Source organism: Xyrauchen texanus, chromosome 29 (assembly GCF_025860055.1).
Source record: "Xyrauchen texanus isolate HMW12.3.18 chromosome 29, RBS_HiC_50CHRs, whole genome shotgun sequence".
Classification (NCBI taxonomy): Eukaryota; Metazoa; Chordata; class Actinopteri; order Cypriniformes; family Catostomidae; genus Xyrauchen; species Xyrauchen texanus.
Window position 1 is genome coordinate 7,913,764 of NC_068304.1, and position 60,948 is coordinate 7,974,711.

At 37.9% G+C, this 60,948-nt stretch overlaps 2 protein-coding genes across 2 annotated transcripts; one reads left to right on the forward strand and one right to left on the reverse strand.

Annotated features, from left to right (window-relative positions):
- Positions 1-4,910: 4,910 nt before the first annotated feature.
- Positions 4,911-25,970, forward strand: LOC127622846 (sodium- and chloride-dependent GABA transporter 2-like). Its single transcript, XM_052096956.1, has 14 exons — positions 4,911-5,105; positions 5,235-5,369; positions 6,113-6,253; positions 6,382-6,469; positions 6,689-6,821; positions 11,003-11,137; positions 11,388-11,491; positions 18,113-18,237; positions 18,357-18,469; positions 18,682-18,819; positions 20,164-20,266; positions 22,814-22,914; positions 23,319-23,489; positions 23,700-25,970. Exons 1-14 carry the CDS (start codon positions 4,967-4,969, stop codon positions 23,868-23,870), a joined length of 1,797 nt encoding a protein of 598 aa, XP_051952916.1. The 5' UTR covers positions 4,911-4,966; the 3' UTR covers positions 23,871-25,970.
- Positions 25,971-29,519: 3,549 nt separating this feature from the next.
- Positions 29,520-60,159, reverse strand: LOC127622851 (RAC-beta serine/threonine-protein kinase). The gene is made up of 14 exons (XM_052096960.1): positions 59,610-60,159; positions 40,355-40,498; positions 40,026-40,154; positions 39,713-39,824; positions 39,172-39,313; positions 37,287-37,418; positions 37,136-37,201; positions 36,974-37,042; positions 34,726-34,848; positions 34,426-34,554; positions 33,921-34,135; positions 33,755-33,842; positions 33,285-33,387; positions 29,520-32,414 (listed from the first exon to the last, which is right to left on the reverse strand). The coding sequence occupies exons 2-14, from the start codon at positions 40,398-40,400 to the stop codon at positions 32,335-32,337; spliced, it is 1,434 nt and encodes a 477-aa protein (XP_051952920.1). The 5' UTR covers positions 40,401-40,498; positions 59,610-60,159; the 3' UTR covers positions 29,520-32,334.
- Between the last annotated feature and the right edge of the window lie 789 nt (positions 60,160-60,948).

Genomic DNA, 60,948 nt, shown 5'->3' on the forward strand with positions numbered 1-60,948 from the left:
TGAAATTTCCAGGAATTCAGACTGCTTTGCCCAGATGCCTCCACTGCAGGCCTACCCTGCTCTTCATTCAACTAAATATGTCTTCCGCAGCTCACTATATGAGATTAGGCCTGGCTAAATCTACATTATAAACCTATGATTAAGCTTGGTCATATTTCTCCTCCTTCTGTGTTGCTCACTCAGTTTCTACCATACCAGTCAACAGTTCTATAGTGTGTCTTCATCATCCACTGTTTCGAGTCTAAGAAATTACAGCCATCATACATCAAAGCAATTGTATCAGGGATCCAATTCCACCAAAGATGCCTGATACACAGTCTTCTAGAAAATCCCTCCATCAGCCTCCTCCTGAATGGCCTAAAAAAGGAAAGTCCTTCCATTAATAATAAATGTTTAGCTTTCACTCTTCCAGTAATTCACAATATGGTGTCTTGGCTCCGGACAATTTCATAAATATGGTGTCTTGGCTCCGGACAAGTTCATACACCTGGAAGCAGTTTTTCTCACAACATTCTATGGGTTCTTAAGGTGTAGGGAATTTACTGCATGCATCAATGCTTTTAAACCCTCACTAGACCTTACAGTAGCCGATATTTCATTGAAACCCAAATATTTTGACATTTATCTCAAGCATTCAAAGTCAGACAAGGATAGGTGGTTTTGAACCATGCCTCTAACTAATATGGATTTCTGTCCTCTATTTTCCATGGTCCGGTACCTGAATCGACGCACACGCACAAATCCCAATGAACTGCTGTTCGCTACTGAGGAGGGGAACTTCATGACAAGATGCTGGTTTACTTACCATCTCTACCTCATCTTCCAGCATTGTGGACTGGCCCCAAACCTCTACTCAGAAGAAATTTCTTTCATCATTTACTCACCCTCATGACATCCCAGGTGTGTATAACTTTCTTTCTCCAACAGAACACATCTGCTAGAAGATTATCTCAGCTCAGTAGGTCCTTAAAATGCAAGTGGATAGTACTCAGACCTTTGAAGCTCCAAAAAAACACAGAAAGTCAGCACTATTTGGTGAGTAACCAAATAGATACAAATACAGATCTAAACCAAAACCAACGAAGCTTCTGTACAGCGTTCCTCCTTCTCAGTTGTAAACAGCACTGCTCTTCTGGGTGTGTCACACGTGCATCAGTTTGTACGTGAACATGCCAACACGATTACATCACATGTGCTTACAGCTGCTGACCGGAAGGGATGCTTAATAGTTAAAAAGAACTTAAACATTGATCTTTTTCGTATCACTATATAGGCCTTCTAGGATAATTAGAAGAAATGTATTGAAATATTTGCTGAAATACAACTGAACTGGTGATTGTAATAATGCTTACTCTCTAGAATTAAAAAGATGGACAAACCATTCATGTTGTGTAATTTTATTTATACTTTTGGGAAATATGTTCCAAAATGCAGGGCTGCACTTTTCCTAACCAAATGAAAAAATATCTATTTCTCTTTATATGAATAAATTCTTTACAGAATAAAATGCTTTAGAAAAACATGCATAAATCCAAACGCAACAGCAAGCGCTATATGAATATGTGAAACATGTCTTTTAATTTTCTGGTGTCTTGTAATTGATCCACTTCAGACACATCTTCAGAAACCAAACATGTATATTGAAAGTGCTCCCAGACAGTAAAGATTCTCTGGCTGTGAACATGTAAAATCAGGGTCCAAAGTTTTGCCACACTTGCTGGGTAAGCTGAGAAATTTTACAGAAATATTTCAGTAAAGCCATTAAAATGTATTTTGCATTATTTAATTGAACTATTTTTGTCCCATTGAAAAAAAATATTATTGTGATCTTTTTCATTTGCATAATATATTTGTTGGTAGTCATTGTGTCATTCAAAATGTGTCTGTGTTGTGTGTTAAATGGGATTAATTAAACTCTAGACATCCGTAGGTGGGTCTTCTCGTGGTTTATTCTGATCAAATAAAAATGTAACCAGTCTTTAACACTGCGTGAGTATTCGCCCTTTGTAACATTTAACTTCCATCCAAACACAATGCTGACAGGGCAGAGAAATAAGACATTTTAATAATGAATAGTTTAACAATGAAAATAGAAAACAAAGCAACAGTTAACAAACCTGATGGAGTACAAATTAACCAAGCTTTAACATGATCTGTAATAAATTGAGCATGTGTTTTATGTTCAAAGAAAAAATTCTAAATGAAATACAGCTACAGTATAAACAAGTCAAAATAAGAAAGTGATAAAATATATAAGAAAAATATGACATAAGAATTAAAGGAAAAATTAATTTTACATTTGTTTTTAAAGCAAATATAAAATGTGATTAACTGCAGCTTTGCATAAACCTACCTCTCCAATCCAGACACAATTGCGAAAGTGAGGAGTTAAACAGGAAATGATTGTGATGTTCAGAATCAAAGCACATCACAGGCATATCAGGTGGTTTTGGGTAATTCTACTGATGAGAAATGCATTTGCATGTCAAATATAAATACACTTGTACAGTAAGTAAAATATATTTTCTTAGCGGGCACAGCGGTGTTAGGCAAAGCAGCACAGACTATACACTCAAGCGCTCAATAAGGTGCCAGTATGGTGTCTGGGAAGCTCGAGGTGCTGTCGGACTCAAAACAGTGAGACAAAGCATCGGGCTTGATGTTATTGAATATGAAAGCAACCAAAGAAAAGTAACCAGTGAGCCTGTCTAGAATTTATTTGTTTGACATTCCTAATATATTCAAGGTTGTTGTGTTTGGTCCAAACCATGAACGGCATCCCCGATCCCTCCAATTAGTGATTCCACTCACCCAAGGCCAGCATGACCGCCAGGAACAATCTGTTACCAATGTCGTAATTTTGTTCGGTGGGTGCGGTATTGAGGGAAAAGAATGCTCAGGTGTGTATCCTCTGGTCCGAGGAGGAATGCTGGGAGAGAACCAACCTGAAGTCAACCTCTGATGCAACGACTTCCCCCACACCAGACGTGTCCGGTGTTATTAGAATCAGAGCCAAGGTACATCGCTCCTTAAGTCTTTGGAAAGCAGACTGAGCCTGCGCAGACCAACAAAACTCAGTCTTGGTAGAGGTGAGTCTGTCAGAGGGATTACGATTTGACAAAAATTTCATGCAAATTGGCGGTAGAAATTTGTGAACCCTAGAAACCTCTGCAAAGACTTGCGGGAATCTGGGGTTGGCTAATCTGAGACAGCTCTGTTCTTAGCAGGATCCATATGGATGAGACGATGAACCCCAGAAACGGAACCGACCATGTATGAAATTCACAATTCTCCTCCTTGATGAGGAGATGATTCTCCAACAGCTGCTGAAGCACTCTCCTGACATGCTGGACATGGTCTTTGATATTCCTCCCCAAGGCGGAAAAGCTCCAGGAAGACATTCAAGAGCCCGTTTATTCCAGTCACAGGAGGCGGCAAGGGTGCGAAACTCTATGGAGTAATCTGAGATGATTGCTCACCCTGGCACAGCTCTGACAATATCTTGCTGCCTTCCTACCTTGGGCAGTGTGGTTCAACACTTTGCATAACTAGTTGGAGAAGGACTGGAAAGATGAGCAGCAGGGGAGTTTGTTGTTACTTGATGGTGGTTTCCCACTTCCGAGCCCTCACGATCAGGAAGGTGATTAAATATGCCACCTAGAAGTCCTCAGACAGGAAGGAAGAAAAAATGTAAGAACACTGGGACAAAAATGAGCGACATGTGGCAGACTCATCCAAGTATGGAGAGGGGTGATTTAGCCAAGGCTCATGATGTCACAAGGAGGTGGGGATCACCGGAGGGGGGCCAGTTTCGGGAGACAGACGAAGCTGTTGTACTAAACTGGTCAAATCAGTCAGCTGATCAAGATGATAAAGTGATGATTTCCCATGGAAACGCTTATCGCGCCAGCACCACGGCACCTGCACACACACACTGGAGAGAAGGAACACAAACACACAGGACGAACCAGATGTACTCAACGGTACCGTAACAAATATAATAATAACCTTGGATTTCAAGAGAAAGCTCTGATGGTAATCTTTTAACTGAGGTAAACGTTTTCGAAGACACAGCAGCCACTGATCTTTTTATAGTAAACCATATGAAACTTTGTTATTTGATTATACACATCCCTTACTGTACATCTAAATGTGTCAGACTCTTGGCCTAATATTTTATTTGAAATGAACTCTGTATTATGCAACTCCTAAAATACTACTGCCTAACTGGCAAGTAACTCTCAATATATTTACTTGCTAATGGCAGTTTTTTTGCATTTGGCACTGTTTTGTTTAGAACATGATATGTCTTCCATCAGCTTTGGTACAAGGTAAGCAGTTGTATAATTTCTGCACACTGGAAGAAAAGTAACAGAACCTTATCAGATCAGATCTGTAGCCTCTTTATAATGTTTATAAAATGGATCAACAACCACACCAAATTTATAGTAGAGAACAGAAGGGCTGCATAATAATTTATTCACAAAAACTTACAATATTTAACTTTTCAATTTGCAAATTGAAAATCAAAGTTGCATTGTTTTGTTACTACCTGACATAAATAAATCTTACAGCTTCCAAGATTAATAACAGGAGGCTAGATTTTATCATTTGAATGTTCATTGATGAACATTTTTAATGAGTGTAAATGTTAAAACTCTAAATGGTAGAAGCAGTTGGCTGCGGGGTTTCATTTGTTTAGTCAAACCATGTACTGTATGTTTAGTTATTGCTATTTGAAATACAGATTTTCCCTGAGGCCCAACTTCTCATTATAAAACATGATGTATTTCATAAGCTTGTGTGTGTCCCAGTGACTTATTTGTTTCTCAAATGATGGCTTCTTGGAGGATCAGTCAATGAGTAGCTTTACGTGATCAGAATTCAGTACATTCTCTATCACTGTGGAATTACAGCAGTCTGGACAGCAGAGTCAAGAGATAACTGGTGAAAACCGTTAGAAGGTATGAACAGAAAAGATGGACAAATAGAAGAGAGAGGGAACTGGGGGAGTAAAGCAGAGTTTCTTCTGGCTGTGGCTGGCATTGTGGTTGGATTAGGGAATGTTTGGAGGTTTCCCTATCTCTGCTACAAGAATGGAGGAGGTATGAGCACCTCCTCAGATTGTATTGCTAAATATAACACTAATAAAAATTTTGCTGACAGTTGAACATTATGCATTGTCTAAGTATTTTGTATCTTAGTGAGGTATTTTTGCATTGGTGTGATATCAGGAGCATTCTTGATACCCTACCTGGTGTTTGTGGTTACCTGTGGAGTGCCTTTGTTTGTGCTGGAGACGGCGATGGGACAGTACACACAGCAAGGTGGCATCACATGTTGGCAACGCCTCTGTCCACTGGCTAGGGGTGAGTAATAATAATAAAAAAAAACTTTTATAAAAGATTTAAAATATTTTTTTCAATTATTATTTTTTTTTTCTGCATGCAAACTTTCACAGTTTAATGGCATTCACATTTTACTGCCCCCAAGCAGTTTGTTCTGTGAAAATTAATTATGTAACAAATAATGTGGCTTACTGAGGAGAGTTGTGCCATTACATGTCTCAGCATTCAGACTGATCATGAAAACAGCTGGGTGACTAAGTGTCAGTGAATAAAATGAGCTGGGAAGAATATGTCTACTGATAGATCTTTTTCATTTTGATTTGAAATATGCAGTAACCAACAACAAATGTTGTATGTAAGACCAGCCTCATATTTCTATCATGCCAGTCTTCGAAACAGTCATACATGCAATCATTCTTCTTAACATTATAATCAATGTGAATTTAAGCACATATATCCTACACACAAAAGCAATGAAATTGTTTTATATATAATGTAGATAAAAAAAATATTCCAGAATAAACAAATGCTTCCATTATGTATACATCTCAACTGTGCTCTGTTCACATGCATATATCTTAAATACTTAATGTACAAGCAAGCAAATTCACTTTGATTAATCTGTAAAGAACAAAGACAAAAAGAAGTATTGCATTTAAATGGTAAAACAAATGCAAATTCATCAATGACTGAGGATCAATCACTCTTTTTATTTTGATCATTTTCTTTATAGTAAGTGTCACATGTCTGTTTCCGTTTGTCAGGTATTGGATATGCAGGACAGCTGATAGTTCTGTACAGCTGCATGTATTACATCATCATTCTGGCCTGGGCACTTTTCTATCTCGTATTCTCTTTCAGCACCCAACTTCCATGGGACAGCTGTGACAACATCTGGAACACAGGTGATAATTTCACCCCATATATATCAACAAAACTCACAAAATGTTACACTACAAAAAATAAATAAAAATCTGCTAAATTATTTCTAAATGTCCTTTAACAAAAGGTAAACCTTCTTATTGTCTTATAGATGACTGTGTAAATCTTGCTACAAAGAATTTGACCCTCAACTGGACAACACATATTAATTCAACCTCTTCAGTTACAGAGTTCTGGGAGTAAATAAACAAACACACATTATAAACTAATGATAATGAGTCTTGCAAGAATATTTAGCATGTTATAATCTTTATGAAACTCTACAAACAAATTTCTCAGATCCAATGTTCATGTTTTCAAAACAGTTAGCACAGACCTCCAAATTACTGTAAATTCAATTTACAATATTATTTATAGAAACATAACATGAAAGTTTACTGTTTTCCGACATTTTACAGACGCAGAGTGTTGTCAATCTCTGGAGGTATTGAGGAGATGGGTAAGATCAACTGGGAGATTCTTCTGTGTCTCATTGCAATGTGGATCATATGCTACTTTTGTGTCTGGAAAGGAGTCAAATCTACAGGCAAGGTGTGCAAAAATGTCACTTGATACAATATGGACTATAGCAGTGTTTCTCCTTTTTGAATCCAAGACCACCACTTTCCAAGACAATATCCAAACTGTCAGTTCATAAGTTGTAGGCCTACTTGTTCATTTACAGTGGTTTTAGCATTTTAATTAAGTTGGATTATTTTAATCCAAATTATTTTAAATAATTTTGAGTCATCTTGCTGACCCCTAGAAGTAGTGGTTCCCGGCCCCCAGGTTGAGAACCACTGATCTATAGTACCCTGTTTAAACATTTTAATTTCCCTTTCAAGTCCACCTCTCCAATGCTGCATCAGTAGCTGATGCTATGGGAGCTCTTTGCAGAAATAATGAATACTGAACCCTTATAGAATAACAGCTATTTCATTGATAGAAAGGCCTTGGCACTTCGGTACCTGTGAACACTAAGGCTGAAACAATTAGTTAATGTTATTGACAACGTCTACGATGAAATATTGTCAACAAAAATTCTCGTTGTCGAAGTCATTTGATCTCATTTAACGCAACATGAGATCATATGAAACTCTGATGATGGCGTGCGAGAGCAGCACTGCAGCTCGCGCCTGACTAAGGAGAGGAAGAAAAGACAGCTCACAGTCCAGATGCACTCTAAACTTTCCAAAAAGCTTCAGGTGACTGTTGCAGGTATGCTCGTCCCTCGACCGTGCGTGCTTGCTGCAGCTAAATTATAACGTGATGGCTCGTGACTTATTGAATCATAATATTTGTTTTACTGTGTGTTTCTTATCGTGAAGAAATTTGGCAACCAGCAGCTTTATTAATAAGAGAGAGTTGGTTTTTGTGAGTTAAAGATGGATTGAAGTGAACAGAAAGGTGACAGAGGGTAGTCTTCACTCCATTATACACTGCAACAAATACATTTTTGATTTGTCTTTTTTTGTACGTTTTCCAATATAAATATATAAAACTCATTTAAAACAACATACATTTACTTTAGGAGCTATACTGCAGAAGAAAAAATTGTTATCTGAAAATATTGAATATAATAAAATTAAAAAAAATTTTTAAAAAAGATGCAATCATCTGACAAGCAGCATATAAGATATTTAGACTTGAGTAAATCTTGAATATAAGTATATTTAGTCTTTACTGCACTCACAGAAGTTTAACCACATGACAAAATACACTTATATACAAAATACACTTATATTTAAGATGCAATCTTATAAAGCAAGTCTAAATATCTTATATGTTGCTTCTAAATTAAAACTATCTTGTTTTAAGGATTTGTAGACAATTGTAAATGGAAATCAAGACAAAAACACTTGATAACAATAGGATTTGTGCTTTTAACTTATTAAAAATAATGTTTTTCCTTTAATTCAGTGAATGTCCTTTAGAGGAATTTTTAAAAGATGATTTGTCCTATTTATTGTTAGCAAGCATGTTTAATACAACCTTTAAAGTTGGGGCACATGCTGAATTGTTGCTTAATAGCTAATGATTAATCATTGCAATATTCGCCCAAATGGTTGAATAATCGTTCTGATAATCGTTAGATTTGTCAGTTATCAAAATAATCATTAGTTGCAGCCCTAGTGTGCACGGATAAAAAAAAGCACACCTCTGTGTCCCCAATGCAGCCCTCTCGGTTTCCCTGCCATTTCTCCTCTGTGATTCTATGTGTATCCATCTCACGAATGAGCCGGGAAGGAGTTGTGGCATTTATCAGGTAATTTCAAAGCCTGTTTTTACTATTGCTGATTACGTGCCAGAAAGGTGCCATATCAAAACATCAACAAATGACCTAGTTGTGTATTCACTAGGTATACATGCTGGTTAAACCCGGGAATAAGTAAAACAAGAAAACAATCCCAGTCTTGCGACTGCTGTGCCGTTGATGGCGTACTAGAAGACTGCCACACCCAAGGGCAAATGACAAGCCTCGCTGCGGCTACACAAGGCCCACCAGCTCTAATCATCGAACAAATACAGGACAACCTCTCCAGGGGTGGGCAACGTGCTAGTGTTTACAGTCACAGATGAGCCCCTATGCCTAATGGTATGGGTCTGCAGCTGGGTACTGAGCACAATTGAGTGGCTCTGAGGTTCAGTTTGCCTTGTCATATGTGGAAATGCAGTCACTTACATCTCCTTCTGATGCACCGCTGTGTAGCCATGCTTGCAATTTGGAGAATGCCTTGTGTTCTTACAATGAGTGTTGTACTGGGCCAAGTGTCCAGAAGCATAGATGTCGCCTTGGACCCCTGAACAGAGCTTATCTCCTAGAACACACTAGGGTTGTTGCAGCCAGTACTCGAAACCATACTACAGGCCAGGGCACCCTCAATGACTTTTCACTGACTGATATTTCTCCCGTGGTGAGGATCCAGATTTGCAAGAGCATTTGGATGCAGGACTTTCTCTATCCAGGTTTAAAGTGTACATCGTTGCTCTAGCAACCAGCCATGACCCCTTGGATAGTATGTCTGTGGGTAAACATCCTCTGGTCAGTAAGGTTCGGCATGGTGCTAGACTCTCCTCTACCATCTTGGTCTGGGACATAGCGCTGGTACTAAATGTACTTACGGGTACCCCATTTGAGCCACTTGAGGCGGTAAGCATATGCATGCTCTCTGTGAATACTGTGCTATTAAGTAATCTGGCTTCATTCAAATGTGTCGGGAACCGTCAAGCCTTGTCGGAAAACAATTCTTGCTTAGAGTTTCTACTGGGCTTATCAAAAGCAATTCTCAAGCCCAGAAAGAAAGAGTTATGTGAATTGGGTCATCTCCAAGCAAAGGCTTTCTCATTGGGTAGTGGATGCCATTGCGCTCTCTTACGATACCCAGGGCATGATGTGTCCCATGGGTGTTAATGCTCACTCCACCAGGAACATGGCCTCCTCCTGGGCCTGGGTGAAGGCCGTGTCCTTAGAGAACTTCTGTCTGGCTGCAGGCTGGGCTTCCCCTTACACATTTTCCAGGTTTTATAATGTGGATGTTCTTCCCCTCTCTTCACAGGTTTTGGCTGCAAAGGAGTGTTGAAGAAGTAAATGTCAATGTTTCACTACCCTGTTGGATAGTCGTTGTATTAAGTTCATGGTCTGTGACTTTTTTGTCTCTTCCCTTTCCACGGTGTGCGAAATAGAATCAGAATGAGCTTTGTTTCCAAGTGTTCTCAAGTACACAAGGAATCTTTTCTTTAGGATTTCTCCTGAAGTCCAATATCATCTCCACTATTTTGAGCGTTCATAACAAGGTTGTTGAGTAAAGCAATTAAGAGTAAAGAAGCTTCTATGCAATGTTTTCACTACCCAGAATGACTTTTGCCATGAATGTACTTATTTTTTCCTCTTTTTTACTATTATTCAATTCAAAAGGGAGGTCATTCCAAAGCTTCTTACCACAGTGTTGGCTAGTGGGCATTGCTTCATGCTTGTAAATCAGTAGAACTGTGTTATGGAATTGGATTCTGATGCAGCGTTGAAGTGACCAACTTGACAGGAAACATCTCAGTTGAAAGAAGGAGAAAAGATGCTGCATATACATGCTGCACCACTGATTGTTTGCTGATAAGTGATTAAGAGATGCACTCTTCTCCCTTTAGTTGAAATTCCTAATGAAATGGTGCTGTGCTCCGGTTAATTTGCCCGCGATGATGTGTATAAAGGGGGTGGAGCACCAACCACCATCGGTCAATGAGACTGCTGTGATTCTAAAAGGGTAATTTCACTCCTGCGAGGAGATCCCATAGCGTCACCTACTGATTCAGCATCTCGTTCCTTACTTTCAGGGAACCAAGTTTCCATTTGCAACTGAGACATTTTATAGATCATTGTTCTCAATTTTCTTCTGCATTGACTACTTTTAACACAACTTAAATCAGTATTGATATATCTTATATACTGTGACTGATTTTGAATATTTGTGGGGGTTTTTTCAATATAAATAATGAATTTAGTTTTAAAAATAATGAATTAATTATATTCTGAATGCCAATATCTTCCCTTTCTATTTTCCCTTTCTGTTTTCAGTTCAAGCTAGAACTGCAGATTCCTTAGGGAACTAATAACTTTCAGCTCTGCAGAATGAAAACCAAATAATAAATTCTTAATATCCACATATAGATTTTTTTTGGACATGAAGACTTTTTTTTTACATTTAGAAATCTGACCATTTCTTATGTTTTGCGTGTAGGTGGTGTATTTCACAGCCACATTTCCTTACGTGATGTTACTGGTGTTGTTGATACGTGGGTTGACTCTGCCTGGAGCCCTGCAGGGGGTTGTGTTTTACCTGTATCCTGTACCAGCCCGTCTCTTTGACCCACAGGTAACCCCACCATCTGTCCTCCTTCTCTATGAGACTTTGTAACCACATGTAAAGGTAAAGACTAGATCAGTTACTACTAGAATAAAGATATATTTTACTATATATTGGTCACAATGAAAAGTATGTTTTTTCCAATAAGTAGCAACAGAAAGTCAGATTCCTAAACCTTATAAAACCCTCTCCCCTCCCCAGCCCCCCTTAGACCCGGTCATGCTTCAAGCCTCCTTACTTCCTTGTGTTCTCCATTTAGGTGTGGATGGAAGCAGGAGCTCAGATCTTTTTCTCTTACAGTTTGGGGACAGCTTCTCTTACAGTTCTAGGCAGCTACAATAAATACAACAACAACTGCTACAGGTTAGTATTTGTACTGCCTATAAAATATATAAAGGAATAAATAAATGAACCAGAGAGTGAACCAATAAGGCTCTGTTTGTTATGTTTTTTCTTGGACCCCTTGTCAACATATAGAAAAATGTAGACAAGGTTTTATTGAAATAGATGTTTTCTATGCTTTCTTGGTTTGAGTCTTATTACACAGATCGATCATTCAAGTTATCTTGAAGGGGAGAAGCAGTGGCGGTTCAGACTTACTTTGTGCCCTTGGTGAGATCAGACGTGACGTCCCCCTAACGCAAACCCGATTAAAATATATTAACACTCACAGGCCCCTTTATTAGGTACACTTGTACATCTACGTATTCATGCGGTTATCTTATCAGCCAATCATGTGGCAGAAGTGTAATGTATAAAATCATGCAGATATGGGTCAGGAGCTTCAATTAATATTCACATCAACCATCAGTATGGGTAAAAATGTGATCTCAGGGATTTAGATTGTGGCATGATTGTTGGTGCCAGACGGGCTGGTTTGAGTATATCTGTAACTGCTGATCTCCTAGGATTTTCATGCACAACTGTCTCTTGAGTGTAAAGAAAATGTGTGCAAAACAAAAACATCTAGCAAATGGCAGTTCTGTGGGTGAAAATGGCTTGTTAATGACAGAGGTCAGAGGAGAAAGGCCAGACTGGTCCAAGCTGACAGTAACCAAAAAAAACTACATATTACAACAGTTCTATGCAAAAATAATTTCTGAACACACAACATGTATAACATTGAGGCAGATGGGCTACAGCAGCAGAAGACCCCTCTGGGTACCTCTACTGTCAGCTAAGACAGGAAACTGAGGCTGCAGTGGGTACAGGCTCACCAAAACTGGACAGTAGACAATTGGAAAAGCGTTGCCTGGTCTGACAAATGGTAGGCCCACTGCAGCCTCACTTTGCTGTTCTTGGCTGACAGAAGTGGAATCCAACGTGATCTTCTGCTGTTGTAGCCCATCAGCCTCAAGGTTCGACATGTTGTGCATTCTGAGATGTTATTCTGCTCACTACAATTGTACAGAGAAGTTCACAGAGTTACCATAGCCTTTCTGTCAGCTCGAACCATTCTGACCTCTCTCATCAACAAGGCATTTATGTCCACAGAACTGCCGCTAACTGTTTGTTTTTTCTCACGATTCTCTATACACTCTAGAGACTGTTGCGTGTGAAAATCCCAGAAAATCAGCAGTTACAGAAATACTCTAACCAGCCCATCTGGCACCAACACTCATGCCACAGTCTAAATCACTGACATCTAATTCTTTCCTTCTCTCACTCAAATGCACTAACTTGTTACTCCAGTAAGTGCTCCAGTAAAGCAACAAAGGCTTGAGCTGTATCAGAGCAAGACGCTGAATCTATGGCAGAAGAAAGCAGTTCCACTCACAAGAGATTTTAGGGACGAAAAACAGAAAACGTCTTGAGATAAAACCCTGAACGATGTATTAAGGTGAGGTAACCATGGTCTAAGCACTCTGCTTAATACACTCACCTTAATACATAATTGACTCCGGCCCATTGAATTATTGAAAAATAATGCAAACCCAAGGTGCAAAAGTCACTCCACTGTGCATTGTGTCTGCAGTGTGCTAACTTAAATTGCACAATTAAATTACAGAGTCAATAAATAAAGAAAATGGCAGGATACTTACAGATTGCTGCTTGTGCTACTACACCTAATCCATAAGTTAATCCTCCTCTCCTAGTTTTCATTGATGCAAAATCATTGACTTTTTCATATTTGCCCAGCAATCACATTATTGATACTAATCTATATACTACTAAGGCGATTCTGTGTCATGGTTTACCTATACTGTTGATCATGGTTATATTATGTTTGTTCAGAATGTAAGAATGCATTATGAACATCCATAATCCTAACCATTTATAACTTTTAAGGCTGAGTAGCCTGTCGGTAATAACTCATGGCATTTACATTTATGCATTTGGCAGATGCTTTTATCCAAAGCGACTTACAGTGCATTTATTACAGGGACAATCCCCCCAGAGCAACCTGGAGTTAAGTGCCTTACTCAAGAACCTACTGATTAACAGTTTTGTGCTTTAGCCTACTACACCATCACCACTCTTTCACTCTGGCATCTTTCTCCCATTGCGATCGAACCAGGGGCAAGGCGCCACAATTCTGGGCACTTTTCTCCCATCTACATATTTCGAGCTCTGTGCGGGGGCGGCCGAGCAGGTACCCTGTTATGCCACCCCAGAGAGAGCTGCCACCCTAGGCAGCTGCCTATATCACCTATGCCAGGATCTGCTACTGACATTCCCTCTAAATGTCTGTGGTTTGTATAAATGAGTGGTGCCTCTTAGTAGCATCATAAAAAGTCCCAAAATCACTTACTCAAAGTTTCTGTGCCACTGTTCCTCATTAGGAATAGACTTCCCCTGTGATTCTGAACCAATTCTAACAGCTTTGACCAGAAGCCCCGTTCAATTGTGTGGTTTGTGTGGTGATTAACTCACTACTGGTCTCAAGTCAGTGACATTTCAGCAGTCACTTAGTCTGTCCAGTATTTTATGTTGGCTGTTCAGAATCACAGCTAGAGATGTCCAATTCATGAATGAATCTTTGTTCTCAGTTCAGTTAGAATCATTAGAAACACTATAATTAATACTACATTTTGTTGTTTAATGTTAAACAACAATGTTATATATATATATATATATATATATGTAACAAGTTCTTTAACTCTAAAAATAGCAAAGTCTTAGCTTTTCAGATAAACACACGTGATCAAACTCAGCTCTTTCTCCCCTCCGGGCTTTTCTTCTCCGCTTTTATCTCCCCAATGCCACACACTGAAACACAGAACAGCTGTTAGGGAAATTATACACAGGTGTGAGTCCTTACCATTCATTTCTCATGGCCTCGCTCTTCATTCACAAACCAGCGTTCAGCCACGGCGCCGCTTCCACATACATTTCTGTGGCCTGTGGACCAACTCGAACTTAAAAGACTGGAGAGCTAGATACCAACGGGTGATGTACACATTGGTATCATTCATGCGGTGGAGCCACTGGAGTGGGGTGTGGTCTGAACAGAGGGTGAAGGCCATCCCAGCAAATAGTATCGGAGAGTGAGGACCGCCCATTTGATCGTCAAGTACTCTTTCTCAATCATTCTGTACCGAGTCTCCCTCACCGAGATCTTGCGACTTATGTACAGCACGGGGCATTCCTACCCCTCCACCCTCTGAGACAACATGGCCCCCAACCCCCTATCCAATGCGTCTGTCTGTAAAATAAAAGGGAAAGAGAAGTCAGGATCATGTAACAATAGTCCACCACACAGTGCTGCCTTTACTTTCCTAAAAGCCCGTTGACATGGCTTCGTCCACTGGACAGGGTCTGGTGCCCCCTTTTTAGTCAGATCAGTCAACCGACTGGTTACGGTCGAATAATTAGGCACAAACATTCTATAATAGCCAGACAGCACCAGGAACTGTCTCACCTCCTTTTTGGTCTTAGGTATCAGACAGGCAGCCATCAATGCAGTTTTATCAATTTGGGGAAGTAGCTGTCCAGATACTGTACTTCCACCCATCCAATTGCACACTTCATAGGGTCTTAGGGACCCCATTCACCATTCCCCTTGGCAGCTGGTCGACGAACTGCTCTAGTACCACCAAGTTGATGACTCCATCGGTGTTGCAGCCTTCAGCCAGCAACCACCTTCAACAGGCGTCATGGAGCTGTTGTGTGAAGGCAAGCGGGTGGCCTAACTCCCCAAACGTCAATGCCACAGAAGCGCTGATGGTGCTGTTCTGGATTATGGACTACCCATTGCAGGATGGCTTATTTTAGGTCTGGGTACTCCAGGAAACTTGTGACTGAAAGCTGTTGGGCCACAAGCTGAGCCTCCCCTAACAACAGTGGCAATAGACAGACTGCCCACTGCGCACAGGGCCCCATTTCTGCCAGTGTGATCTGGGGCATGGTGGGTTCAGACGGGTTCACTGCTGGAATACCCCACAGTGGCAGAAAGCTCCGGATCACCTGTCGGCCCTCTGAATGGGCATGAATCAGGGCCTGTAACCATTGTTCTTTTTCCGCCCGCAGCTCCAGGAGGGCCTGATGTTGCATTTGGTAGATGCCGGCCAGTGTCTTGATGATTTTGCCCAGTGGAATGAAGAAGCGGGAGACGGCATTCTCAGTCTAATTAACTCAAATTTTATTTACAAAGACTTTGCTTTTCAGTGGCTTCTAAAGATCACACACACACACACAGGATCAAACTCGGCTTTCTCTCACCTCTGAGATTTTCATATCCCCTTTTATCTCCCCAACACTGCTCACTATTTACTACTGTATACTCTCTCTCTCTCTCTCTCTCTCTCTCTCTCTCTCTCTCTCATATATATATATATATATATATATATATATATATATATAGTTAAGTCAGAAGTTTACATACACTTAGGTTGAAGTCATTAAAACTCATTTTTGAACCACAGATTTAGTATTAGCAAACTAACGTTTTGGCAAGTTGTTTAGGACACCTACTTTGTGTATGACATGAGTAATTTTTCCAACAATTGTTTACAGACAGATTGTTTCACTTTTAATTGACTATAGCACAATTCCAGTGGGTCAGAAGTTTACATACACTGTTAACTGTGCCATTAAGCAGCTTGGAAAATTCCAGAAAATGATATCAAGCCTTTAGACAATTAGCTTTTGATTGGAGGTGTACTGAATAGGAGGTTTACCTGTGGATGTATTTTAAGGCCTAACTTCAAACTCATTGTGGGCTCAGAAAATACATTGTGGACCTCCACAAGTCTGGTTTATCCTTGGGAGCAATTTCCAAATGCCTGAAGGTAACACGTTCATCTGTACAAACAATAGTATGCAAATATAAACACCATGGGGCCACGCAGCCATCATACCGCTTGGGAAGGAGATGCATTCTGTCTCCTAGAGATGAATGTATTTTGGTGCGAAAAGTGCAAATCAATCCCAGAACAACAGCAAAGGACCTTGTGAAGATACAGGAGGAAACAAGTAGACAAGTATCTATATCCACAGTAAAACAAGTCCTATATCGACATAACCTGAAAGGCTGCTCAGCAAGGAAGAAGCCACTGCTCCAAAACCTCCATAAAAAAAGCCAGACTACAGGTTGCAAGTGCACATGGAGACAAAGATCTTAATTTTTTGAAAAATGTCCTCTGGTCTAATAAAACAAAAATGTATTGTGATGTTTGGAGAAAAAAGGGTGAGGCTTGCAAGCCAAAGCACACCATCCCAACCGTGAAGCACGGGGGTGGAAGTATCATGTTTGCTGCAGGAGGGATTGGTGCACTTCACAAAATTGATGGCATCATGAGGAAGGAAAATTATGTGGATATATTGAAGCAAGATCTCAAAACATCAGCCAGGAAGTTAAACCTTGGTCGCAAATAGGTCTTCCAAATGGACAATGACCCCAAGCATACCTTCAAAATTGTGGCAAAATGGCGTAAGGACAACAAAGTCAAGATATTGGAGAGGCCATCACAAAGCCCTGACCTCAATCCGATAGACAGTTTGTGGGCAGAGTTCTGAGGTGTATATAGCACCTGCCACACAGCTCAGCTATTTGCACTCAAATAGTCTGGTGGAAACATAGAAATTAAAGACAAACTGCACTCTCAAGTGTCGCTGCAATGGTGTAAGTAAAGACGGTGTGGATGTGCTTTCTTTTGTGTGGAAGGACCCAGGTTCGATTGTCCCTTTGTCCAACTTTTCACTATCCTGATTCCCGTCTCCACCCTTAATATTTCCTTTAATACTACTTAATAAATACCAATATATAATATAAAGTTTGATTGCCTGGCAGTGATTTGGTCACAGTAGTGGTTGAGGAGTTGAGTGAATGATTTGATCTGAGTACAATTCACCACGGTTTTACTATAGTAATATTGTAGTAACCTACAAATATTGGTTAGTGTGGTTTGTGTTACTTGTGTTACTATGATATGACTACAAAATACCATTGTGATACTATGGATACTGTAGTAAATGCATGGTTAATTTTTGTAAGGTAAAATTAGGGTTAGTGGTGGATGTAGTGTGTCTGTGGGACTCTAAATAAACACAATGAACAAACAGCTTTGTAATAAGGAGTGCAAATTAGTATCTTCCACTATTTGCCCTTTGTACAAAGAAGATGCTTTTAGTCGCTATTAACAATTAGTGTAAATAGCATTTATCACAATAGCCTTGTTTTTCCCAGTTGCTCCAACAGTAAGATTAGCTTCCAGCTAATCAGTTTTTGTTCAGCTATTTTTTCTGTAGAGTAGGCTAATTGGTAGCTACCTACATTTTTGAGAAATTTGCCCAAAACTGTATAGATAGACTGTACAACAATACTGGTTTATGTGCAGTGAAATATAAGACAGTCTGTTATGTCTGCCTACCATGTTATTGATCATGTTATTGACCCCTGCCTAATATCCTATTCTTATCAGTCTAGAACCAGGCTAGTCATGCTAAATGCATCAATTTACATGATTTGAATTGAAAATGATCAGCGAGGATATGCTAGACTGTGAATGACTGTGTTTGAATAATCTTTGTGTGCCCTAACAGGGACTCATTGCTACTTTGCCTACTGAATGGTAGCACCAGTGTGGTGTCTGGATTTGCAGTGTTCTCAGTCCTGGGCTTCATGGCCCATAAGCAGGGTGTACCCATTGAGGTGGTGGCAGAATCAGGTAGTGCAACATTTTTAGAGTGGAAAAAAAAAACATTAGGAATGGTGAGGTTGGGTAGGGTAATGTTGTAAAGCAATGATGTCTAATAATAAATGCTTAAAATCTGATCTCTCTCTCAGGTCCAGGCTTAGCTTTTATAGCTTATCCACAGGCAGTAGCTATGATGCCTCTCCCTCAGCTGTGGGCTGCATGTTTCTTCATCATGATCATTTTGCTCGGTCTAGATACACAGGTGAGCTTGAATTCATACACATGTTGACATTACCCTATCCCTAAACTTTAGATTTCTAATCTGTAAATACATATTGCCACTCTGAAGAGTATGCTGTTAGCCTTCAAAAAGACTGTTGGAAACGGTTGAACAGATGTAATTTCTAGAACCTCACCTAAAGCAGCCAAAGTTTCTAGTTCTAATGCAGTTGTTTTGTGCTGCATCCCTTAAAGTTTGTCGCAATGGAGGTTCTCATGACGTCAGTGACAGATCTGTTTCCCATGGTGCTGCGCAAAGCTGGACGTCGAGAAATATTTCTTCTGCTCTTCTGTCTCATCTGTTTCTTCGGCCAGCTTGTCATGGTCACAGAGGTCAGATGAGAGTATGTTTCTGTTTTAAAAAAAAGAAAGGAACAAAATAAGAAAAAATTACCTGATCAAAGTCCGTCTTTGTCTTATAGTCAAAAGTGAACATCTGACTTTCCATTTAAGCGGTATTATTACTGTGAAAATGTAAACAATGTCCTACAGGGACATTATATATAATGCTGAAATACAAACCAAAACAAGATGTTTTATTAATACCTACTTTCCCTATTACATAGATTTTAGTGGTTAGTTCAGTGTAGTTACAGTTTTCAGTGTCGAAAAATGTGTGATAATTAGTTCTGTACACAGTATCGCTGCTCCCTAAATGCAGAGAATGCAGCCTGCATAGGGCACCACACACAGAAATGCTGTCTGTTCACACTCCAGTTGTCAATTACACATTTGGCAGAGCAAAAGGCATGTACACTTTACTTAGATGTTTACATGGATTTATTCAGTTAATCAGCCAGTATATGCCAGTATCCCCATGAAGGCGTGGGGTAAATGCATAAATACGGCTCATGACATGCAGAACATGGGACAAAGTGCATTGATTTATTGCTGCAGATTTTAAAATGTACATTTAAAAACTGATGTCACAAGAGCACATTTTTACAGATTCACCCTGAAAATGACCATCACCATTACATAGGAAAGCCCACATTATCATTGGTGCCACAACTTAAATTAGTGCCAACTTAAATTGGAGCCTCAATTTTAATCTAGAAATTTCTGCTTGTCTTGGTGATAAATGAAGGCATTGCATGACGAATCTGTGTTTCACTTTGAAGAGCTTGATGCTGCAGTAGTGATGGACTTGGCTTGAGTGACAGTGCTATTCAATAATCTCTCAATAATTTACACATTCATTAAAATGAAACCCAGTAAAGACAGGAACGCTGCCCATTGTTACAAAGTATTTCGTTACAAATGTACTTTCATTAGAAATGTACTTAATTGAGAGTAAAAAGTACTAATAATAAACATTTCAAACATTACATTAAAGTTTTTAATTTCAAACAATGTATTTTAAAGTCATTTAGTGAGAGCCGTCCAGTTATGATATTGGGGGGAAAATGCTATTTCAGATAGCCTATGGACCCTTTTAACATTTCCATGTTTGGAACGCAGAAGTAAAAAACAGTGGGGTAAACTTCTATAGGAGACCACAGCAAATATTATTTTTGCTTCCCCAGTTGCTACAACAGTAACAGAAAAATCCACTATTATGTGTCAATGACTTTTCAAGCCAGAGAAAAATAGAGATAGGTGGATTCTGGCAGTCAGAAGAGAAAATGTCAAATATACTTTCATTCCACAATTGTAATGTTGTATTGTGACCTGCAGGGGGGAATGTATGTGTTCCAGTTGTTTGACTACTATGCCTGCAGTGGAGCCTGTCTTCTTTTCATCACTGTGTTTGAGTCTCTGGCCATGGGTTGGATCTTTGGTGAGTCGCACACAAGCTACAGAAACTTGGAGTCATATCACGAATAAAAAGACAAAAAAAACTTAGTAAAACAGGCTTGTTTCACAATTGTGCAAAATTCTGACATCAGACAGATGAGTACATTTGAACACATGTGCACACCCACATTTCCACATCAACAATATCTTCCTGGTATTCGGAAACTTGGCATGGAATGTAATGGAAGTATAATAATAGATGCTTTTATTCCTAATTCCTAACAATGAGAGTAAAAAATAGGAAAATCTGTCTGTAGTGATGGGGGCGTGGTTGAGGGCCGGCTTGTGAATGGAGAGCGAGATCAGGAGATGAGAACGTTAAGGATAATCACCTGGCAATGATTGTCTCTAACATCTGTTTGCAATGAGAGTGGAAACAGACTTTAAAATCGAGCCGGACGCCAGTGAGGAGTGTGAACTACCCACAGATACACACTGAAAAGCTAATTGTTTGAGTTGTGAAAATAAATTACCTTTCTGAGTTTACCCCATCCTAAGAACTTTGTTACACTGGTACGAAAACCCAGGAGTTGAAGGAGAGAGAGAGAGAGAGAGAGAGAGAGAGAGAGAGAGAGAGAGAGAGACTAATGCATATGCTGTGTGTGTGTGCGCCTCTATGTGTTTTATGTTATGTTTCAGTACCGCAGCCTTTGAGCATGTGCAGTAAAGCGCTGTTTCTCAAGTCTTGAGACACAAGGTTGCCCTACAAATTTTCATGATAATTCAGGAATGTGTCTGATTCTTAATGACTGAAACAGTAGTGCATAAAAGGACTAAAACTAAAGTATTAATAAAGAGTTAAAAATGTTTAACTCACTAGCCAACCTCACTAATTGACTAGTCAACCCTCCTAGCCCTTTCCTAAAAGGCACAGCAGCAAAAACTGTCAATTTTAGAGAGTTAGAGAGTTGAAGTTAGAGAGAGAGGGTAAAAACTGTTCTGATGCCTGGATGTCTGGATGGGGTAAGCAAACTAAACTTGTTTTCACTTTGGATTAAATTTATTTTGCTTATTTTGCTTGTTTTTAGTCTAAAGTTCACAAATTTTGTCAGATCTACCTTAAAGCAAGGCTTAATATCTTATCTCGTTTTGCTTGACAAGTAAATAAATCATGTTTTAAGAATGTTTAGACAATTTTACATGAAAACAAGACAAAAATACTCAATAATTTTTTTCCATGTAAGTCCTGTGATTTTGGGTTTTAGTGGACTGGAATGGTGGTGAAGCATTTGAAGCAGCAGGGAACTTCAGACTGCTCCAGTGTTCTATTGAATATCTGTGTGGATATGGGGGCCAGCAGGTCAGCACAGACTTACAGACAGGCAGGTGAAAAACTGTCTGGGCCTGAAGCTTTCCTAGTCTTTTGTTTCCGAAAGACCCGGCACACATTCTCCTCACAGATCATAAGTGCATATTGAGTAGTAGGAGGTGTTAGTGTGTGTGAAGTGAAGATCAGAGCGGGGGAGGGGTGTGAGACTTGGCTTTTAAACCTGCAGTAAAACACATTCAGTTCATCAGCCATTACTTGACTCTGTACAGAGCGAGGCAGAGGTGTCTTGTACTTGGTGATGCTTTTCAGGCCTTTCCACACAGATGCAGGATCGCTGGCTGAAAACTATTTTCAGCTTTTCAGCTGAATTTATTTGGTCAGTGTGTTCCTGGTCAGGTTTCCGGGAACACAGAGCAGCTGAGTTAGAAAAGCACTTATTTGTTTGAGTGAGCAGAAGCAGTTAATCTATTTTGTTGGTGAGGGAGCGGACATTCACCAGATGAATACTCGGCAGTGGAGTCCTAAAGCCGCTTTGATGAAGCTTCACAAGGCGACGGTTCACTTCCCTCACGTGCGTCTTTTGGATCACTTGTAAAGCACCGCTTTATTAGACATGTCTAATAAAACGTCAGAATAATCAAACACTGGCAAAAAATGATCAGGTATGCTCTGCCGAATATTCAGCAATTCATCCCTGGTGAAACAATCAGGAAAGAGTGACCAAAAAAACATTACAAACAAACAAAAAGAATAAAAATGCTAGAGAGCTCCATCTGCGGCACCAACTTGAAACTAAAAATAAGAAGTTAAATTATGTATTGATAGAAACAACAAAATAAATAAAATAAAACATAAAATTAAACCACCTCCAAGTTCCAAACGTAATTCGGGAGGAGCATGCTTGTTCATCCTAGGCCTGCCAATCATATCCCAAGAATGTATAAGCTGCTACTTCCCTTGCACTGGCAAAGATTCTTCCGGCATTCCTCAACCTGCCTATCTCCTTTACCTTTATATTTCACCTTTATATTTCAAATGGGGGTATCTAAGCACACCAAATACATTTAACTTAATGTGATCCAGGACTATATGAATCAGTGAACTTGTGAAATTAAATGAATATGACCCCTTTATCAGAGACCGAGAGTGCAAATCAAGCTTTATTTGTAATACATTTTAACTACAATTTGTCAAATGGACTACAGTAACAGCATTGGAAAGCCAGTGAAGCTAATATACCATCTCCTCTATATACCACAGGGGCTGAGAGAATGTTTGACGCCATTGAAGACATGACAAAATCACGGCCCAACTACATATTCAAGTTGTGCTGGAAATATCTGACTCCTCTTGTGTCTCTGGTAAATGCCTCTGTATTTCATTATATGCTTTGCATATGATTTCTTTTTGTCAAAAAGTCAATCGGGGTGATGGTGTACAGTTCCAGCAGACAGGGTTTATCCATCCTCTGCATCCTCCACAACCTAGCACTCAAAAACAGCCCACAAGTTCAGGAACTGCACAAACAAAATGGTGTTTAACACTGATTTTGTTGGCGCATTTGCACTGTTTCCCAACTTGTAAATCAAATAAATGGTGCTCTCAGTGGGTAAATTTATTTCTTGGCGAATTACTCCCATAATGTTTTAATGGCTATTATTTGGTTGTATATGTTTGCCTGAAGTATTACTTTATCACATCTTCTTAAGCTCAGACATGTCTGGTCTCATTTCCCTTTTTCCAATAATTTCTCTTCCATTCTTAGGCATCTTTTATCTGTTCGCTGGTTGAATACAAGCCCCTGACTTTCAACCGCTCATATGTGTATCCGGGCTGGGCATATGTACTCGGCTGGCTGCTGGCCCTGTCCTCCATTCTGCTGGTGCCTGGATGGGCACTGGGCCAACTTATTGCTGGCAAAGGGAGCCTGAAACAGGTGAGGATGAAAACATGTTCATCACTTGCATTTTTAAAGATAAACAAGCCAACAAGATGTCATCAAGGAAGTGATGTACATTTTTAACTATTGCAACAAAGCTAATCTGCAAAACTAATCAAGAGTAAAATGATGTAAATGATCTCAGAGTTCAGTTCTATCAAAGTGTTACTAGTGTAATGTTGTTTCCCTGTGTTTGTTTCTTGACAGCGTTTGCGTCACCTGTGTAGTCCTGACACAAACCTCCCGCTCAACTGTAAGCAACAAGCTGAAATACAGGAAATTACTTTGACCGCAGAAATGGAAGACTTGATCAGGAGCAGCACAGAAGAAAACCAAATGAAGGAAAGCAAAAATTCAAACACTTGTATGTCCATTTAGTCCATTTTTTCAATAGAACAGTTAAAAGGAGAAAGGATTATTCAGTAACATTTCAAATCAGAGCTCAAAATGTACTTTTCTTTCCACAATGGTGGTTGACTGGCTATAAATATTTCTTACCAGCCATGAAATTGTGCAGTATTGTGCATAATTTCATTAAACACTTTTGTCACAAAGAAAACATTTATTACTTTGTTATTTTTTCACCTTCTCACTTGCACAGCATATGTAAATAATGTAATGAAAAGATAAAGTTAGTCTTTACTTTAATAACTTTGGTAGAAAGCACAGACCTTTCGGCATTTAAGTATTCTAATTTAAGAGGGTTTTGAACGGTGTTGTAGCCAACATACAAAAGTTTTGACTGAAAATGTGTGTGTGTGTGTGTGTCTCCTGTCCTCCTTGTAACCTTCCGTCAGAAACGAAGTGAAAATATTTGTTGCTATTTTGTTGTAAATTTAAATGTGTCACAGTTGTGTTTGACGCCGATGCAAAGTTCCTTAGAAAAACGTGTTGTCCTGTCTGACAGACGATGAGATCCTGTCCACTTTGCCACTACTACTCATGTTTAGAGCCCGACCGATGTGGGATTTTTGAGGCCGATACCAATTTTAGAGGGGGAAAATTCACTTATTACCAATATAGTGGCCGATATACATTTTTGAGTTTGAATGAAAACAGACATTTTCTATGTGGAATGTGCACTGATTTTGCACTGATATGACTATGCAAAGGTACTCAGAAGGCTGCTTTTCTTAAACAAATATTTTTAGCAAAGAATTATTTTACAGTATTATTATATATTGTCAACAAATTCTATAAATTAACACTGAGATAATAATGAATAAATAAAAATACAATAAATAGCTTAAACATCAGTACTGTATTTTTGGTATCAGCCAGATGCTGACCATTTAAATAAATAATAAATACAAATAAAATAAATAGCTAAATAAACATCAGTACTGTTTAGTATCAGTCAAATGCTGAATATTAAAATAAAGAATAAATACAAATAAAATAAATAGCTAAATAAACATCAGTACTGTTTAGTATCAGTCAAATGCTGAATATTAAAATAAAGAATAAATACAAATAAAATAAATAGCTAAATAAACATCAGTACTGTTTAGTATCAGTCAAATGCTGAATATTAAAATAAAGAATAAATACAAATAAAATAAATACCTAAATAAACATCAGTAGCACTGTTTAGTATCAGTCAAATGCTGACTATTTTAATACTGCCAGTCAATTAGAGGCAGGTTGTAACCCAAGAAGCATTTACACCTGCCGAGACAAGAGAAATACAGCGGTAGCTGTGTTACACCGTATTCTGCTTTACAAGTTCAGGGGAAAATCAACACTCAACAGACACAATCCACCACCACACTGTTGTCTGCTGAGCTACAAATACATGCTCTGATTCTTAACTTTCAATCTGCTACATTACTGACTGCACTGACAAACAGATTTGATAAACAGGAGTGGCATGGTTGTCAGGGACAGGGTTAAGGTTATAATGAAAAGGGAAAGTGATGGAGTCAGCTTATTAACTTTCCAGTAAGTATTTTACTAGTTAGCTATTAGCAATTCACAGAGAAGACACCGCTTAACTCAGCCCTGTCTGCAGAGTCACCATCAGCTCAGTGTCAGCTCTGTAAACAATTGAGTCGGAGCACGCTCTGCTGGACAAACTACGTTATGACACTATGTAAAAAAAAAAAAATTAAATAAGCCTCACTTTAGAAAAATTAACTGTGTTGTTCATTGTGCAAGCGCTGATGAAGTGTTTGGCTCTATCAATAAATTAATATTAGATAAAATGCTAAACTCAATTAATTAAACATGTAATCCTATTTGTTTTACTTTAATTGTTTTGTATTGGAACCAGGCTTTCATAGTCACAAACCATGGAAAGCAAATAATTCTCCTGCATTATTTAAATTAAAGTATCAATGAATCAATCACAAAAATCTTTCGACTAACCTCACAAGAAATGCCAGTATAAAATAATTATAATTGGTGAATGGAAAAACAAAACTCTGACATTCTGTCGAACATCTCATTTCAATTTTACAAAATAAATCAATCCAAGTTGAGAACAACATAATTCTCTCTCTCTCTCTCTCTCACACACACACACACACACACACACGTTCATTTTAGAATTCCCACTTGCACAAACATTCTGAAGATGCATTAGAATTGCATCACATACCCCTTGTGCTGCTACATGGAGAAGCACAGACATTGATCATGAAGTCATTTTATGGCTTTTATTTCAAATACTTACGCAGCATCTGCATCACACAAATACACACACATACAACTCAGAGCATCCCTACTTTACTGCCATTTATTTTGAGCTAAATTAAGATTTCTGTGCAAACACAATTACCATCAATATCTAGAAAAAGGAAATTAAACAGCTAAGGTATCATTGGGGTGACACTCGCTCATAATTAAGAACTTTTAGCTTACAAAACAATCCAGACCAGAAGGAATCTGCTGACTTTTATCATTTCCTGCACTGTTTTGGGAGAAAAATCTGTGGCATGGTATTAAACATGGTAAAATGCATTACACAGAGATGGGAGTACTACACTCCTATTGTGTAAGTGAAATCAATCAAATTAGCCATAAATTAAAAACTCAAGGGGCAAACAACGAGTACAACTTTGTGAATAACATGCATTTGAATTTGGCTATATTGTCTGTGGGCGCAAAAAGTGCAAATTGCAAAAAGTGAGCAAGTTCTCAATGAAAGGTGAGAAAGTTCTTAAAAAGAAATTAACCTCAAAACTACAACAAACTGTGACAACAACGTCAAATTTCCCAATTTATCTGTGATATAAAGCTACATAATGTAGGAAACCGATTGTCATGTGTGATTCCTCAGTGGAATCGATTCCCAACGCCTCAGAATCTGAAAATTCATTCTTTTTGGAATCGAATCTAAGCCCTCATCTTAGCTGGTCTCCTAGCCTGGTCAGTTAAATGTTTTTTAGGCAGTATGGTTTGATGTTTTTTTTTTCTTTCAGTAGGGTATTGTTATCAGTTGCAATTACTATCAAATGAAGCTTCTCTTTTAGCTGACTAAAAATGGCTGACTAAAAAGTTGTTTGTGATAAACAAATATGGAATTTTATTTAATTGTTATGTAGAGAATACTTTGGCCAATTTCCATTTTCAATGTGAGATACCAATCTTTAGAATTGATAGACCTCACCTGTTTTACCTTACAAATGTTTCTAATAAACATCCAGAGACCTTGTGACTCGGCTATGAGTAGATTTCATACATTGAATAGTTGCACATAATTCAAAAGTAGTCCCCAACACTAATGAACAGCAGCTTTAAACTAAATTTATAATTCGCTAGTAAAATAATACTTTTGAGCAAATTATTGGTTAGTCATATTTGGCATGAACAGTTGGAATGAACAGACTCTTTAAAATTATTTAAGTTGTTTTGTATGCTTAAATATTTAAAATTAGTTTTGTAGACAATAATATAATTGTGCCACCATATTAGTTTAATTACAAAACTAAAATTGTATTTAAAAAAAAAAATACATGATTTGGACTGAATAATTTAAAAAAGCAGCAAATATGTGCCCAACATAGATGGGAACTCCTTCAGTACTGTTTAAAAAGCATCCCAGGGTGATGCCTCAAGAAGTTTGTTGAGTAAATGTCAAGAGTACATGTCTGCAAATTCTAGGCAAAGGGTGAATACTTTGAAAATGCTAGAAATATAACAGTTTTGATTTATTTTAGATTTTTTTGTCACAACATAATTCCCATTGATCCATTTATGTTATTCCATAGTTTTGATGACTTTAATATTATTCTAAAATGTGAGGGATAAAATATATAATAAAGAGTAAGTGACCCTAAACTTTTGAACAGTAGTGAACATATAATCATGAGCACTCACATGAGATGAGGACTTGTCATATCAGTAACCTTATAAAAGCTGTTTTATTCTACATGGGTCAGGGTCGCCTCATGGGGGCAGCCATGTTAGAATCACATGACCAGCTGAATACTACTCGCTTAATCTCAGTAACTGAGTAACTGAGTAAGTTATTGGACATTGTGGATAAAATTAATCATGACTGTCTGTGAAAAGTCAATTCCTACAATGGCATCTGTGACTTAAAACTACTGATTTTGAATGATGCTGCATCCACACCACTAGGTGTCACTGCAAGTACAAAATGATACAAAGAAAAAAGTTACTGTGTGGACATTTAGTCCTTTTTGTTGAGTCAAGTCAAGGTCATTTCAGATCAAGTCTGGAGTCATGTTTGAAGTCTATTAAAAAGTGAATTCAGTGCGATGGAGTGCCCATCTCTGGTGTAAAGGAGTGTATAGTGACTGTTATGAGAACATTTGTAATATCTGAACTGGTTGGCTTGTCTGGTCTAAGCTAGGACTGTTCGATTACACAAACCTGGAATCGGAATCAGAGTTGATTCCAAATTTTAAGGAATCGATTAATTACGTAGATTCCAAAATTCAACTCCAGAGAAATTTTCTCGATGCTTAAGAAACAGAAACTTGCAAAGTGCATAATAAAGCATACTTCACATTAGTTACAGTATGATAGGTATTGTGAACGAAAAGATCAAGTTACGCTCCTGAGTAGAATAGATTCTTTTTGGAATCGACCACCAGCTCTCATCTTAGCTGGTCTCCCAGCCTTGTCAGATGAATGGTTTTAGAGGGGTTTTATGATTGGGTTTTGAGTACTTTTCTACTGGTCAGACTGGGAGACCTGCTAATTCTCAATTAATCACGCGATTCTCTGCGGCATCAGCGCAGAACTCACCACACGCCCCATCGAGCGCACACATTATAGCAACCATGAGGAGGTTACCCCATGTGATTCTACCTTCCTTAGTAACCTGGCCAATTTGGTTGCTTAGGACTCCTGATTGGAGTCACTCAGCATGCCCTGGATTCAAACTCGCAACTCCAGGGGTGGTAGTCAGTGTCAATTCTCTCTGAGCTACCCAGGCCTCTTTCTGAGGGTTCCTTCATTTTTAGACTAGTCGACACCAAAATATTAATTTAATTAGTAGTTATACACAGTTTCAAAGTGGCTTCCCTGACACTGATGAATAGCAGCATTAAACATTAAACTAAATGTGTAGTAACATTCGTAGTACACGGAGTAAAATTAAAAATAATTAAAAACATTTCATTTAAAAGGTTTCTTAAAAAATTTTAATAAATCAAGAGCACTCCCAAGAGATGAAGACTCCAGTCATATCAGTAACCTTCTAAAGCTCTTTCATTCTAAATGGAGAGGGTCTCATCACGGGGGCAGCCATGTTATAATCACATGACCTGCCAATTACTAAATAATCCACACTTCCATTCATGGATTAAATTAATCCTGGTTTACAATGAATAGTTTTCAGTTACAGATGGCATTGTAGAAATTCACTATTGCAATTTTTTTTATTTCAGGCCACTTAATGAGAGACAAATACAAAATATATATATTTGTTTAAATACCAAGTGCACCTTTAAAAGTTCGCACAGTAATAGCATAAAAGAATCAGACAGGCAGACAGTTTTTGGTAAAATACTTTACTAGCATGAATTTCCTAATAGCAAAGCATAACCCAAAGCACTCAATAGCAAAACAAATGTCTCAGAAGTTTGCTGAAATATTTCAAGTTTCCCCCAATATTTGCATTCCCCGCACTAAGAAAAGCTAATTGAGCATCAGTGATGACATTCGTGATTGTTCATCACAATCAAACAGAACAGTCGATGGTTGCAGCTGCAAAATAATAATTTTAATTTAAAGCTGAATTGCCCTACAGATACATTATATACAAGATAAATGAGTGAAATTACCACAGCATACATTTGAGATGTTTGCCCCTCAAAAATGTGGCCAAATGTTCTTTTTAAAAACTATATTGGAACATCACGGTGAGAACTAGAGTGCGCATGTCAAATATGGTTACGAGCGTCTTCGGTGTACCATTTCATCACACAGGTATTAGTCGCCATCTGGAGGCCTCTCTCAGTCAAGGCAAGAGGAGTTGTGTCTCGAAACCTAACTGAGCTGCCTACACCGACAGCTTTATCGGGCATGATGGCCACAAACGCACTGCATGGAGGTAGGCAGCTCACTACGTTTTAAGACAAAGCATAAGTGTGTAAGACCAATAGAAGCACATAGGGTTCAGTGAAGACCTTTTTGTATGAGTAATAAAATGTATGATTATAGAAGAGGGATGCTAATGTACATCTTGTAATAACAAAAAGGATAGTCATCCGAATAAATGAATTGCGATTGCAAATATACACCGCGCGCACACACACACACACACACACACACACACGAAAGACAAATGAAAAACAAAAAAGACCAAAAGGTTTACTATTGTAATATATATTTTATATATATATATATATTTTCATCAAGACAAATTTAATTTCAGGCAGTAGGTGGACAAAGAAAAATTAATCCAAATAATGAATAAAACAAACAAAACAATGTGATGTTCCTTACATGAAGCATCTTTAAAAAGTCAAAATAATAATAATAATAATAATAATAATAATAAAATTAGAAAATAACACCTCACACTTCTAAGCGGCATGTTTCAACAGTTTCCATACAGAGAATGACACAAAAGTTACACATACAGAGATGAAGTTGAACATTTCCTTTCAAACATTCTAAAGATATTTGTTTGTGTGTGTGTGTGTGTGTGTGTGTGTGTGAGACTTACTACACTAATAAAAAGAGAAATGAAAAAAGTGTCAAGGCTGCAACAACAATGTAGCACATTGGTACATTTGCTATTTAACCAGTCGTTCTTGTTACTAACTGACTGACATGCTGACCTAGTTGCTCTTGCTGTTAAATAACAGGACATTCAAATCTATGGCAAGCCGAATGGACTTTTAATCGTGCAGGATATGAAATATATGTTAAGTTTTTCACAAGTTCAAATGGCAATTCTTGATATCAGCAATTCAATTTCTACAAGTGAAATTGTTAATTATTGATATCAGTAATTAGGTTTGCACTAGTAAAAATGTTAACATAACTTGCTAAATAACCATTCTTGATATCAAAAATGTAATTCCAACTAGTAAAAAACAAAATTATTGATATCTAACAGAATATCTCATTGATCTGTCTGACACTCCTGTTCAAAATGCAATAACATATTTCTACAATTATTTTTTACTAACTGAAATTCCAATTTCAGATCAGCAATGTTCCAAGTACTAGAAAAAATTATACACATATATATATTTATTTTATTTGTCAATTAACGTTTTAGTGCAAACGTATTAACTTGTATCAAGAATTGTAATTATTACTAGTGAAAAATGAAATGTCGGCATCCATAATTTATACCATTCATAATTACATGTCAAAAGGGCTTGAAACACAAATCTTTTTTGTTTGATTGCCTCTAAACCTCAACGTCATTGCCAGCAAAACTGTAAAGAGGATCAAAACAACATGATGGACAGTTTCTACAATACACTCACCATGAAACAAACGGCCTCTTGAGACAGTGCATGAAACTTGAAAATGTTGCTTTCAAGGTTCCCAGTGGGGGAGGAAACCACAGCATCCCCTTGAACATGCTAGAGTTTTCTTTCTCTCTTCCCTTTAAAGCACATGTTTTCACATCTATAGTGTGAGCCCCCCAAACCCCTAGCAAGCCCTCCCCCATTCCTTAACGTTCTGCCCATGTACAAAATCAAAACACAAAAAGACACACAGTTTAAGATGTAGACAGAGATCATGCATCCATCCACACGCTCACAAATTCATCCACACACATACGCACAGCATTCCATACACTGCCCAGACAGAAAAACAGCACTGTTTCTCTCTGTTACCCCATTATCAGTATCTCAGTGTCTTTTCTCAATCTCTACAGCTGTAAAAACACTATTGGTAACAGCTAGTTCCAGAAAGAGCACTTGTACAATTATGGCTTTAAAACTGTAACAATCAGTGGGAGAAGTCCAAATTATTCCGTGTTTCTTGTTCCCACATGATGATTTAGAGTGTGTTCAATATTTGTGTTTACAAGAGGCGTTTGTCCTGTAGTCCAGTGTTTTGAGTGTGCATGTGCGGGTGTGTCCTGAAACCTGCTGGTGTTAAGCTGCATTCTTCTTGGTACCTGATTGGTTGAATGGTCTGTATTCAATGATTGGTGGATTATGTTGCAGTGTGTAGTGTCAGGCTATGATTGGCTAATTGGAGAGCCAATCAGAAACCAGGACTGGCCAGAGGGTACCGCCTGTTCGGGACCGTTCACAGGTGCTGTGCTCTGCTAGAACCCGCTCATCTGAGGTCTGGGGTTGCTGGTGCTGCATGTCCTTGTATGCGCTCGAGTTTGTGTGTGTGTATGTGAGGGGCGTCCGGACTGCTGGTAAAAGCGAGAGAGTGGGGGGGATGGTCACTCCCTCACACTGGCTGAGTAGGAGAACTGCGAGAAGTGTGTGCGTGTGTCTGGGTCCTCTGCGTCAAGGCTGTCATCTACGAGCAACGAATACAGACAAGAAATGTGTCATTAAATGCAAAACAGCAACCAGGACATTTTCCTTGATAACTGCATTTGTGCTCCAGGGAAGAAAGAATTATACAAGTTTTGAATAACTTCAAGGCGAGTAGAATAGGACAGAATATTCTTTTTGGAAGAATCATCCATTTAACAGTTCTTATTGTGTATTCAACATCTTGACAATTAGATCAGATATCACACTTTTTAAACTTGTAAGTGTTAAAATCAAAACAAAGCTGCTGAACGATTCTTAAAGATTACTTCTCCCTCCATTACTTGGGAATTATTTCTCAGAGCAACTCTTGAATCATTAACAGTTTTCTCACATGCAGACAGACATGGAAGTCTGCAGATTTACACAAACGATCCTAAAGAACCGACTCACTGAAATAAAACAGAGTACCCAACATTACATATAAGAGAATCGTTTAACCAGTTCATTTACAAGTGAACCGACTCACTAAAAAGAATTGGACTTCCCAACACTACATATAAGGGCATCGTTTCTTTTAACCAGTTTGTTTACATGAACTGCTCATGTCCGAAAGAACCAACTCACTAAAACGAAAGAGTTCCCAAAACTAAATCAAATAGATTCAATTGAGAGAGGACGGTTTAGGTGAGTGTGTTTGATAACTCCTTCGATACTATCGATGCTTTCACAATACAATCTGACAAGCATAGTGTTTTGGTACACTTCAGCGCTACTCATTTGAAAATGAAGCTCGTTATTGGAAAAGCAACAAATTTGTGAAAGTAGCCGAGCTAAGTAGTTAAGTTAGTAGCATCGCTACTTTTTGTTACCTATTCCCCAACACTGATGGAGGAAGGACTGAGGTACTCACATTGGTCAGGTGGCGTGACAGTAATGGTCTGTGCAGTGAACTCGTCATCAAAGTAGCGTGTGTCTGTTTCTGAGGTCACTTGTGGCTTGAAAGGTGGGATGAGCTGCAGACACAGAGAGAGGGTGAGAGGCAAGTCTCAGAATAAGCTGCAGACAATATTCATGTTTCACACTTTAGCTCCTCACAGCCACAAGCATATACTTGTATAGCACTTTTCACAATTGAATGCACTACTTTTATGGTGCATTTTGTTGTTTTTGAAGCTTGACAGCCTTCTAACAATCTGCAATATTTGCACTGTTACGTGATATGGAAAAGAAAGTCATACAGCTTTGGAACGACTTGAGGGCGAGTACAGATGATAGTACTGTATTGTCATACTAAAAAGTACAACTGTGTATATTCTCTTCTGATGTTTGTGGTAACTTCATCTAATGAATTGGTTCATTGAAAGCCTCAAATGCTTTTACCTTCTTTTCAAGGACATCTTGCCAGTTGATGGAATTGAAGAACTTGTGTGTCATCACTTCTTTGGCATCTTCTGGACTTCCTCCGAGCCTTAAAACAGCACATTTACATTATGTAAATCCCCCGAAACATCTTTACATCAAAAGCGGGAACAGAAGCTCCTTTTACCTCTGTTTGGGGTCTTTCTTGAGAAGGCCAGCGAGCAGGGCTTTGGCCTCGGGTGAGAGGTTTCTGGGGAAACGAATCTCCTCCATTAATATGAGTTCAAACAGACGTTCGTGGTCCTGGTTGTAGAAGGGCAGCCGACCACACATCATTTCATACATGACCACTCCCAGACCCCACCAGTCAACCGCACGGCCGTAATCGTTGTCTTCTAATACCTACAGTAGTGAACCAGGAGGACAAGAGGAAAGACAACCATTGACCAATGGAAGAGAAAACTTGTAAAGACATTCAGGAAATGTTGCCTGAGAAAAAAATATCCTCAGCCTTTTGTCTTTAAGTTTCTCATTATATAGGACATGCTTGAACTGAACAAGGTTTCATTCTCAATTAGATTCCAGGCTTTATGATGTAAAAACATGCAATGTGACAATACGCTTAATTTCTGTCATGTACAAAGGGTACTTTTAGAATTCAGCATCAATAAATGAGTTTACTCTGGCAGTACCTCAGGAGCGAGATACTCTGGTGTCCCACAGAATGTCTTCATGGTGGCCTCATTAGTAATGCCCTCTTTACACAAGCCAAAGTCCGTGATTTTAATGTGACCATCTTTATCCAGCATTAGATTCTCCAGCTGCAGAGAGAAACATTTCAAACAGAATTTGGAAATAGTTTTTGGCCACTTGTTGCAAAAAGGAAGACAGATTTCATGTCTTAGTGGTCTGTGACACAATTACATTGACATACTTTTCAAACGCAATGTAGAAATGATTCTTTTACAATAATCACTCAAGAGAATTCAAACCTTTAGGTCCCTGTAGACGACATCTTTAGAGTGCAGATACTCTAGTGCCGAAACTATTTCAGCCCCGTAAAAGCGAGCTCTGTCCTCAGTAAACACACGCTCTCGCGACAAGTGGAAGAATAGCTAGTGAGAAATCAAAAGTTTGCCAAAGTTTACTAGGTTAGTGGCATCAAATCTGTTATTGTTATTCAGAGATATTCAGAGTTTTGATGTTTAAATGTTCATGAGAAAAAAATGCTTTACATTGTCAGTGGAACATTCTGTACATGGGTCATTGACAAATAAGGTTGTCTGAGGTGATACAAATCAGAAATCTTTTAAAAATCTAGTTTAAAACATCAAAACCTTTTTTGAAAAACATTTAAAGCATTTCCTAATTCTGAAATTATTATCTTGTGTTGTTCACTTAAAATAAAAAGGCATTCAAATATTTTCCCTATACCTTAAATACCTCGAGAGACATGAATACAACTTAATGATTCATTTCAAAAGAAGTTCTCTCAGTGGTTTCACCATTATGACCTCACATTTATTTTAATTTTTTTCATAAAAACCTCAACTTCACACTTAGAACTTCACACGCAGTCATGGAGGTCTAAAGGGGGTCCTTTCCGTTTTGTTATTTAATCTTTTGGTCACATGAGATAAAATAGCTACCAACATGAAGGGTTTCCACTCTTGAAGTTTTAAATTACGGGACACTCTCTCTAGAGCTTCTTAACACGTGGCTTGCTGTGCATGACACCGCGGAGACTCACAGCATGTGGAGGCTCATGCTATTCTCCGCAACCCACGCACAACTTACCACACACCCCATTGAGAGCAAGAACCCCTAATCAAGACCACGAGGAGATTACCCCATGTGACTCTATCCTCCCTAACAACCAGCCAATTTGGTTGCTTAGGAGACCTGACTGGAGTCACTCAGCACACCCTGGATTCAAACTCACGACTCCAGGGGTGGTAGTCAGCATCAACACTCGCTGAGCTACCCGGGCCCCCACTTTTTGGCTTCTTAATAAATATCCTAGAAGACAGTTTCTATGGACATTGTGCAAAAGCCTTGGATTTCTTACCTTGGATTTGATTTTTTTGAGCCAACGCACCAAAGCACCATGAATATAGAAACTTAGTGTTTGGCATGGACATTTACACTCTTTTTGGTCTACTACGGTTTCAGTTAATGAAAATGTTTTCATTTAGTTTTCAATTGAATTTTTCATTAACAAAAATAACACTGCTCTAGTGATTTGATTTCATGTTGCATTTTCAGATGATCCCTTACACAACGTAGGCATAATTTCCAATGAACGCCCAAGTTAAATTAACTTTACACTGCTGGGGTGGTCCTTCTTGAACGACTTTGCAGTGATGCCATCTGACCAGCTTTAATATGGGACAAATCCAGTCCTCTATTGATTTGATATACATTTCATTTTAAATATGGGACGATCCCATATTATATAGGATGGGTGGCAACCCTACCAACAAGTTTTTTTTTTTTTTTTTTTTTTTACACAATATGATTCTGATTTGGTGGACAAATATTTTACAAATATTAATCCTATTTTAAAATAAACATTTTCAAGGCTTATTATTTCAAGAAATAATCACAATAAAATAATTCCAAACTACTTATGTCAACATAACTTTAATCAAGAACTTTCGTTTTTAATGAGACTATGATTTTTATAGAATTGTTTTAAGTATCAAGACATTTTTTAGTAATAGCCAATAAAATATTATGAAATGACTTTGAACTCAGTAACAGAAAACATGTTCATCATAGCAAAAATGTATTTAAGTCATTTTTGGTGTGTGAATTGCATTTGTAATGTATTTTTGAATAATTGAATAAATCTGGTAAAAAAAAATGTAATGTAATGTAATGGACCGACGTAATACTTTTGGACAGACAGAAATCAAAAGTTATCATAGAGTCTAAACACATTTTCTGCTTTTTTCTATTTTTGTCTTTTCTGGACAACCATTCATGAAACTGCCACACCATTATTCAAATATCAGTTTAATGTCTATTATTGTGGTAATCTATTTCCGATACACTTGCCCCTAATTGGCAAGTAAAAGCACAAACTGTGGTTGGTAGCTCTATATGCCAATCAGACTTTCTCGTCCTACCATAGTTCTTGGCCAAAATAAGCTGCAATGTGGTTTAGACGATTTGACATTTCGTAAGAGCTCTGGCTACGTGAGACTAGTTCTTGTAAGGTAGTATATGGTAAAATACCTCGCCTCCATTTGCATACTCCATAACGAAACACAGCCGGTCACGTGTTTGGAAGGCGTATTTTAGTGTCTGCAGTTAGAGAGAGAGATAAAAATCATGTCACAACTGGTCTCAAACCAAAATAATTCGTAAAGTAAAAATTACTATACAACTTGTACCCACCGTAAGGAAAGGGTGCCGTGTGTTCTGTAGGACTCGGCTTTCTGTGATTGTGTGTGCAACCTCATCCTGAGATAAACATGTCATATTGTCACAAGTCTCAAACAAATCTTTCAGGAGTTTCTTAAAAGTTCTTCATTTGTCTGATGCCTACCTTAGCTATTATGACCTCCTTGCGCAAGATCTTCATGGCGTAGTACATGCCAGTGGCCTTTTCCCTTACCAGAATCACCTTTCCAAACGTGCCCTTACCCAGCAGCTTTAGGTAGTCAAAATCACTCATTGTCTGAGGAAGAAATAGAAGGGAACATTTACCCCACTGTAAGCAATACTAATGAACTCTGATCAAGCATCATAAAGCTTGTACAATGGCATATTAAATAATAGTTTTAATATGAGTAAACCCATATTGATACAGTGGTGAAATATATTTAATGAAATGGACAGATCCCACTCAAAACATGCCACATCCAGTTACATTTTAAAGCCAACAAAAACACATCTGTAACCGCACAATTGAATTCCATTAATGCATAATGTCTTATAGATCCATTGACTTTTGCACGGTGAAATTGAGGATGAAATACAGTCATTTCAATGGGAATCCTCGTGATAGTGAATTTGCACGATGGACTTCTGCCATTGAAGAATTTCTGCTTGCTGATTTCACATGGAGCGTGGTGAACTCTGACAGGTGAATTTGCATCGTTGACCAATGAGAAGTTGCTTAGTTTGACAGTGACCTCTGTGTAGGCTACAATGAATATTCAAAATGGATAAGAATACATTTTAGCGGCGAGCTGGTTTTTAACTTCACTCTCCAAGAGAATCAAGTGCCAAGTGGCCACTTTTTAATGGTGCAATTCATTTTTTGCTGGTTTCACACATGCTCAACATTCGTCCACACCATCTTCGCCCATGGAATTTCACCATGCAAAGGTAAATGTTTAGCAGTAGTCATGCAAAAACATTTTATTGCAGAATGCCTCGATTGACCAATTACAATCAAGTATTCCATATTCACATTTTTATGAAAAGTGACTCAAACTTTTAAAAACAATAACCATGTTTACATGCATTTAAGAAAACGGTTTATTCCAGGGTTTTTTGCAGAATGTGGCTTACAGAAATGTCATGTAAACGAGAATGCAGTTTTCCTTACACCGTTTAAGGGATTAAGAGAAAGCGGTTTCACACACCTTCTCTTCCACAGAACGCTGCTTATGTGACCATGTAAACACTTAAGTGGCATTCTTACAGGTTTGTAAGAGTGCGCATGTGAGGGAACAGACCGGATTACAAACGTCATAAAATGGGAGTCCAGCAACAAGTCAACACAGTTGAAAGAATTCAACATTTCTGAGATTACAGTAGGAAAAGCACATACCCAATACCCAATTATACACAATGTAAAATATTGACTGTCCCTCATGTCCACATACAGTATGTGCTTGTACATTGGGGAAGTCTCGGAGTTTGACAAAAGAGGGAAACCCCACTATTGCAGTGCTATTCTGCTGCAGGTCATGATACTAAGTTAAGGAAACAAACAACAGCAACAACAACAACTCAAGAATATCTGGAAATAAAGCGAAGCAACTGAGAATAAATAACGACGTTTGCCACGGATGCCATGTTTGTTATTTACACAAGTGTTACAGGGAAAGTACATTGCAGTGGAGAAAGCCGCTTACCGACCGAGCCGCATGTATACGGCAGTAAAGAGTACACTGCTTAAACAGTGCATGTAAATGGGAACGCCACTTTCTAGCAATAAGCCACTTTCTGGTGTCCATTTAAACATAGTCAATGAACAATGATCAAAAGTTCCTTTTTGATTTAAAATGATGATCAAAGCAATAGTAGAACTGTTATGTCAATTGCAATGGAACAACTTGTTAAAAATATTTTTAATTAACTATTTTATCTAAGAAAATAAATGCTACTCTCAGTTTAGTTGAACATTTAAGAATTTGCTTTAAATCTGAAACAAACACCTCCACACCAATGCGACTACACTTTTAGTAAAAGGCACTCACCACTTTGGTGCGGGACTTTGCTATGGCAGCCTCCATTCCCTCCAGGCTGTTGTCTCCAGGGGAACCAAACTCCATTGGCTCCTCATCTTCCCGGGACTTGAGCCCATTGGCTACTGCCTGGATTGCCCGTATCCACTCCTCTCTGAATCAAGATTTAAGCAAATACAACTCATAAAATATAAGCGCAACGTTAAAACAAAGCTTTTCAAATACAAAGCAAGTTCGTCTCAAGTACTGATCTCATTTCCATGGTTACCAACAATCTTTTGAAGAAATCAGGATTTTTAGATCATGAAATGGCCCATTCCTTCTTCCTCTAAAATGTTTTTTTTTTTTTTTTTTTACCTATGTTGACCTTACGCACCAGGCAGTGAGTAATAACCTGTTTTGGTTGGCAGAAAGCTGGTAAATACAGCCAAATCTGCTTTCCCTTTTAATATCATTCAACATCTCCATAACTACCCCATTCAAAACCTTTCTCCATCCAAGCATTCACCATTTCCACCACACCGAGAACACTGATTCCAGCAGAGTTCCTCACCTTTCAGCATTGCTGTCCACATGGAAGGTGCGCTCAATCACAGTGGTCCATTGTAAGCAGCGGATGACAAACGTGTTCGGCCGAGGCCTTTCAGTCTTCATCAGCTGACACTCTGTGTTTCACCCCCAAAAAAGAAATTGTCTTTTACTTATTTACCCTTATGTAGTCCCAAACCCCTATGACTTTCTTTTATGGGACACATACATCAATTTTTTAGTCCACAGAAGAAAGCCATATGAGCTTGCAAACACTTTAGGGTGAGCATAAATTTGAATTCATCATATCCGTTTATGTGCAGCAAAATGAGGCAGACCTGCGACTGAGAAGTTGTTGAGAGGTGGCTGATTGTGGTCTGATGTCTCAGGCTTCTCCTTGTAGCCGATGAAAGAGCCATCACTCTTTAGGATGAAATACCGGGGCCTCCAAGTCTTAATGTATTCACCTGTTCACAGGAAATTATACGAGGAAGTAGATGGCAGGCAGAGGAAAACATCAGAGGAATTGATGGGGAAGAGAGAACAGGGGAGAGAATAGATATACAAAGAGAAAGAGACAAGAAGGATGAAGAGACGGAGAAAGCGAATTAGTGGCAATACTGTAAAAAATGAAATGGATATAGATTAGTCAATGAGCAGTCCTCACCTCTCTTGTGGAGCCAGCCCTCTCTAATGATGCTGACCTCGTTCATGCTGGGTTAGGGGCTGTGTGGGGCTCAGGACAGGGTGGCCGGGAGGTTGAGAGGGTCTTGGGTCAGGCAGGTGTTTAGAAACAAAAAGCCTCACTCACCTGGACAGAGTGAGATCAAATGCAAATAAATAAATGTCAACCACAATATAGAAGGCTATAATAAAGGAATCAACAAAGTAGGGAAAATCTTTTCTATTTTAACAAATGAGATTTATCAACAAAGCAGAGTATTTTACAATAATCAGACACTCAACTCCATATAAAGTTAAGTCATGGCAATTTCAGCATTATTAATTAGAAATTCTATAACGTTGGCATTAAATCAAAACTGCCGTTTTATTTTCTTAATACATATTATTGGTCTTATTGTGAACGATTCATTCATGAATATTTGTTTTTGTCCTCATATCAATCAAAATGTCATAACTTGCTCTTACACTAATCTGATGTCTGCTGGCATATGCAAGAATGCTCATTAGTTTAGCCAATAGTCAAAAGTTTTTGGTCAGTTTTAACCACCTCCCTTCAAGAGCCTGTTATATACCCAAATCTGGTGTCTGTCAATGCTGCAAGCACAGAGATATGGTGTAGTTAAGCATTTTTCCTCCCAAAACATTGTTCCCTACCCCAAAACTACAATGTTAAGGGCCTGCTGGAGTGAATTTGTAATAAAAAATAAAAAAAAATAACGGCAAATTCGAGGTTGTGTTGAGGCATTTCACGCCTGAATGTTACAGAGCTGAATGTGTTTGAATGGAAAGCGAGTCGGATGCCGAGAAAGTGGCTGGAGTAATTGATAATACGGGCCTTTTTTGGAGGTATCTTGATATGTACAGCACGAATAAGTATTCTTTATTCTTTAGGGCTGTCGAAATTAAATTGTAGCACATCTGACTAATAAAAAATGTGTTAATATTTCTTAGTCGCAAATAATGTATACTGATGATGTTTATACTAATGTATAAATGATGCCTACTGATTTTAAAATTAATTCAGCTCAATGTGAGTTCTAAACACTGGTTGGAAAAGGGTTTCTGATTGGGGTTATTACACTGACACACACGAACACAGACTACAGTGATTCAGTGTCAATGATAGAGAAATGGCCCCTTAAGTAATGGTTGACCAATATGGGTTTTTAATGGCCAATGCCGATATCCGCAGAGCAGCGTGGCCGATACATCACACAATTTGATATAGTAAATAACAAACATAAAATCAATAAATAATAATAAATAAAAAAAACTCTTATTTAGCACTATATTAACTCAATTTCACACAAGACTTAAACAATTTTTTTTTTTTAAATGGTAGATAGCAGTTTTGTCAGGTTTCTGCTTAGTTATCAAATTGTATTCATTTATTTGCACGAAGAAATTGTTAATATATTAGGAAGAAGGAAATAACAGTACACACAGTAGTCCAGCAACCTTATAATAGCACACGTGATGTGCTTTTACCTTGGGCTGCATCCGAAAAACGTACATTTGAAGTCAGAATTTAACATACACTTAGGTTTAAGTAATTAAAACAAATTTAACCACTCCACAGATTTAATATTAGCAAACTATAGTTTTGGCAAGTTGTTTAGGGCATCTACTTTGTGCGTTTATGTAGTTTTTCCAACAATCAATTTTTAATTGACTAAATCACAATTCCAGTGGGTCAGAAGTTTACATACACCAAGTTAATGGTGCCTTCCAAAATTCCAGAAAATTATGTCAAGCCTTTAGATAATTATCCAGTTAGCATCTGATAGGAGGTGTACTGAATTGGAGGTGTACCAGTTGATGTATTTTAAGGCCTAGTTTCAAACTCAGTGGCTCTTTGCTTGACATCATTGGGAAAATAAAAAAAAAAAAATCAGCAAAGACCTCAATCAATCAGCCAAAAATATATTGTGGACCTCCACAAGTCTGGTTCATCCTTGGGAGCAATATCCAAATGCCTGAAGGTACCACGTTCATCTGTACAAACAATAGTACGCAAGTATAAACACCTTGGGACCACAGAGCAAACATACCACTAAGGAAGACGACGCATTCTGTCTCTTAGAGATGAACATAGTTTGGTGTGAAAAGTTGCACTCACATGCTCGTGCGGATCCAGTGCGAACCTCAAGACAATTTAAACGGCCTGGATCGCCTGCTTGGAATGTCACAGACTGTCCGTCATGATTTGTGAATCAGAGGAACTTTTGATCCGGATCCTGAAGTTTTTGATTCTGGCTGATAGAATACGTGCTATAGAGGAAGATATTAGATGAGCGTTCGACGGGGAAAATGTTTTGATTTTTGATATCTGCATATTTGCAAATGGTATAATACAAGTTTTATTGATATTTGACTGGAACTGCTGAAGTTTTGTGAGGTTGGTTTATTATTACATCCGTTTAAACGAGATATGTGCATATGGTATATGATATTAGTTTTATTGATATTTGCCTTTTTATCATTAGACAAGACAGTTAAAAGTTACAGGGAACTGTTGAAGAGAGGTAGGAAGAATGAAACAGGCGAGAGCATCAACATTATGAGATCAAACACGTCTGTCGCTGCTCTGATATGCGGGCCGTTTAAATGACACTGTGTTAAACACTGGTCTATTATTGTATTATTAACCTTTATTCAACCAAGAAGTCCCTTGGGATTAAATATCTTTTTCAAGGGAGACCTGGCCAAGAAAGCACACCATACAAAGTAAAAAGGTTAGATCAACAACAAAAACAGACATAAGACAAAAATTAGACACATTAATGAAAACAAAAAACTATCTTATGCACAGCAACTGCACTCTTCAGGCATACAATTTTTAATCAAAGATTTTAATTCACCCAATGTAAGTGACTATGATGTAATGTGTTCTGGAGGGAATTCCATGAACAAGGTGCAAAATAAGAAAAAGCTGTTTAACAAGTTCAGAGCAAATCCTGTGTACACTGTAGAGTTGCCATCTAGAGGAGCGAGAATCATAACAGCTACTGATGACAGAAGATTGCTCAAATAAACAGGCAGTTATCCGTGTATGGCTTTATATATAAAAGCATACCAGTGATGCCATCTCCTTAAGCTTAATGAAGGCCAAGAGACCAAATGATCAAATACACAATTTGCACTAGACAATAAATTGCTTATAAAACGAAGATAACAATGATACACAGAGTCTAGATGGCGAAGTATAGAGGAAGCAGCATGCATGTAAATAATATCTCGATAATCTAGAACACTTAAGAATGTAGCCTGTACAAGCTTTTTCCTAGCTGCTAAATTAAGGCAGGCCCTATTTCGATAATAAAAACCCAGCCTAACCTAGCTTCTTAACTAGGTGTTCAATATACACTCTAAAAGACAGCCTATTGTCCATCCAGATACCCAAGTACTTATAAGATGATACTTTTTTAATCGAGTATAATCAAGTATAAATGCCAAAGTTTTAGTAACACAATGGCATGTAACAACAAAACGAACCGTGACTGGTCGTTTACAAGTCTCAGTCGCTTCACATGATTCTGCACACCTGGCCCTTAATCAGGCTAACCAAGCCTCAGAGAGGGATAAAGGCCAACTGGAAGATGCAGTCCGTGCGAGTGAGAGAGATTTACGGGCAGCTGTCTGACACTTAAGTGTGTTTGTCTTTGTTTTAGTTTTATATTAAAATATTATTTATATTTTCAAGTCAGTTCTCGCCGCCTCCTTTCCCTTTAATCCTTTACACTGGTGCCGAAATCCAGGAAGGAGGAGGGATGCGTCATAGTAGAGTCCTCGCCACTACCATCCACCACCCCAAAGGAGCAGCCGCGGCCATCCGCCGGAGGACGGTTCTCGCCTCCTCCTTCACTTTAATCTCCTTACAACTTGCAAGCAGGCAATTCTCGTCATCTCATGACTCCCGTTCTGCATAGGCTATATCCAAGCAGTGCTGAAACACAACTGAATTAAAATGTTTCTCCGCAAGTTGTTTGCAATTTTACGTTTTATCCATAGATGTCGATAGGGAGCCACAGGTGCCGTAATGCAGCTTTAAATGGATAGTTCACCCAAAAAAGAAAATTCTCTCATTTACACACCATCATGATATCCCAGGTGTGTATGACTTTCTTTCTTCACCTGGGGGCGTATTACTTAAATCTTAACTTAAGATCTGATTGGTTAAGTTAGTATTTTTCACAAATTGACATTACAGAAGCAAATCTTAACTGCAGTAGGTCCTTAAAATGCAAGTGGATGGTGATCAGACTTTTGAAGATCCAAGAATCAAAAGATAGTCAGCATAAACGTCACCAGCAGTTAAATTAATGTCTTCTAAAGCGATACGATTGCTTTTGGTGTGTAAATCAAATCGCATATGGCCGGAAGAGCAGCACAGTTTAAAACTGAGGAGGAGGAACGCTGTACAGAAGCTTCGCTGGTTTTGGTTTAGATCTGTATTTATCGGTTTCTTTACTCACAATGATGCGTTTGTGTGTGTCTCAACCGAGTGGAGAATGTGAGATTTTGTCCATAGCATGCCAACGTGAATGTCTCAGAAGAGACCACGTGAACTCTGTGCTCTCATGAAGCGATGATTTATAATTAGAAATTCCTTAAATGGGAGGCCTGGGTATCTCAGAGAGTATGGATTCTGACTACCACCCCTGGAGTCGTGAGTTTGAATCCAGGTTGTGCTGAGTGACTCCAGCCAGGTGTCCTAAGCAACCAAATTGGCCCAGTTGCTAGGGAGGGTAGAGTCACATGGGGTAATGTCTTCGTGGTCGCGATTCATGGTTCTGCTCTCAATGGGTCATGTGGACATTTGTGCATGGGTTGCGGAGTATAGCATGAGCCTCCACGTGCATAGTCTCCGCGTTGTCATGCACAACAAGCCACGTGAAAAGATGCGCAGATTGACAGTCTCAGAAGGTGAGGCAACTGAGACTTGTCCTCAGTCACCTGGATTGAGGGGAGTAACTGTGCCACCATGAGGACCTAGTAAGTAGTGAGAATTGGGCATTCCAAATTGAGGAGAAAAGGGGATAATTATAATTTTTTTTAAATTATAACAAAAGACCTTAAATATATTTTTTTGCACCAAAAGCATTCGTGTCGCTTTAGAAGACATTAATTTAACCGCTGGAGTCATATGGATGCATTTATGCTGGCTATCAGTAGGGCTGGGCTATATGTCTAAAATGATATCTCTACATTTTTCAGCCTATTGACAGTATTCGATATATCTTGATAATTATGTATTTGCTCTAAATGGCTCAAAAGTGTTTTTGTTTTTTTTTTTCATTTGTTTTAATCAGAGGAACCATCATTTCATTCAAACAGCCATTGAAGCAAAGTAGATTAAATATTTTAAAGACGTTAAATACAAATTTAATACTTCATTTTTCATTAAATAAACATAAGGGAGAATGAAATTCAATAATTTTTATTGATATGCACTTTATATTTATATTTCATACACAATGATATAGTAGCTTAATAAAAAGTATTATTTATCTTCAAATGTTTTCACTGTGCAAAGCTACTTGACTGACATATTTTTGAAACCCCAGTTGAACATTGCAGAATCCTAAATTATTACTGTGGGACACATCAGGTTGATTATTATAACATAATGCTGAATTATTATTATTCTGATTATTAGATTTGCGTTATATAAAATATATTTCTGTCCTGTTTACTTCATCTTCACCTGGGGGCTTTTATTTTGACACAGACAGTGCCGCAGTATTTACTACAACTTCACAAGGAGCTTTATTTCAACATATTAGCATTAGAGCATTTTCACACTTAAAACAATTGCAGCTTTGACAGTGGTGAATGGGAGACCACAGCAAATATTATATTCACTTACCCATTTGCTCCAAGAGCAAAAGAAAAATCCATTATTACATTTGAATGACTCTCCAGAAGGGAAAAAAAAAAAGAGAGTGGTTGATTAAGAGTCAGATGGGAGAGGATGCCAAATTTACGGTCACTCTCTCTCAGCAGCTGTAACAGAAACCCCCTCGCAGCTGTGGCAATTCAGTTTTTATAAACGGATTAGTGTAATATAACACAAAGCATAATGTTATAAGCGTACACTTAATATTTAAAAAAAAGTTTGCTAGATTTACAGTGCTAAATAAGGCGGAAACACGTCATCGCAGTCTGTGAAAAAGCTCTGTGCATTTGACAGTTTACAATGTTCTGCATTTCACGAAACGCTTTAATCTCCTCTTCTGTTATTCTGTGCCGTGTTTGTAGATTTGACTAATAACTTGTAACGGTTACTAAAGTTTGGATTTATGCGAATGCTTGAACTGATTTCACAATGCTGCCGTGCACACAGATCAACGTGCCACTGGTTTGTTCTGAATCACACATAACCATGTTTATCTGTCCTTAAATCACAGCCTTTTGTGGATTAATAATCACATATGACCAACTTGCCATTTTGATGTTATTGTTTAATTGTGCAGCCCTTATAGATCGTGAAATTAGTCTACTGATGTGCTCTTTATGAATTTTAATGGTCAAATGAAAGCACATTAAAATCCTTGTGATATTAGTCAATTTTACATGGTCAGCAAAATGATCTTGATTATATCGCTAATATTCTATATATCGCCCAGCCCTAACTATCTGTGATTTTTGGAGCTTCAAAAGTCGAATCACCATCCACTTGCATTTCAATGACCTACTGAGCAAAGATATTTTTTGATTTGTCTTCAAATGTGTTCTGGTGAAGAAAGCCCACACCTGGGATATCATGAGGGTGAGTAAATTATGAGAGATTTCATTTTTGGGTCAGCGGTTCCTCTTGCAGTATATGGGAGATCCTTAGAGATTGTGTTTTATCTGTCACAGTAGTTTAGAGTGCTGAACGAAGCATTTGTTAAGTTTACATTAGAAGCATTACTAAGCAGGTGGCATTCCTGCAGGGTTAGTCAGGTGACCATTGGTGGAAAATAGTGGTGTACTGATACCATTGAAATTTCACAGTTCTTGAGGCGGATATCATTACCACAACAAAAATATGCTAATGTTGGAATGTGCTATTGATGTTGTAATGATCTCATTTAGCCTATTCAAAATTACATTTCAATAAAATATTAAATTAAAAGAAATGCATGTTTCCTTCAAGTGTTTCACAATTAACCATACAGTGCTTGAGTATTTTTAAGTATGGCCCTAGTGAAATTTGTTTTATTGTTACCCAAATGCTTTCTCTTTTTTTTTTATTATAATTTTTTAACATTTAATTTAGGGCTGGGAATTTATTCACGTTAATTTCTGCGATTAATATTTTTTAACGAGTTATAAAAATGAACAAATTATAAGCAGTGTCACTTTTTTTTTTACTTCTTGAAACGTCACACATTGGAAGAAAGGTGTCCTGAGTAGAGTTGCAATGGTATGAGATTTTCACCGTATAATAACCATCTCAGAAAATATCACGGTATCCGGTATTACACAATTACTATTATCAGTGAAAACAGAAGGGTTATTTATTTATTTTTGACCAAACACTTTTTTTTAATTGAAACTTGAAACAAATTTTTTTATTGAAGTATGTGTAAAAAAAAGTCTCCCTTTTGAAAATAAATAGAAATAATAAGAAAGCTAACAGAATTAAAATAAACAGAATTATAAACATGATAAAAAAATAGCATGTAACTATAACATGTTATATAACTAAAGCATGTTAGTTTACATGTTATCATATCATGTTAAATTAAAAATACAATCAGCTGTGTGAGCTTTTAAAGTAATTTCCTATGATTAATAACGATTAACATATACTGTAGGTGCATGACAGCGAGGCCAGACTGCTCCTGTCTAGAATTGAAATTGGTCACATCAGTTTTGATGTCTGCACTCCGCAATATCGAGGGAAGCCCGGTTGTTGCGCGCGGGCGTCAGAGAGCAGAGCAGATCGTGAGCTCATTACACTCGTGCGAAAGTGCAGATGAGAATCCTTTAACTGTTTGCGAGATTATCATTAAATCTGATTTGGCAGTCCTAAATAAGCGATCACTTGGGCGGCCGACGAAATATCTTCAATGGGAGAACCATGGCATTGTTCTTTCCCTGCTGTCTGTGACCCAGTCCGAATAGACCAGTTGAGAAACTCTGCTTTAACACACACACTGTCTCACTCTCACTCACTCTCTCTCGCTCTCTCTCTCTCTCTCTCTCTCTCTCTCTCTCTCTCTGACATTTTCTCCGCTGCGTGTGCAACGCAAGTTGAGGAGTCTTACAGGCAGACGAGGAGGAAAGGAGATGCGCACGCTCATGTGAGATTCTCTTTGCATTTTTTTCTCAATATAGATAAGCAAACGTACATGGTATGATAACCGTCAATTTTCATACCGTGAAACCGGTATACTGCTGCAACCCTAGTCCTGAGTTGTTCCTGGCAGCCTTTTCAGCCTTACACGCTCCATATGATCAGGGTGGGGGCGGGGTTAAGGCATCTGCTGCCTGCCAGGAACAAACCCAGGCACCTTTCTACAATGGACAAAACCTCAATGTTTTTCCATACTTTCTGTGGCTAAAATTGGCATATCAAAATTTTTAGGAGGTACATGCTCCACTCGACTGCACCTCCTCACACAGAAACGGATTGTGTGAAGCAATTAGAGGTCGACCGATATTGTTTTTTTTTCAGGCCGATGCCGATCTTTTGAAATATGGGTCGGCCAATGGCCGATTAATGCAGCCGATTTATTTTAGCCGATATGTGCTTGTTTTTAACCTCTTATTTGAACCTTTTATTTGAAAGATAAAATGTAACACAAATAATTACTTAAGATAGACAACATTTCTCAACAAATACATTTATTGAACACTTGACCAATCTGCACTTGTACACTTAAATTAAAAATGTATAATGTAAAAACATATTGTATAAATAATATTTAACAAATATATTAAATAAACGAAGCAGGCGTTACGAACTGCTCTGAGACACGACGGTTGAGATCCAAATGCAGCTTTAATTAAGGGTCAATCCAGACACATAATCCAATATTCAGAGCATCCAAGAGAAGCACAGGCATAACTAGGGATGGGTATCGGTAAGGTTTTAATGGTATTACTATCTTACCGATACTGCTTATCGATCCGGTACTTCAACGGTATTCTTAACGGTTCTTTTTGTTATATATTACACAAATATAAACGTTATATAGGCACAGTGATTTAATTTCAGGAAGGTCTACTAACATTACTGTTCAGGTGTGTTCTAAAAATAAATCTAATAAAGTAATCAATTGTAAAATAACACTGCATAGTTTATCATAGATAGATTAATGCTTATTAATGCAGAAGTTATTCATTCAAGAGCTGTAAGTGATTTTCTCTTTGCCTTTTGTTGTTTGATTCGCAGTAATGGCTCAATCGTCAGCATGTTTATTATTAGACCGCTTCCCCTTTAAGATCGAGTTCAGATATAATAGGCTCCTGATGCATCATATTTTCACCCAACTATTTCCATAACTACGTCCATTTAAGACATAAACTGTGTTTAAGTGAATCTCCAAGCCGGTCGTTTTGACATATTTTTGTGTATAGTTGATCGTTAAGACGCGCACATGAAACCCAAAATAGCCTATATTTTGCTTGTCTCGTTGCTGTCTGTATCGGTGCGCGCGCCGCCTTGGGAACGGTATCTCTTGCGCTCTTTTTATTATTAAACGCGTCCCGCAATTTAGCATCAGTAGCTAGACTGCATTTTACAACAATCACCGATCGTGCTGATTCTGACGTTAAGTTTGAGTTTTAGGGAGAAAAGTCAGTACACCGCTGTGAAGGGAAGTAAGTTGTGCTAGACAGAATGCGGCTTATGTATAAACATTCTTTTTATAATCTTTGGAAGGCGAAATCTAAAATAAAATCAGACTAATATCACAGATCTAAACCAGGCTACGTTTGAATGTTTAGTTCTGTCACTCATTTAGCTGGGCTCGTGTTGTGCTCGCTGTGTCACGTGAGCGAGATCTCTCTCTCTCTCTCTCTCTCTGACTGCAAATAGCTAAATTGCATCACAGACAAATGGTTTCATATTATACATAGAAATGGCTGGCGAGACAAACTAACTTTCTCTTTATAGCAATAAAGAATGTATTTTCTTAATTTCTCCAGTAACGACAGCAGAACCGATAACGTCCGAGCTTACCAAAGCCAGTCCTTCAATAGCCTATAGTGCGTTGGTATATTTTTTATTACTTATTTCTCTGCATTGAGTGACAACCCTCTCAAATATAAGACACACAAACAGAACAAATAAAAGTCTCAGATTCACTGTCTGTAATTGCAAAATTCTTGCTTCCTTATTGTGACATGATAGCAAACCTTCTGCTGTGATAATGCAACTTCAACTACGCTATCAATATCCAAAAGTAGCCGAATGTCATGTCGCGTTTTTTCTCGAAGTTGGCAGTAACATATCAAAAGTTTTTAATTAAATATAAAGAAGTTATACAAATGTAATCCTTACCGCTTTCTCCAAGGAACTCCTTCCTAAGCACTGGATGAGGTCTGCTCACTCTGCTGGAAAATGACTCTAGGGGCAGTGTGTGTCGAACACGTGTTCCACAACAACACTAGGCTGCCCACAGATGCGCCTGCCTAATAATCGGCTTGATATACTTGGATATTGGCCGATGCCGATTATGTTAAAAAATGCTAAAAATCGGCCGATTAATCGGTCGACCTCTAGAAGCAATGCACACTTATTCATTACAGTCGATACAAGTCACAGACATTCGCGAACGGACGAGTTAAGGGGCCATGTTTTTGCATGCATTTGTTCTGTTTTACACTTGTTTTCCTATGTGAACACATGCTGAATTAATGTCTTTGACCGTTTCGCTGTTTTTTTTAGTAACTCGCTCAGGACCAGCAATTTTTAAAACTGTGTCAAGTTAAAAAGAACTTCAAATTGTCAAACACTTGAGACACCTGCGCTCAGTTTCATTCTTTGTGCTGCATCTAGATTGTTTTTAGCGCAGGTGTCACAAAGATTAATGTTCGAAATAAATTCAGCCCTTAAAGAAAGGACTGTTGCATTGTTTCATATTATTCCAGATTGTTCTGTACCAAGCAAACTTTCAGCAAATAAACGGTAAGTTTATGCTTTTTTCCCTTCTGCTCTAGTGTACTGAGGGGCTGCTGTGTCTCGTTAAAACGGTGTATGTTTACGGTTTCATTTGTGTTACTAATGTTGCCTATATGCTAGCCTACTGCAACAGTACTAGCTAGGAGAAGAAATTATAAAGATAATGAGTGATTTCGGGATCGAGTCAAGATTGGACTTATAATCTGATGGTATTTTTCGGGCTGGGTAGGGTCCCATTCAGGTTTCCTTTTAAGGCCTGTGCAGAACTCTACTGGTCGTTCAGCAAGCTGCAGCCAGAGAAAACAACAGTTTTGAGAATTTAAATTTCAGCATTCAATATGTTGTATATCTGTATGTATTGTGTCTAATAATGCATTGGCAATGTACACTTAAGTTGAAAGTGTACACTCTTGCCAATAAAATCTGTCCATTTGATCATATTATTTAAAAATAGTCCACTGGAAAATGGCAGAATTTGTCCTAATTTTAATTACAAAATGTCCACTGAGTTTATGGCATGTAAACATACTTTCAAAGATTTATCCCTGTAAAAATTATAAGTATTAATATTACATTTTACCATACATTTGTAATATATTTCCGTTGCATTTTCAGGTGTCTAGCTTTTATCGTTTCGAGATTTTATTTAGAGGAAACTTCACTTCTCTGTATAAACAGTTCTCTACATGGCTCAGGGTTATCATTTTAGCACAAACGCTGTGATTTAATTATATAAATATGTAGTTTACATGTGCTGTCAGGGCTCCAGACTGCGACCAAATGGTCGCATTTTGCGACTATTTTTTGGACAATGCAAGATCTTTTTTCAACTACTCGCACATGAGCGACCTGCAAATTTGACGACATTGTTTTTTTATTATTTGATGTTGCAAAACGAGCAGGGAGCGAGTCTGCCAGAGTTGGATAACGTCATCTACACTTGTGTGTCTCGCTTGGTCAACCATGGTGAAATGAACCATTGATGCATTTTTTATTTTTTAGCTTCGACTCCTCCAGTACCAGAGCCAGGTCCTTCAGAGCAGCAAATTGTAGAGGTCGACGATTTGGAATTGAAGAGGCCGTGGTGAATAAGGCAAGAACACCCGGTTTCTGACAGGAATGGCTGAGGGAGTTTACATGGCTTAGATTTAGCAAAAACACCAACTCCATGAACTGTATCTACTGCTTTAGAAGTGGTCCACAACATACGGGGAAAACCAAGTTTGCCGAGGCAACTGGCACCGCACAGTTCACAGTTTCAACTAAAGAACGTGAAATAGTACAAGCAAGGATCCTGCAACAAGGGAAACCAACAAATATTTTGATTGGCCACATGGAAGTCCAGCATGCACATGCTCAATGTATGTTAACCATAGTAGCTGATAAAGCAAATAATTTGAGGCACATGTTGTTTACTTATTCTGATGCTTTAATGACAGTAAAGACCAGTGACCACTAACCTCATGTTAACATTTAATATATTTGTTTTGGTTTTTGCACTGTAATAATACTTCGTTTACATTTCTGAATGTGCATTTGTTAAGCACGATTCAGTTAAAAGGTAACTGTGAAATAAAATAAGAGCACATTGTAGTTTCTGCATTTATTACTAAAGCATTTATCAGTAATACAGTTAAAATGGGGAAAATGTGAATAATAGCATTGCAGGTTGATTTAAGATGTGCACCCCAAAATATTCTGCCTGTGCCCCTAAAATTTTCAGTTAGGTGCTACAGTGCTAGTTAGTCTGGAGCCCTGGCTGTGATCTTCAAGGTGGATTTGTCCTCTGCTCTGTCATCTCATACAATGTGAATGATTCTCAGTGTCTGTGGAGTTTCCAGTGTATGAGAGGTCGACTTAACACATTAATTTAAAGCCCTCTGCTCATACAGACTAGGATTGCAGGCAGCCTTTCACATTTAATAATCACACAAGGACATAAACCGATTTTAATTTGGGGACCAAATTAATTCAGTATTAGTACTACTGGTACTGCAGAAACACTGGTATCATGACACCTTTTTATTTTAGTATCGACTTGGTACTGAAGTACAGGTACTTTTCACAACACTAGTAGAAAATGTGTTGCAGTTAGGTGTCAACGTACACTGGTCACATTTAGAAGTTCACAGTGCTTGTGTAAACTTTAAGAATTGGACAAGAAATGCTGATAGCTACTGTTGCTCATACTCATATATTGTGTCGTGGAGTGGCACACATATTTCTCCAGCAACTTTTAATGACCAACTGAACATGATTATCATCTAAAAGTTATTTTAGCTTCATAATGCAAATGTACATTTTCTGAAGAAGCAGTAAATGTGATCCGAGGTAAAGATGGTTAGATTTAAAGTATTTAAACTTTTTAAAATGTTGTGCAGAACATTCTGAGAATCTCATTCAGCTGACTGTTTTTGTCAGGTACAGTCAGCTGAATGAGATTAGGTAAGGCTAATTTAAGTTTGCGTAAAAGAAGAAAAAGGCATATATAGGTTTAAAAATATATATATTTTTCATTTTGTAATGTATTTTTTTATTTAATGCTTTTTTTCATTTGGTAATTTATTATATTTCATACAGATAATTTTGACGGCATTTTTTCAAAAGTAAATCTAAACAATAATTTAATAGATTTGGGCGGCAAACTCTGTCATGCGACACAAAATTTTTTAATTAATGCCAATTTTATCGGCAAAAAAAAAAAGTGTTTCTAAACCATTTAAATGGAAAAATTTGTTACATTTTAGCGATAATGTGCGTTTCCATCAGATTTATTTTGATGCGCCAAAACTTTTTTGCAAAAAATCCTTGCATGGAAACGTAGTTAGTGATCCAAAGTATACTTTGGCCTTCAGCAACTACCCAGAAGATCCAGCTGCCACCTAACTATGCCCTAGCAACAACCCGCAACATCCTAACATAATGGCAGTGGTCAGCACCCATGAAGTGATTCGTTTTTTTTCTCAGAAGTATCTTTGAGGCTTTGATCCTTTTAAAATTGGCTGCATATTGAAAGTTGCAGAGAAGTGACTTGACAAGCGCTGTTTTCTTTGGTGTTTTGATGTATTTCCTACTAAAAAGATGTTTTGAACCTTTTAAAAATATAATTTTGAATCACAACAATTAAATAAATATAAATAATAGTGCTGTCAGTTAATCATACTTTTTCAGTTAGCTTAATCAAAGTTCATTTCGAAAGTGCTTAATTTTGACTCCATGCAGTATTTACTTCTTTTCCTTTCATAATGCATTTAGATCCAATATTACAAAGTTTTATTAACTTTTTTCCAAACAAAGTGTTCCACAATATAAATACATAAACGCTCTAAAATAGCACCAATTCAAGTAACTTTACACATTTTCCAAAGACTAAGAGAGAGGTTGACTAATTTAAAAAGATCTACAAGAGGTTAAAGTATAAATTGCAATAGGCATTAAATCTATTAAACTCTCATCCTCCAAATTATAGTGTAAAACGTTAACACCTAATTTACATTGGGCGAAATACAGACAGTGTTACTATAGTAAATTCACGAGAAAAGTGGCGCACACACACTTATGGAACCTTGAAACAGCTCGGTTATAAAATACTCATAAGTCATGAATATTAGTAGACATGTTACAGTAACTTCACTGGCAAACGTAAACTATTAAAAACATTACGGTGATAAACACAACATCCTCAGATTAATGTTTAATTTATTTCAATCAAAACAACCAATATAAGCTTCAACAGTCTGACCAGAAAACATATCTGAGCAAAATCATTATTGTAGGCTTACCATAGTGAAGCAGGGTAAGGCGAGGACAGTGTTAAGAACACAGATTTTTTTTAATGTACTTGCTCAATATCAATAAAAACAGATGTTAATTTTTAACCAAAAAATAAATAAATCTTACATAGCGCAGCTTTCATTTCTTATCTGGCGTAACACAGTCTAGCCACAGTTTATCAGACAACATCTGATCTAAAGCTGGTGGCAGGAAGAGCTATGGATGATCTGGAGATCATGTCTGAGTGATGAGTTTTAGACTTTCTATGGAAAATGACTGTGGTATTACAAACTGCATGAATGAATCTAAAGTGCAGAGTCAGTATTGATATACAAATTTTAAATGGACTAAAACTGCTGATCTAGTATATGGGCCTATCATCAAGGTCCGGGTGAGTGCTGATGGATAAACAGATTTATTGTATTTTATATCTAAAGGAAAATGATTAAATATATGAGCTGACCCCTTGTTTACTTTTAATATAAGAAGGCTTATAAACAACGCTGTTGTAAAAAATTCAACAGCTTAGTCACTTGAAAGCTTCAGAATGCTAAAATCGCTTACAGCTTCTTTAACTTGTGTTAGTTTAAAATTCTGCAGATAAACTTATTAATAAATAGTGCACACTTTCAAATATTTTGTGAATTCTGAGTAAATAGTGTAGATCTTTTTATTGCACATTTGCAATAATGTACATTTTAATTGCTGCCCTCAAATTGTATTTTATGTAAATATTTTCTTAACAATAAAGACTGAATAGCTACAATAAATTCAAATGTTTCAGACTGCAAGGCATAAAAATGCAAGTAGACAGCCATCAGCCTCTCCTTAAAGGTAAGCTCTTAATAATACATTTTCATTTCCTTTGGAACATCCTTTCAATTTACAAATGTATGTTTTTTAATGGGTTTATGCAAGTCATTTGGTACAAGTGAGAGCAAAACAGTCCTCCTTAAAAAAAAAAAAAAGAAAAAAAAAGGCCAATATATAACTTTTACCCTGATAATCTTTGAACAAAGTATATTTTAATGTGATCAACTGACTGGCCTCCCAGAAAGGATTACATTCAAATACAAACTTAATGAACATGGGACAAGGATCAGACGCTTGCACTGCAATGTGTTTCTAAACCATTTCCAATAGGAAACTTGAAAACATTATACTTTCACCATGGAGAATTAGATTGCAATAAATTTGGTTTGATCCACTGATGAAAACATGGTGTACGCCGAACAGGACAAGACACCCGCTGTTTTCAGGCACATTGGAAAGCTCAGCTTCTTAGAGCTGCATTTTCAAATGATCTTTATGCTTAGGTAGGTTGATTTTGAGTAAATGGAGGTAGGCATATATTAACCTTAATCTTCTGTTGGGGTCTTTTTTTTTTTTTTACCTCTTTTGAACATTGCTGCTTTAAAAAAAACATGGTTCTCTTAATCTCAGCGGGATGAGGTTTGGTGACTTTTCCTACATTTACTATCTATACACACACAAAAAACTGGTCTGGATTCTGTTGGTGTAGTGGTCTGAAAAAATGAAGACTAATGGTGTTTGGGGTCAAATTTGACCCCTATTGGAAATGAATGGGTGAGACGATAAAACAGTGCATTTTTTTATTTGTCAAATAAAATCAACAAATCAGCCACAATGCAGAACACACACAAACGAAAGGGTGAGACATTACACATCTACAATGAAGAGCACACGCACGCAAGAACGCACGCAAACACACACACCGTTACTGCTGTTGGTTTTCTTAACTTTTTTTTTTTTTTAAAGTCTTCGATTGAGTTAATGAATTGACCCCTAACACACGTCACGTAAACCCTTAACGAACAGAATACAGGGGTTTATAAACTGTAGGCCTTATTCAGTGTTACATAATGTGTGAGAAGAATAGAAAGTATGCAACTAGATGCTAGAGTGGTATGGAGGGCCAAATCTCAAAATGAAATAAATAAATCTTTCAATATTTAAATAAAGCATATTAAAATAGATTAACACAATACAAACATTTTTTTTTTAAATCCAATGCGTTCCATGGATTTCACTTGGGCTAATTTTCAAGTTTGGGTTGATTCTCTTTACGCACAAGCTTCGCTCTTTTCAGTTTCTAAATGTCACTCACCAAGGGTCAGTTCACAGAGGGGCAAAAATACTATGCAGCACAGTGTATGGCAGGGCACGCAAGTTCCTTGTCAGTTCTTTTAACTGGACACGATGCCTTAAAAATGCTGGCTCATCACACAAGATGCTGAAAAAGCAGCAAGACATGTCGCAACAAACATCAAAGACATTCATCTAGTGCATGTTTACGCAAACTCCAAAACAGCACAGGCTCCTAAAAACAGATTTTAAAAGGTGATGCCCAAAAAAGGTTGAGTGACGGACTGATAACTGTAACCCTGAAAGACACAAAGTTGTGCCGAAAATCATCCAAAAGTTTTCAAGTTGGGAGGAGACAAATTTTAACATGGCAGAGGAGAGTATGGAGTGTGGTGAATGATTGTTTTAATCATTTTTATAAATAAAGCTTATCATTTATGTCATATACATTTACGTTTACAATATTTCAAGGAAGTAATCATAGCAAAGGAATTAGAATGCTACTGGCATGGGACAACTTAAAGTATCATTACTGGATCCTTTAAATAAGGCTCTGAATTAAAGGTATATTTCACCCAAAAATGAAATTTCTCTCATCATTGACTCACCCTCTTGCCATTCCAGATGTGAATGACTTGCTTTCTTCTGCAGAACACATTCATTCTTCTGTTAAAGTTAATGTATTATTTGCGCTGTAAAACCATTTAAATAATTGTTTATGGTCGCTTTAGGGTTTAAAGCATTATGTAGTCATGGCAACGTAGTTGTAATACTGGATAAAAGTGATTCTAACTTGTGTTTAAACAAGATTTGTTTGTGTCTTGTGGTTATACTTTTGAAATAGTGAGTATTTTAAAGTTTACAGATTGGCCCCCATTGACTTTCATTGTAAGTGCCTCGCTGTACACCAGATATTTCTCATCCCTCCTTTTAAAGAAGGGACAAGTCAGTGTGTTTTGTGGTAATCAATATTAGGCCACAAATGCTGTTGATTGAGCTTGATTTGTATTGAGCCCGGAATATTCCTTTCATTACAAAAAAGACTGCTCTTCACACAACTTTTAATGTTTTGAGTGTCAGACTGGTCTGTGCCAGTGGCGTTTGCTGGCATCGCAATGCCTCTTGGCACAGATCTGGCGTGCTGTCCTATCACCATGGGCACAACACTGGATTACCCCAGCTAAATAAAATCCCCACCTTGTGACACCCCTGCTAGTCCCTTACACAACTGCTTAACACGACAACAAGCACTGACATTAAAAGAACCCATACTGTTTCAATCACTGGTATATTGAGCCAAGCGTGTCTAATGTGCATGTATCAGTCGGTCAGCGGTCTAAATGCCTGTTCCTCTTTTTCTCACAGAAATGGCCTTATTCAACCTGCCACACAACCCTCACTCACACACACACACACACACACACACACACACTTTGATGTCCAAAGACAAACAAGAGCTGGGGCCATTTCTACAAACTCATGAGTACACACTTTCTGTGCTGTACGCATAAATGACAGACTTTTTCCACCAAGAAGCCCAAAACCTGACACCTCTCAACCTTAATAACCTTCAGGACTCATTTACACTCATGCAATAACTTAATGGAGGCATTGTTTGATAGCTGTCAAACTTTTACCCACTTCATCTTAATATAAAGTTGCGATCTATTATTTTTACAAAAAAGAATTGCAACGCAGAATCGGATGAAGAAAGAAAATCCAAGGCGTGCAGATTGGCACCCGTTTAATCGATCGTTCAGTATGTACAGCGAGTTTGTCCTATAGATCCGCATCCATCATCTATATCTGTACTGCGCGTAAAGGGCCTGATCAATAATATACTAGTTTCCACTTATTCAACTGTTATTTTTTAAACTAAATGGAGTGGTTTGATGTATCTCTCCAAAGCCGCGATGCATTTACAGTAAATCAACAAGTAATGCCCATATGGTATAGGTATAAGATGGCTTATATTCATCACCAAACGTGCTTTCACTATTTAAAATTATTTATAAAATCAAACAGAGGGATGCGAACGTGTGTTAGGAAGGGAGATGCGGTTTTATCGGTCCATTAAACCAAATAAACACAGATTCAAACATATGCATTCTGCAATTCATCTGCTAATTGATTGTAAAGGGAAAACAGCACATTTAAGTCTGGTTTCAATATAGAAACTCAGGCTAGGCTAAACTAAACATCACGCTAGCATTCAATCATCGCTGCACGAGTCCCTTACCTGCACTTTTATTCTCTTGTGATGTGTTGGTCCAATGCAGTGTGTAGATCCTCAAAAATCCATGTGAGGCGAAAACAAGGTGTTTGGAGGTGTTAAGTGTTTGTTTATTCCCCTCGCGAGCGAGCTGCTATGTATTGAACTCTGCCAATGATCACTCACAGCTGCCCCGAAAAATAACAACACCCGCGCTCCCGATTCTCCTCACAAACTCCCCCTCAGTCACCCAAAACACGAGCCCGGTCGCCCACACTCATCCCACAACACCTTGTTGACGCGTTTAACGCTTTTAAACCCCTCGCCGTGCCCGTGCTGATCTCGCGAATAGGCCTCCGTCTAGCGACTCCACGGGAACACAAACAGGAAATGACCTCAGCATATGCTCGGCGTGGCGTCACGCGTAACGTCCGAATTTTTGAAAATGACCGTTGATTGTTAATCACGCCTCATAGATTGTTGCCGTCTGTCAGCGCGGTGATGTAACGTGTATATAACGAGGCCGTGCCAGTACATCATAAGCATCTTCGGTTAGCGTTCATGTATAGCGTTGTTACATTTCTTCTCTCTCTTCGCCCTCTGCTGGCTTGCTGTTAACGTCCCTTTGACATGCCAATTCAAAGCATTGTTGTGATTGTCGAGTAATTGTTCACTCAAATGTACGCCCGCCTTCAAATTAGAATACAATAAAAAACACATATGGTTTACACACATTATATAAAAAATGCATGATATTATTTAAAGTACCATGTACATGCATGTGTCCTACAATGATTCCCGTAGAGGTATATCTCGAATATTATGGCATTATTGTATGACACCGTTATTCTACCATGGTGCTATCACATTACATTTATTGAAATTAATCCTGACGAAAAATGTGACAAACTGAGTCCTTTAGAGTGTTTATAGCAGGCTTTTAATAGGCTATTATGTGCTTCACAGAAATTAGAATAGAAGTTGGTGAATAATATTATATGAATTAACACTGGTTAATAGATCAGGTATCTTGAACTTACAATAACAAATATTTTTTACAGCATTTATTAACATACAATACAACTGTAATTAGTTAGTTCATAACGCAATAAATAATGGTATCTTTTTAAAGCATTATTAGGATACACTGAACAAGTTAGTGCTCTAAAAGTATTTTGCATTGTTAGTTTATGTTAACTAATGTTGTTGAAGGCATAGTTTCTCCACAAATAGAAATCCTCTCATTATTTACTCACCCTCATGCCATCCCAGATGAGTATGACTTACTTTGATCTGTAGAACACAAATATATATTTTTAGAAGAATATCTCAGCTCTGTAGGTCCATACAATGCAAGCGAATGGTG

Bases quoted from the DNA above. Each gene is read 5' to 3' on its own strand.
- LOC127622851 (XM_052096960.1), bottom strand. From the start codon at position 40,400: ATGAACGAGGTCAGCATCATTAGAGAGGGCTGGCTCCACAAGAGAG. The intron at 39,314-39,712 runs GTGAGGAACTCT...ATCTTGATTCAG, and splicing joins GTGGACAGCAATGCTGAAAG to AGAGGAGTGGATACGGGCAA. The intron at 37,043-37,135 runs GTGGGTACAAGT...CTCTAACTGCAG, and splicing joins CACGGCACCCTTTCCTTACG to ACACTAAAATACGCCTTCCA.
- LOC127622846 (XM_052096956.1), top strand. From the start codon at position 4,967: ATGAACAGAAAAGATGGACAAATAGAAGAGAGAGGGAACTGGGGGAGT. The intron at 6,254-6,381 runs GTGATAATTTCA...ATTGTCTTATAG, and splicing joins TGACAACATCTGGAACACAG to ATGACTGTGTAAATCTTGCT. The intron at 20,267-22,813 runs GTGAGTCGCACA...TATATACCACAG, and splicing joins GGCCATGGGTTGGATCTTTG to GGGCTGAGAGAATGTTTGAC.